Raw genomic sequence first — 71417 nt, forward strand, 5'->3', positions numbered from 1 at the left:
TCATTTTATTGGACAAATTAACAAGGAGTTTTGCTCCCAGTTGGGCATACGCCAGCAGTTACACTGTGCTTACAGACCGCAGGCGGCCGGGTTGGTTGAGAGACACAATCAGACCCTCAAAACTAAATTGGCTAAATTAAGAGCAGACACGGGACTGACATGGCTTAAGTTGCTCCCCGTTGCCCTCTTCCAGCTGCGGGTTACACCTGCGGGACCAGCCCGGCTCTCTCCCGCAGAGATTCTTTATGGCAGGCCTCTTAGAACTCCTTGGAGCCTGCAGGTTCCCAGACGGGTTCAGTTTCATCAGATGACTGAAGAAATGACCACCTATGTTCTAGCCCTTACGCAAGTGCTCAAGGAACTCCATGGCCAAGTCAGCGCGGCTCACCAGCCATTGCCCCAGTACCTAGCTTACTTTCAGTCCAGCCCGGTAGTTATGTCATGGTCAAAAATTGGACTAGGAAGGGGTCGGAGCCGCGATGGGACGGGCCCTTCCAAGTTCTCCTTACCACCCCCACAGCAGTTAAAGTGGAGGGGCGAAGTGCTTGGTTCCACCTACATCACTGTAAATTGAGTCCATCTCCACTACTGTAAAAGGTCGGATACTAACCTGCCTCCCTTCTCCAGTGCTATTTTACAGGTGTGGAGCATGATGGAGTGGAACGCATCGTCTGTCTGATATTTGGCCTCACTTCGCTTGGCGTGTTATTGGCGATGGACATGGAAAAGGGGAATATTATGTATCTGTGTAGCCCCAACCAATCTACAAGGATACATCACCTATGCAAAGGTGATGTTCTTCGCTGCCCCCATATACGAGGACATGGTATCGACTCATGGAAGGTCATCAAAGTTAAGGAGAATGCAGGAGTCATGAAGCAGCTGCACCGGTCCCGGCGATGGGAAGGGAACATTATATGGACATTGCCTTGTTTTTGGAATACATGTAAATTTGATTTTGGATGTGTTAAAAGTGGTACAATAAAGGTAAAATCAGGCTGTCAGAAGAGTGTAGGAAGAGACCATGAGAAAGAGAAAGGGACTAGAGAGAGGACGGGACGTATGAGAAGGGAAGTACAGCTAGAACGTAGGTTACCGGGAGATACACTTAAGATAATTAAAAGGCCAAACTGAGGAAAACCCGGGTAGTATGAATCTCTTCTACCAGATTTACCACCGTCTGTATGGCCAGGGACGGGTTGTCTGCTACCCAAACCCCGCAGCGGTGTCTAGGTTATTTTCTGTTTCACCGCTTTGGGGCACTCCCCAAACGGTGGTTCATTGTCAGCATTCCGAGCCATTGCCCGAGCAAGTCACTCTTCCTTACGATCCGGATTCAGCACCACCGGCTATTTGCCTTCCCCTTCCTCGGGATAATTCCCATTCACAGTACGATAGGCTGCGACGGTGGAGGGCGTACATACCTAGCCACTTCACTCCCAATAGGGATTCCCGGTCGTACGAGAATTGCTTCAGCAGTGAAGGATATGGCTGTTTGCTGGTAGAGGTGGACACAAATATAACATGTCTGTTTCCCACCTGTACGGACAGGAGGTGCCATATCACCCAGGCGTCTGGCCAATGCGTTTGTTACAACACCACTTGCGTTCCATTGAACGCCGGCCTCCAGCTCCTCTGTGGCTGGGCGAATGTCTCTCATATCACTGTTGGGACTAGGGCTTTCCGCATTGCTGGGCGGCCCGAATGGGCATTTCAAAGTTGGATAAACTGGGCTACTGGGAGGTCCTTACGCAACCGATATGCTGATTGTGATGCTAGTCTCCACACGGAACAAGGATACTACTTTTTATTTAATGGTTCGGCGACCAACGTTTTGTCACCCCCATTTCCCCGCCGAATTGCTATAGGGACTCTAGTCCCTACCACAGTCCCCTGCCCTTCGGCGTGGAACCTGCATAATCAGTTAGCACGCCGGGCAGTCTCTGCTGAATTTTGCGAGAACTGGAAAAAACCTCAGGTTCTTGCACCCAACCGGGGCCACTCAGCCGGGTGGGGCATTCTGAGCGTATTGACATTGGGAGGTGTGGGGGGTTCCTTGGCTGTTAGTGATCGGAATTATTTTATTTGCGGCCTTACCATCTTGGGAAATGAAACCTTGGGAGCCCTCGGGGCAATAACTAAGGAGTTGTCTCAGCTACGGTTGTTTGCAATGCAGAACCGGCATGCTCTTGACTATCTTCTGGCCCGTGAGGGTGGGGTATGCGCCATAGTACAGGGCAAGTGTATCATGGGTGTTCAGGACTTGACCGCTAACATTACTAAATTTATGGATCGCATACGGGATCACTTGGACGGGATGCAGGATCCTGGCTCTTGGGGTAACTGGGGATTTGGAGGATGGACGGACTGGTTGATAAATATGGCCATGTATCTAGTGGTAGCTATCGGCTGCATCTTTGTGGGCCTGGCCATCCTTAAATGTGTGATGGGTAGAATGCGGGGTGAACTACATCAGATCACCGCCCCAATCACCGGAAAAAATTTTTTAACTGTTAAAATCCATGAGGGTGAGGCAGATGAAGGGGGCTAAGACAGGAATTGGAAATGCAGCGACAGATCTTTTTAGATGAGGAACCGTAGCTATGGATTGGATAGTTCGGTTATCATGGAATGATAAAAGGAGGGAATGACGAATGTGATATAAAATAGTTACTTTAGAGATACTAGTTAATGTAATGTAGAAATAAGCCACTTTGATTCTGGCAGTTAGGGACAAAGGGGTTTGAGACCGCATGGAAAAAGCAGGAAGAGGTGTGTCTATGAGAGTGATGCTGCATTGATAGGGGCCAGAGAAAGGGATTGGAAGTGAGCCAATCAGAATAGATCGAACAGGTCAGGAGGGACATAGGCTGACCTATGTCCGTCGAGTATGTGAAACTTGATACCATTTGAATTGATTTGCAGAGATCCCTTTGTTTCTTTGTTCATTCGCTTTCTGGGATATAGGAAACTGGATGTCTCCTATATTTCTATGAAATGAATCAAGCTTGCAAGCTAAATAAATAACTTCTTTTTACGTGCGAATCCATCTCAACTTTTATTGAGGCCAGACTGACAGAGAAAGAAATTTGGGGATCTACAGCACTGTACTGAGGGAATACAGCACTGTACAGAGGGAATACAGCACTGTACAGAGGGAATACAGCACTGTACAGAGGGAATACAGCACTGTACTGAGGGAATACTGCACTGTCTTTCAGAGGAAACCTTCCACTATAACCCCATCTGCTCTTGCAGCTAGATGTAAAAGTTCCCTTGATGATATTTCAAAGGAAGTTCTCTCGAATGAACTGCTCAATATAAAGCCCTCGGTGATGAGCACTGAACAGATAATCTGGTCATAATCATAGTTCTGTTTTGAACTCACTTTCTTGCTTCACAGATGCTGCCTGACCTGCTGAGTATTTCCAGCATTCTTATTTGTGATTGTAGGAGCCTGTTGTACACAATCTGGCTGCTGCATTTCCCACATTACAACAGTGACTATACTTCAAAAGAACCTCAGTGTCTGTAAAGCACTTTGGGACATCCTGGAAGTTTTGAGCGGTGCTACATAAATCCAAGTGTTCCATTAACAAAGGAGAAAAGACCCAACAATGGAACAGTCGGTAACAGGACATCAATCAGTCTTCTCTTATCTTAGAGAAATCAAGGACTCCCACACTGTGTTTAATGCAATTCATGTCCATTCTGATAATCCCATTAACTGGGCTGGAGTTTAACATCAATGGAAATAAATCTGAACTGTCAGAATGAACATGGTTCATTCCTGGGTGTAGGAATCCAATCCCTGTAATCACATGTGAACTCTCTGGTGACTCAGACGAGCGGATGGCTGAGTGAATCCTCTGCCACACACGGGGCAAGTGAACGGCTTCTCCCCCGAATGGATTCGCTGGTGGTTCATCAACTCCCTTCTGCTTTTAAAGCTCTTCTCACAGTCAGAACATTGAAATGGTCTCTCATCGGTGTGAACAAGTGTATGTGTCCTAAGCTGCGATTTTGCAGCGAATCCCTTCCCACACTCAGCACAGGTAAAGGGTTTCTCTCCATTGTGAATTCGCTGGTGATTCTGAAAATTAGGTAAATTAGTGAAACTCTTCCCACACTCAGTGCAGGTGAATGCCTTCTCTTCAGTGTGAACACGCTGGTGTCTAAGAAGATGTGATGATCTAATAAATCCTTTCCCACACACAGAGCAGACATATGGCCTCTCACCAGTGTGGACACGCTTGTGTAGAATGAGGTGGGAAGAACAAGTGAATCTCTGCCCGCACTCAGAGCAGTGGAATGGTCTCTCCCCAGTGTGAACCCGTAGATGTTCAGTGAGGTGGGATGAACACCGGAAGCTCTTCCCACACTGAGAGCAATCGTATGGTTTCTTTCCAGTGTGAACTCGCTGGTGTGTCATTAGGCTGGATGACTGAGTGAATTCCTTTCCACAGTTGGAGCAAGTGAACAACTTATCTCCAGTGTGACTGTGTTTATGAGTTTCCACTGCAGATGGGGAGCTGAAACCCTTCCCACAGTCCCCACATTTCCACGGTTTCACCATGGTGTCACTGGATTGGATAATCAGTTAAAGCCTCGTTGACACAAAGAATAATTGTACAGTGTCTCCCCGCTGTGAATGATGTGATGGTTTTTCAGGTTGTGTAATAGTTTCTCTCACTCGGGTGTGTGTCGGTGTGGGCCTCGGTGCTTTTCCAGTCACACTGATGTTTCAGATCCTTTCCTACATCAACGGCTGGTGATCTTCAACTCATCGTGAATGTGTGACATCCTCTCCTTCCAATCCCCTGTAAAAGGAGTTGACTGTGTCAGTATCACTGTCTGCCCAAGATAGAAATTCAGAACAAATAATTCTAATTTCAATGGAATATTCTTCTCTCTCTTATTTCCCCAAATATGTTGCCCAATCAAAGTAAAAGAAGGCAAAATCACAACAAAAACAAGGAAAACTTTTTAACATACCAGAATGTTGTTTTCAGTGTCTCAGAAGCACTCTGCACCCTGAGGTACCAACCATTGTGGAAGGTGTCAAGTGTACTGGAGGACACCTCATGTTTCCGTTCCAGGGCCACCTGAACATGGACAAGACCACGGAAGAGAGGCGAGCAGCCAGAGGAAGCCGTACATTCTCCCCCCATAGGGCTCCAATCTGGATCTACAAATTGGTGTTTTAAACAGATCAGGAGCAGATCTTCTTCCGCTCCGACTAGCCCAGACCCCTCTGTGCAGCAAAGCTGACCTTCCAAAAGAACATCCTGCCCAAGCCCACTCCCCCACCCTATCCCCATAACCCCACCTAACCTGCAGATCTTTGGGTTGTGGGAGGACAGCAGAGCACCGGAAGAAACCCAGGCAGAAACGGGGAGAATGTGCAAACTTCACAACGACAGCCACCCAAGTTCGGATTCAAATCCGGGTCTCAGTCGCTGTGAGGCAGTTCCATTTAACAACTTTAAAATATACTGAATAATGTATCCGGGCACTAGGACCCAGTTGGAAAAGAGACCCTGAAGGTTCTGCCCATTCTCTCCTACGTCACCCAGAGACCATCGCATGCGCTCTTCCTTTCTCTGAACCATCATGGCGGCCGTTCACCTGGCCCTGATCCCAGGCTCAGGAACCGGAGCCACAAACTCGCTCCGGCAGCGTCTTATTTTGGGTTTACAGCGTTCACTGAGGAGTTGAGAAACTCTCTCCGTCCAGAGCTGGCTCCATCACTCCCCCTGGATTCCATATCCTGACCAGTTTACTGCAGCCCATCTGCACCACCACTTCCCGGTCCTCTCCGACTCGGAACAGAGGAGCCATCCAGAATGCCCCGCGGCTGGCTGGGCCTGGAGCATGCGCACTCAGCACCTGCGCAATGAGTCAGTTGGATCGAGCGGTTTCTGGGCCGCGGGGGATTGTGGGAACAATGGCCACCATTCATCAGCTCTAGTAGGGAAATTTTAATTTTAAAAAATAATCTTTACTGTCACAAGTAGGCGTATATTAACAATGCAATGAAGTTACTATGAAAAGCCCCTAGTCGCCACATTCCGGCGCCTGTTCGGGTCACAGAGGGAGACTTCAGAATAGAACAAAGAACAAAGAAAAGTACAGCACAGGAACAGGCCCTTCGGCCCTCCAAGCCCGTGCCCACCATGCTACCCATCTAAACTAAAATCTTCTACACTTCCTGGGTCCGTATCCCTCTATTCCCATCCAATTCACCTAACAAGCACGTCTTTTGGGACTTATGGGAGGAAACATTAGTACCCGAAGAAACCCACGCATACATGGGGAGAACGTGCAGACTCCGCATAGACAGTGATCCAAGCCGGAAATTGAACCCAGGACCTTGTGAAGCAACAGTGCTAACAACTGTGCGACCGTTCATTAGGCTGCAAGTGATGTTTTTAGCCTTGATGAGTCCATGGGCCAAGTATTTGTTCAAAGGTTGCAGCCCCTGTATAGTTACCTGAAGGGACTGCTCCTCAATATTTGGTTAATTTTGGTCCCAAAAGATGTGCTGTTAGGTAATTTGAACATTCTGAATTCTCCCTCTGTGTCCCCGAACAGGTGCCGGAGTGTGGTGATTGGGGGCTTTTCACAGTAACTTCATTACAATGTTAATGTAAGCCTACTTGTGACAACAAAGATCATTATTATTAAATAGCCTGGCAAGGTGGGTGGGGGGGGGGGGGGGGGGGGGGGGGGGGGTCTTGTGGAGCAGTGTGGTTGCCTCTGAGCTAGAATCTCCGGATTCGAGTTCTACCCCAGGACATGATGGCCAAGGAAAGTATGTTCATAACCCGGTCAAACAGGTTAAGTGTGCAAATGCTTCTCAGCACACCAATGTCTGACGGCAAGAGTGGGAGAGAGTCCTGGTCAGCCACGTGTTGCGTGTGAGCCTCTCAAGTTATAAACCCTTGGTATCAGACTAGTGACCAGTTCCAGGAATTGCTCGCTATGGAAACACGAGTGAGAAAATAATTAAATTGATGTTTTTGTCAGGCGCTAGGACCCGGGTGGGAACATGTGCTGAAGCCCCGCCCACCATATTTTACATCTCCAAAACCCGGCGCAAATGCTCTCTCCCCGTTAAATCAACAGTTAACCTTGGGCTTTTGGGGGGATAAAGCCCGGAGCTGCAAATGAGGGACCCGCAGGTTCATATTCGGGGTTTGAGGCATTCACCAGGTGTTTAGAAACCCTCCACGTCCACCCACCAGCTCCATTGCTCCCTCCGCATTCCACATCTTCACCAATTTGGCGATATGACAGACAAGAGACTTGCCATCGCTATCACTGCACATGCTCCAGACACCGGGCGGTACTGCGTTTGCGCACTACTCTCCTGTGGTGTGAATGGAGGACATTCCCCACCGCGGGGGATACTGGGTATAAACACTGTCATTGAATGTTAAAACCAGTGAACAGTGAATTGTTTTGATATCATGTGGCGAATGGGTACGCTGGGACGGGAATCAATAAAATTAAGAATCAAATTATACACCTACGTAAGTGAACCTTTCCTTTAGATAATTTGGATATTCTGAATTCTTCCTCCATGTACCCGAACAGGTGCCACAGTTACTTCATTGCAGTGTAGTGTAAGGCTACTTGTGACAATAATAAAGATTATTATTATTATTGTGCATAAGCCAGTGGTTCTTTCTATCCAGGGGCCTTTTAATGCTCCTGAGTCAGGAATCTGACCTGAACTCGATTGTGTAATAATAATAATTATTATTACTGTCACAAGTAGGCTCTGAGAGGTCTATGAAATGCAGGAGAGATTAAATGGTGAAAGGGATGCAAGGCAAAATGAAATGGCAATTGGGAATATAGAAAGATTTCTAACACTGATGGTGGCCATTCTGCAGGGTCGACGATTCAGTGAATCGAGAATGATTAGAGTGTGGTGCTAATAATGCCAGGGTTACAGGGTTGATCCCCGTGCTGGCTGTCCAAGTTCCCCTGTGTGCAGGTTGCTGCATTCTGTTATGATTCTTGGATTTGGATTTATTGTCACGGGTACCGAGGTACAGTGAAAAGTATTGTTCTGTGTACAGTCCAGACAGATCGTTCCATACATGAAAACATAGTACATACTATGGATTACCTCCAGAGTTGACAATTCTAATGTACTCCTGAAGGCTCTGCCACATTCTCCCATCTATAAAATTGAGGTCATTCAAAATTCTGCAGACCAATGTCTCAACTTGCAGACAGCCATCTATTTACACAACCCCCCCCCTCCTCTAATTGTGGCCCCTCTTGCCCCCCATTTCAATTGTGCACCATTGGTGGCCCTGCCCCTTCAGTTGCCTCGACACAAAGCTCTGGAATATGTTCTACCCACTCCCACATCCTGTCAACATGCTGAGATTTGAACCCGTGCCCCCAGATCATTCGCCTGAGCCTCTGTATAACTAGTCCAGATGACATGACCACTACACCATATTCTCCCCTCAACTTGGGGTGAGAAAAGGGCAGCATGGTGGCGCAGTTATTAGCACTGCTGCCTCACAGTGCTGGGGACGGGTTCGATCCCGGGTCACTGTACATTGGAGTTTGCACATTCGCCCCGTGTCTGTGTGGGTCTCACCCCAACAACAAAAAAGGTGTGCGGGATAGGTGGATTGGCCATGCTAAATAGCCCCTTAAGTGGAAAAATTAATAAAAATGAAATAGATTTGGGGTGGGAAAGCATATGAGCAGCAAGAGTTTTGGATGATTTCAGCTTTCCAGGTGCTGGGAAGCAGGATCAATGAGAGAGGCTGGTCACGAATGCATTGGAATAGTCAAACCTCAAGTTGATGTGGGTTTGAATGAGGATTCCAGCAGCAGACAAGCTGGGGCAGGCTGGAGACAGGTAACGTTACAGAGGTGGAATTCCGTGGTGTTTCCGATGGTGTAGATATGTAATCAGAAACTCGTCGGATTGGTTCAGCCTCAGACAGTTCCCAGGGAGAGGGATGGGCCCGGGAGTTAGGGAACGTAATTTCAAATGGTGACTGGAGATAACGGCTTTGATCTTCCCAAATTTTAATTGGAGGAAATTTCTGCTCATCCAGTGGATGTGGGATAAACAGTTTGATAATTTAGTATCAGTGGAGGAATGGAGAGGGGTGGTGGTGAGGTAGGGCTTGGTGTTGTCAGTGTCCATGTGAAAACTAACATGGTACTTTTGGACGGTGGGACAGTGGATAGCATTGCTGCCTCACAGCACCAGGGACCAGGTTTGAATCTGGCCTTGGATGACTGTCAGTATGGAGTTTGCGCATTCTCCCCAAATCTGTGTGGGTTTCCTCCGGGTGCTGCCACAGTCCAAAGATGTGCAGGTTAGGTGGTGTTATGGGGATAGGGTGAGGTTATGGGCCTAGCTAGCGCGCTCTTTCAGGCGTATAGTGCAATCCTGAGCGGCCGAATGGCCTCCTTCTGCACTTTAGGGATTCTATGGATTCTAGTGCCATCATGTCGATGGGAAATAGGAGGGGCCAAGGATAGATCCTTGGGGGACACCATGTTGGAGAGGAAAGGGAGTTTGGAGATGGGGTGGTACTTTGCAGGAAGTTAGGGTCAAAGGTTGTTTTCTCAGGAAAGGTGAAGATAGTGTATTTAAAAGTGAGAGGGCCAAAGCCAGAAGAGAGAGAGAACTGTTAACGATATCAGTTAATGTGGGGAAGTTGGATGGTCAGCGGTTTAGTGAGAATTGGGTCAAGGGAGCAGAAGGCAGGTCTCGTAATCAAGATGAGATTGAACAGGACATGACAGGAGATCGGAGAGAAACCGGAGATAGATCCGAGTTCACACTCAGACAAGGGGGATTTTTAGAGACAGTTTGGCCCAGTGGAGCTAGTGGAAGGGAGGGAAGCAGCAGAGCAGCTGATCAGATTGTCCACTCACTGTAATTACTTGTGAATTCGCTGGTGTCTCATCAGGTTTGATGACTGTGTGAATCTCTTCATACACTTGGGGCAGGTGTATGGCCTCTCCCTAGTGTGAACTCGCTGATGTGCCAGCAGGCTGGATGACTGAGTGAATGTCTTCCTACACTGGGAGCAGGTGAACGGTCTTTCCCCAGTGTGAGTTCGCTGGTGTACAGTGAGGTCAGATGATGTCTTGAACCCAGTTCCGCAGTAAGAGCACCTGAAAGGTTTCTCGTCAGTGTGAATACGTTGATGACGCATCAGTTCCCCGGAACTTTTAAAGCACTTCTCACAGTCTTGGCATTTAAAAGGTTTCTCATCAGTGTGAACACGTTGATGGTGGAGCAGTTCCCGGGAACTTTTGTAGCACTTCCTGCAGTCTGGGCATTTAAATGGTCTCTTCTCATTGTGAACACTCTGGTGATTCAGCAGAGTGGATAACTGAGTGAATCCCTTCCCACACTCAGAGCAGGTGTAAGGTCTCTCCCCAGTGTGAGTGCGCTGGTGTGTCCGCAGGTTTGATGACCTACTGAACCCACTGCCGCACGCGGAGCAGGTGAAAGGCCTCTCCCCAGTGTGAGTGCGTTGGTGTTCACGGAGTTGAGATGACTGCTTGAACCCAGTCCCACAGTGAGAGCATCTGAACGGTCGCTCGTTGGTGTGAGCACGTTGATGGAGTATCAGGTCCCGGGAACTTTTATAGCACTTCCCACAGTCTGGACATTTAAATGGTCTCTCGTCCGTGTGAACCCGCTGGTGCGTCATCAAGTCAGATGACCGACTGAATCCCTTCCCACACTCTGAGCAGATGAATGGTCTCTTCCCAGTGTGAACTAGCTGGTGTCTCAGCAGGTTGGACGACTGAGTGAATCCCTTCCCACAGAGGGAGCAGTTGAATGGTTTCTCCCCGGTGTGCACTCGCTGGTGTTGCAGCAGGCTGGTTGATCGAGAGAATCTCTTCCCACAATCAGAGCAAGTGAATGGCCTCTCCACAGAGTGTCTTGGATGATGAATTTCCAGTTGAGATGTGGATCTGAATCCCTCCTCACATTCCCATGGTTTCTCCTCACTGTTAACGGAGCTTTTGCCTTCCATGTTCAAAATTCACCGATATTCACGTTACAACAAATTGAGCGATTCTCAGATCCTGATGTGATGTTTGGCTTGAGTTTCCTGAATGCAAATCTTCCCCTTGTAACACTCTGTCAAATTGATTTAAAACAGAAATATGGAAGTGAGAGACAACCCACAAAAACACAAAGGCAGGTTGTGAAATTGAGCTGCATGAATCTGGTCATTTGTGGGGCCGGCACTGGGAAAAAGTGACCATGAAAACTGCTGGATTGTTATGAAACCCAACTGGTTCACTAATGTATTTCAGGGAAGGCAACCTGCCACCCAGTTTGAGCCCACACAAGACTTGGGCCTCTGCAAGAATACAAGAAACAGGAGCAGCAGTAGACCATTCGGCCCGTCAAACCTGCTCTGCCATTGAACACGATTGTGGCTGATCTTGGTCTTCCTTCCCCTTTCCCGCCAGCTCCCCATCTCCTTGACTTCCTGAGAGACCAAAAATCTCACCATCTTAACCTTAAATATATTCAATGGTGGATCATCCACAATCCTCTGGGCGAGGGAATTCCATGTGACAAGAAAGACAGAAAGGGAGAGAAAAAGAGAGTGAGTCGTGGTGGAGAGACAGAGACAGAAATGATGCGAGAAAGAGAGAGAGAGAGAGAAGGGAGTGGGAGTGACAGGAGCAATGGAGAGACATTTTCTCAACCGACAACTGAATCACAATTTGACAAAATCTCCTAAACCCTTAACCTGCACCACCTGGATGGACCAGGACAGCAGATGTATGAGAAAACCATCACCTGCAAGTTTCACTCCAAGACACACACCATCCGAACTTGTCTGACATCCAGTACTGGAGGAGCAGAAATTTCCACTATTTAAATATTGAGAAGACTAAACCCATTCTCTTCATCCCCTCGACAAACTCCACTCCCTTGCCACCAACTCCATCCCTGTCAAATGTGTACGGCTGAAGCAGTCTGTTCACAACGCTGGTGAAATATGTGACACCTGATGAGGTTCCAAACACATATCCACATCACCACCAAGATCACCTATTTCCACCTCAGTAACACAGCCTGACTCCGCCTTAGTGTATTCTTATCTGCTGCAGAAATTATCATTCATTCCTTTGGTATCTCTCGGCCAAATTATTCTAACACACTCCCAGCCGGCCTCCAACAACCCCTCCATCCCATCCAAAACTCTGCTACCCATGTGCTTACTCACAACAAGTCTTGTTTATCCATCCCCTGTGCTCACTGATCTACAAACGATTCCTTTTAAGAAGCACCGAAAGTTGAAATTTCCCATTCTTCTTTTCCTCTAATTGTGATCATCCTGATCTCTGTAATCTCCTCCACACCCCTTTGAGATCTCTGCACTCATTTAATTCCAGCCACTATAGCATTCCATATTTTAACCTCTCTCCCATTACTGGCCTTTTATCATTTGACTGCTGCGAGTACCCAATTAAAAAGGCTTGTGCGCATGCGGATTTCTGGGAACACGCAAACAAGATGGCGGCCGGTTAGTTCTGTCTGTGACAAAGCTGCGGCCACTCCTCAGGTCACCGGGTACCGGAAGTTTTTTTTTCTGGTTTCCTGTTTCTATAACATGTTTTCGAACCGTGTGTAACGACCTGGCTGATCCCTCCGTCCCGCCATTCCCACCTTTACTGATTGCGAATCCGAGAAAGAACCTTCTTCACATCGCCATTAATGACACTGCGCATGCTTCACTCAGCCCAGTCCCGCCTCCTCATTCGCTCCGATTGGTTGGAGGACCAGCCGCTCCTGCTCGGTCCCCTGGTTCCGCCCCCTCTCTTCTCATTGGCCTGGAGCTGCCGTCAATCACCCCGCGCATTGTGAGGTGTCAGGTGAGGGGTCAGTGTCGGGGGCGGGGTTTACCAACCCCAGTGCCGAATGTGAAACAAATGAACATTCTCCACTCTCACTATCCGCCACTTCCGGCTTCTCTCCACAAACAACCTCACAGAGACCAGGAGGGAGACACTGACCCAGTGACAATGTCACTGCATTAGAGGAAAAGTCTAATGTAACCCCTCCGGGTCAAAAAGGCAGAAAGTAGGAAACCAGTAAGTTTAAAGCCTGTTGGGAATGGAATCCATTATTGAGGAAGTAGTAACTGGACATTTGGAAAGTCAAACCGCAATCCATCAGTGGTTTTGTGAAGGGTAAATCGTGTTTGACAAATTTGTTGTGAGCTCTTGGAAGATGTAACAAGCCAAGTGGATAATGGAGGTCCTGTAGATGTATTTGGACTTCCAGAATACATTTGATATGGTGTCATATAAAAGATAATAAACAAGGTAAGATCCCACGGTGTTGAGAGGTAATATATTAGTTTGGATTGAGGATTGGCTAAACAACAGACAGCAGAGAGGGCATGATATATTAGATTTATTGACACGTACTCGGGTATAGTGAAAAGAATTGTTCTGCGTACAGTTCCATACATGAAAGACATAGGACATAACGATAAATACACAATGTAAATGCATAGACATTGGATGAAGCATCTGGAGGGTAGTACTACATCTTCAGTACAGAAGATACGTGGAGAGGTCAGTTCAGTCCATGACCGGGTGGTTCAGGAGTCTGGTGACAACATGGAAGAAGCTGTTTTTGAATCTGTTTGTGCGTGTTCTCAGACTTTTATATTTTCTGCACGATGGAAGAGAGAATAGCAGGTGTGAGAGGACTTGGATTATGCTGATCTGTCTTTTTCTGGTTGGCAGGTTGTAACTAGTGGTGTGCCACAGGGTTCGGTCCTCGGGCCCCAACTATTTACAATCCAAGTTAATGACTATGGGACAGATAGAATGTACGAGAGCCAAATTTGCAGCTAACACTGAAATGGGTGGGAAAGCAAGTTGCAATGAGGAAATAAGAAATAAACAAATGGTTAGGTGAGTGGGCCAAAATGTGGCAGATGGAATTTAACGTGCATAAGTGGGAGGTTATTCATTTTGGTCAGAGGAATAAAAAGGCAACTTCTTATCTAAATGGAGAGAAACTTCATAATGCTTTTGTACAGCGGGATCTGGGTGCCCACGTGCACGGATCGCAGACAGTCTGCAGGTGCAGCAGGTAATAAGGAAGGCAAATGGAATTTTGGCTTTGATTGCGAATGAAATGAAAATCGCTTATTGTCACAAGTAGGCTTCAAATGAAGTTACTGTAAAAAGCCCCTAGTCGCCACATTCCAGCGCCTGTTCGGGGAGGCTGTTACGGGAATTGAACCGTGCTGCTGGCCTGCCTTGGTCTGCTTTCAAAGCCAGCGATTTAGCCCTGTGCTAAACAGCCCCAGTCATGGAATAGAGTATAAAGTAGGGCAGTGCTGTTGTAACTGTGTCGCGCGTTGGTGAGACCACATCTGGAATACTACAGTTTTGGTCCCTTACTTGGACAATGACATAAATGTATTTGAGGCGGTTCAGAGGCGGTCAAGTGGAGAGAGATTTGAGCAGTTTAGGCCAGTACTCACTGGTGTTTAGAAGAATGAGAGGAGATGTAACTGAGGTACATAAGATGCTAAAGAGGATTGATGGGGCAGACATAGAGCGGATGTTTTCCCTTGTTGGACATTCTAGAAGGAGAGGCCATAGTTTGAGCCTAGTTCTGCATGTTTTATTTCAAGGGGGCTGAAGTATAAAAGTGAAGAGGTGTTGCTGTAACTACAAGCTACCAGTGAGGCCACATTTACAACATTGTGTACAGTCTTGCTCCCGTTATTTAACAAAAGATATGTTATCATTGGAGGCAGTACAGAGGAGGCTTACTGGGATGCTTCTGGGTATGGAGGGACTGCCAAATGAGGAAAAAATTTATTTTACCCCAGGAAATGTGGAGGCCGAGTCCTTGATCAGTTGCAAGGCTGAGATCGATATGTTTTTAATCAGTCGGGGAATTAAGGGTAACACAGATAAGGTAGGAAAGTGGACTTAGTGAGTGTTAGATCATAGAACATACAGAGCAGAAGGAGGCCATTCGGCCCATCGTGTCAGCACTGGCCCACTTAAGCCCTCACTTCCACCCTATCCCCCTAGCCCAATAACCCCTCCTAACCTTTTTGGACACTAAGGGCAATTTAGCATGGCCAATCCACCTAAACTGCAAGGCTTTGGACTGTGGGAGGAAACCGGAGCACCCAGAGAAAACCCACGCAGACATGGGGAGAACGTGCAGACTCTGCACAGACAGTGACCCAGCAGGGAAAGGAGCCTGAGATGCTGGCGCTGTGAAGCCACAGTGCTAACCATTGTGCTACTGTGCTGCCCAGCTGTGATCTCACTAAATGGGGGAGCAGCTCAAAGGGCAGGATGAGTGACTCCTGTTCCTATTTCTTCTGGCCTGTTCGTTGGTAAAGATTTCCGGAATCTGTGTGACTGGAGAAGCACTGAGATATATAAAATCCGGGTTAGACACCACCTGGACTGCTGTGATTTTAAACAAGAATGCAAATGCTGGAAATCTGCAGGATTTCGGACAGCATCTGTGGAGAGAAACAGAGTTAATGTTTCAGGTCAGCATGATCATTCATCAGATCAAGAATAGTGTTTCCGTTTGGGACCAAGGTGGAAATCTGTGAGTGGAGCCAGAGGATATTGGTCGGGTGTTGAATGAACACTTTACATCTGTCTTCACTGAAGGAATCTTTTAATATTATTGGACTGCGCCAAGTTGTTAGATTCCTACTATTATTTGACTCTGTAAAGTTGAAGGAAATTATAGTATTCCTACTATTCGGTTACCAGTAGCACTTTGCGATTACTGGAACTCAGCAGAAATTTGCAGTTAAAACGTCTCAGGTGCCAAAAGGAATTCTTTTATTTTTCTTCTATTGATTACAATTTGAAAGTAATTTAAAAGGCAATTCGTAGACAATTTGAAGCTTTCAGAGAATTACAGACATTATCTTTTTGTTTAGGCAGACAGTTCGAAAGTAACTTTTAAAAGGATCAAAGTCTGAATATGAAGAGAGAGAGAGCTAATCTTCAGCTAAACTCAAACTCAAAGTCAAAAACACTACATCACTACAAAGACAGACTGACTGGACAGACAGACTAACAGACAGATGGACTAACAGACAGACTAACAGACTGACAGACTAAAAATGGCGGGGGGAAACTTTTCAGTTATACCCTTTCATATCTGTCTTAAGTCATCTAATCACACCCCAATATAATCCTAATTGGTTTGGGTTATACTCAAACACATTTGATTTGACGGCAAGCCGTCCATCTTCAATGTGCAACATTAGCTTTTAATTGTTTCATGACTGCATGTTATGGAATGTGATATTCTGCTAATCTTTACCAGCAATAAACTGGTTTTAAGATAGCTTGACTAATGTAACAATGGAGACTTCATGTCGAGAAAGCTGGAATCAAATATATATTCGATTCAATGTTTTATCCATTAAAATGTTTCGGCCTTATAAGCTATGGAATGTGGTTCACGCTGTAATCACAAATGGCCTGAAAAGAGAACAATAGAGCTTTAGTTACTGGACTCCTGCCACCTCGTTGCCATGGAATTCAGCCCTTGTCCTTGACAGCAGCACAAGCATAGTGTCAAACTGTCTTGCAACTGTGCTGTTTAAATCTATGATGGAATTATGCTGTTTCATGTATCCATTGAAGCTATATGTTTGAGATGACCTGAGGTTATGGGTGCTGAAATTCTCATTTTTAAATGGGTATTTAAAACTGGGGCTAAATATTTATGCTTAAACCTATCTTTTACCTATACTAGTTGTATTAGAAATACCTGGCTTCTACATTCACCCAAGAGAATGAGGAGGTAGATATGGAACTTGGGCAGAGAGACTGAAGATCCTGAGCAAATTGACATAGGGAGTGACATGGTATTGGAGGTGCTGGCAGGTTTAAAACTGGACCAGATGAGATGTGCCCTAGACTGCTGTGGGAGGTGAGGGAGGATATTGCAGGGGCTCTGACCCAAAATTTTAATTCCTCTCTGGCCACAGGGAAATTGCCAGAGGACTGGAGATCAGCTAATGTGGTCCTACTGTTTAAGAAAGGTTGTAGAGATAAGCCAGGGAACTGCAGACCAGTGAGTCTCACATCAGTGGCAGGGAAAATATTGGAGAGAATTCTGAAGGAGAGAATCTACTTGCCTCTCCAGGCAAGATTTGATCAGAAATAGCCAGCATGGCTTTGTTAGAGGGAGGTCATGCCTAACAAATTTGATTGAATTTTTTGAGCAGGTGACGAGTATAGATGAGGGCAGTGCAGTTGATGTAGTTTACATGGACTTCAGCAAGCCTTTGACTTGTAAGACCATAAAGACATAGGAGCAGAATTAGGCCATTCGGCCCATCGAGCCTGTTTCACTATTCAATCATGGCTGATATGTTTCTCATCCTCATTCTCCTGTCTTCTCCCCATACACCGGATCCTGTTATTAATCAAGAACCTATCTATCTCTGTCTTAAAAACAGTGATTTGGAGAGCACCGTGGAGTAGTGGTTAGCGTTGCTGCCTCACGGCGCCATGGTCCCAGGTTCAATCCCGGCTCTAGGTCACTGTCCATGTGGGGTTCTCCCCATGTTTGTGTGAGTTTCGCCCCCACAACCCAAAGATGTGCAGGGTAGGTGGATTGGCCATGCTACATTGCACCTTAATTGGAAAAATTGAATTGGGTACTCTGAATTTATTTTTAAAATTAAAAAATAATAATAACAGAGTGATTTGGCCTCCTCAACTGACCGTGAGGTTTCTGTAAATTTACAGAATACTGGAAGTGGAGGTTGAACAGACGGGAAACGCAAACCAAATGTCACATCGCGATCTGACAGAGTCACTCGGTTCATTGGAAACTAAATTTCAGCAGCATCTGGGTGTGGAAGGTAAAAGGTTTGTCTGTTCTGTCTGTGAGGGAAGATTTCAGGTCTCAGTGTGACTGGAAAAGCCCCGAGATTCACAAACCCTGGTTAGATCAAACCTGGAGAACTGTGTTCAGTTCAGGGCAACAAACCTGAGGAAGGATAGAATGGCCTCGGAGGGAGTGTAGCACAGATTTTTTACCTGAATGATATCTGAACACCCCCCGGGGTTAAATTACAAAACTAGATCACACAAAAGAGTCAGAGACATGATGACACAGAGAATGGCATTCAGCCCATTGAATCCATGCTAGCTCTCTGGAGCAATCCAGTTAGTCCCATTCTCCTGCTCCCTGTATCCTCGCATGTTTATTTCCCTCAGATGTCTATTCAATTTCCTTTTGAAATCAAATCATTCATTGTGTCTATTTTCAAACTCCCTCATAGGCAGCGAGTATCAGGTCATTGCCGCTCGCTGTGTAAAAACATATCTCATATCACCTCATATCACCTCCATTTCACTTTAGTAATGGAGAGGGATAGGTGCGTGCAACAGGGCAAGGTTTACAATTGGGGGAAGGGTAAATACGATGTTGTCAGACAAGAATTGAAGTGCATACGTTGGGAACATAGGCTGTCAGGGAAGGACACAAGTGAAATGTGGAACTTGTTCAAGGAACAGGTACTACGTGTCCTTGATATGTATGTCCCTGTCAGGCAGGGAAGAGATGGTCGAGTGAGGGAACCATGGTTGACAAGAGAGGTTGAATGTCTTGTTAAGAGGAAAAAGGAGACTTATGTAAGGCTGAGGAAACAAGATTCAGACAGGGCGTTGGAGGGATACAAGATAGCCAGGAGGGAACTGAAGAAGGGGATTAGGAGAGCTAAGAGAGGGCATGAACAATCTTTGGCGGGTAGGATCAAGGAAAACACCAAGGCCTTTTACACATATGTGAGAAATATGAGAATGACTAGAGCGAGCGTAGGTCCGATCAAGGACAGTAGGGGGAGATTGTGTTTTGAGTCTGAAGAGATAGGAGAGGTCTTGAACGAGTACTTTTCTTCTGTATTTACAAATGAGAGGGGCCATATTGTTGGAGAGGACAGTGTGAAACAGACTGGTAAGCTCGAGGGAATACTTATTAGGAGGGAAGATGTGTTGGGCATTTTGAAAAATTTGAGGTTAGACAAGTCCCCGGGCCTGACGGGATATATCCAAGGATTCTATGGGAAGCAAGAGATGAAATTGCAGAGCCGTTGGCAATGATCTTTTCGTCCTCACTGTCAACGGGTGGTACCAGGGAATTGGAGTGTGGCGAATGTCGTGCCCCTGTTTAAAAAAGGGACTAGGGATAACCTAAGGCCAGTTCGTCTTACTTCGGTGGTAGGCAAAGTAATGGAAAGGGTACTGAAGGATAGGATTTCTGAGCATCTGGAAAGACACTGCTTGATTAGGGATAGTCAGCACGGATTTGTGAGGGGTAGGTCTTGCCTTACAAATCTTATTGAAATCTTTGAGGAGGTGACCAAGCATGTGGATGAAGGTAAAGCAGTGGATGTAGTGTACATGGATTTTAGTAAGGCATTTGATAAGGTTCCCCATGGTAGGCTTCTGCAGAAAGTAAGGAGGCATGGGATAGTGGAAAATTTGGCCAGTTGGATAACAAACTGGCTAACCGATAGAAGTCAGAGAGTGGTGGTGGATGGCAGATATTCAGCCTGGATCCCAGTTACCAGTGGCGTACCGCAGGGATCAGTTCTGGGTCTGCTGCTGTTTGTGATTTTCATTAATAACTTGGATGAGGGAGTTGAAGGGTGGGTCAGTAAATTTGCAGACGATACGAAGATTGGTGGAGTTGTGGATAGTGAGGAGGGCTGTTGTCGGCTGCAAAGAGACATAGATAGGATGCAGAGCTGGGCTGAGAAATGGCAGATGGAGTTTAACCCTGAAAAGTGTGATGTTGTCCATTTTGGAAGGACAAATATGAATGCGGAATACAGGGTTAACGGTAGAGTTCTTGGCAATGTGGAGGAGCAGAGCGATCTTGGGGTCTATGTTCATACATCTTTGAAAGTTGCCACTCAAGTGGATAGAGCTGTGAAGAAGGCCTATGGTGTGCTAGCGTTCATTAACAGAGGGATTGAATTTAAGAGCCGTGAGGTGATGATGCAGCTGTACAAATCTTTGGTAAGGCCACATTTGGAGGACAGTGTACAGTTCTGGTCGCCTCATTTTAGGAAGGATGTGGAAGCTTTGGAAAAGGTGCGAAGAGATTTACCAGGATGTTGCCTGGAATGGAGAGTAGGTCTTACGAGGAAAGGTTGAGGGTGCTAGGCCTTTTGTCATTAGAACGGAGAAGGATGAGGGGCGACTTGATGGAGGTTTATAAGATGATCAGGGGAATAGATAGACAGTCAGAGACTTTTTCCCCGGGTGGAACAAACCATTACAAGGGGACATAAATTTAAGGTGAATGGTGGAAGATATAGGGGGGAGGTCAGAGGTAGGTTCTTTACGCAGAGAGTAGTGGGGGCATGGAATGCACTGCCTGTGGAAGTAGTTGAGTCGGAAACATTAGGGACCTTCAAGCAGCTATTGGATAGGTACATGGATTACGGTAAAATGATATAGGCAGCATGGTAGCATTGTGGATAGCACAATTGCTTCACAGCTCCAGGGTCCCAGGTTCGATTCCGGCTTGGGTCACTGTCTGTGCGGAGTCTGCACATCCTCCCTGTGTCTGCGTGGGTTTCCTCCGGGTGCTCCGGTTTCCTCCCACAGTCCAAAGATGTGCAGGTTAGGTGGATTGGCCATGATAAATTGCCCTTAGTGTCCAAAATTGCCCTTAGTGTTGGGCGGAGGTGTTGACCTTGGGTAGGGTGCTCTTTCCAAGAGCCGGTGCAGACTCAGTGGGCCAAATGGCCTCCTTCTGCACTGTAAATTCAATGATAATCTATGATTAATCTAGGACAAAGGTTCGGCACAACATCGTGGGCCGAAGGGCCTGTTCTGTGCTGTATTTTTCTATGTTCTATCTCCTGTAACTTTTACATACAAACTCTGAACAGGCCACTCGGCCCCTCGAGTCTGCTCCGCATTCAATACGATTGCGGCTGATCTCATTCTAACCTCAACTTCACATTCCTGCCTACCCCTGATGACCTTTCACCCCCTTGCTCATCAAGAATCTATCCAGCTCTGCCTTAAAAATATTCAAGGTCTCTGCTTCCACTGCCTTTTCCGGCAGGCGTTCCAAAGTTTTCCAACTCTCGAGAAAGAAATCCTCATCTCCATCTTAAATGGGTGACTCCTTATTTTGCAACAGTGATGCCCTCGTTCTAGATTCTCCCACAAGAGGAAACATCTTCTCCACATCCACCCTGTCAAGACCCCTCAGGATCTTCTATAATTCAATCCAGGCTTTACCCAAAACTTTAAATCTGTGTCCCGACTGCTTGTACGATCAGTGAATGGAAACAGAGTTTCTTTGTCCACCCGATGGAAACCTGGCATAATCTTGTGTCCCTGAATCAAATCTCCCCTCAACCTCCTTTGCTGGAACCATTCTGGGAAACCTTTTCCAAGAACCTTCACATCCTTCCTGAAGAGTGGTGACCAGAGCTTTATAAAGATTCATAGAATAGAATTAGAACCATAGAATTCTGCAGTACAGAAGGAGGCCATTCAGCCTATCAAGTCTGCACCTATTCTCTGAAAGGTCGATGCTACCACTCCCACGTCGACGCTACCACCAAGAAAGCACAACAGTGCCTATACTTCCTCAGGAAACTAAGGAAATATGGCATGTCCACATTAACCCTTACCAACTTTTACAGATGCACCATAGAAAGCATCCTATCAGGCTGCATCACAGCCTGGTATGGCAACTGCTCGGCCCAGGACCACAAGAAACTTCAGAGAGTCGTGAACACCACCCAGTCCGTCACACAAACCTGCCTCCCATCCATTGACTCCATCTACACCTCCCGCTGCCTGGGGAAAGTGGGCAGCATAATCAAAGATCCCTCCCACCCGGCTTTCTCACTCTTCCAACTTCTTCCATCGGGCAGGAGATACAGAAGTCTGAGAACATGCACGAACAGACTCAAAAACAACTTCTTCCCCACTGTCACCAGACTCCTAAATGACCCTCTCATTAACTACACCCTGTATGCTTCATCCGATGCCAGTGCTTGTGTAGTTACATCGTATATCTTGTGTTGCCCTATTATGTATTTTCTTTTCTTCCCTTTTCTTCCCATGTACTTAATGATCTGTTGAGCTGCTCGCAGAAAAATACTTTTCACTGTACCTCGGTACTCGTGACAAACAAATCCAATCCAATCGAAAGGACACCCTGCCTAGGCCCACACCCCTACCCTCTCCCTGTAACCCCATAGCCCCACCTAACCTGTACATCCCTGGACACTAAGGGGCAATTTATCAAGGCCAATCCACCGAAGTTGTCCTTCTTTAGACTGTTGGAGGAAACCTGAGCACCGGGTGGAAACCCACACGGGGAGAAAGTGCAAACTCCACACAGACAGTCACCAAGGTCGGAATTGAACCCAGGTCCCTGGCGCTGTGAGGCTGCAGTGCTAATCACTGTGCCACCGGAAGCATAGTTTTGGTATCAATATTACTGTTCATGAAGCTCAAGATCGAATTTGCTTTGCCAACTACTCTCTTAATATGACTTGTAGATACACAAAATCCCTCTTCACCTCTTTCTCTCTCCTCCCAAAGAGGCCAGTTGTGTTTTATGACAATCCAGTTTTCATGGTCACTTTTTCCCAGTGCCGGCCCCACAAATGACCAGATTCATTCAGCTCAATTTCACAACCTGCCTTTGTGTTTTTGTGGGTTCTCTCTCACTCCCTATTTTCTGTTTTCAATCAGTTTCACAGGGTGTTCGAAGGGGAGGCTTCAAAGTTTGGAAACGCAAACCAAGCATCACATCAGGTTCTGACAGAGTCCTCAATTTATCATATCCTGAATATCATCGTACTTTGAACATGGAAGGAAAAAGCATCGCTCACAGTGGAGAAAAAGCGTACATGTGTTGTGTGTGTGGACGAGGATTCACTCGATCATCAGGCCTCGCAAGACACAAATGCAGTCACACTGAGGAGAAACCGTGGAAATATGGGGACTGTGGGAAAGGATTCATTTCCCCATCCAAGCTGGAAACTCATTGATGCAGTCACACTGGAGAGAGACCATTCACCTGCTCCGAGTGTGGGAAGGGATTTACTATTTCAGGCCACTTGCTGTGTCACCAGCGAGTTCACACTGATGAGAGACCATTTCAATGTCCAGACTGCGGGAAGTGCTATAAAAGTTCTGGGGAACTGATGCGCCATCAACGTATTCACACTGATGAGAGACCGTTTAGGTGCTCTCACTGCGGGACTCGGTTCAGACAATCATCTCACCTCACTGTACATCAGCGAATTCACGCTGGGGAGAGACCATTCGCCTGCTCCAAGTGTGGGAAGAGATTCACTCAGTCATCTGACTTGCAGAGACACCACCCAGTTCACACTGATGAGAGACCATTCAGATGCTCTCACTGCGGGACTGGGTTCAGACAATCCTCTCACCTCACTGTACATCAGCGAATTCACACTGGGGAGAGGCCGTTCACCTGCTCCGATTGTGGGAAGGGATTCACTCAATCATCCAACCTGCTGAGTCACCAGCGAATTCACACTGGGGAGAGACCATTCACCTGCTCCGAGTGTGGGAAGGGATTCACCACTTCATCCCACCTGCAGAGACACCAACGAGGCCACAAGTAACCACAGTGATTGGATTTTGCTGTTGCTCACATTCAGGACTGAATCATGTTCATTTGGGTCTCTTTCTGCTGATAACAAACTCCGGCCCATTTACAGAGGCTAATATTCTGGCTAAAAGTCAAATAAATTAGATTTCTGTTAAATACGCAGTGTTGAAACTTTTTAATATCTCTGACACAAGTTAATTCCTTTTGAAGTACTCTCGCTCTCCCCCGTCTCTTCCATCCTCACCTCCAACAAGAAGTGTGAGGAGCTTGTGGAGCTTCTTTGTGACTGAGATTGAGTAAATCCGATCAGCTGCCTCTGCTGCTTTCCTCCCTTCCACGATCCCACCGGACCAAACTGTCTCTAAATTTCATCCTTTCCTGAGCCCTGAGCCCACATCTTTCTCTAGTTTCTCTCTCATCTCCCCTCATGCCCTCTCAGAGCTCATCTTGTCCATGAGACCCAGCTCCTGCTCCATCGACACTATTCCCACTGAGCTACTGATCAGCCAACTACCCTGTGTCCATGGATATTGTCAACATTTGTCTCTCTTCAGGTACTGTCCCTCTGTCCTTCAAATCTGCCATCATCACCCCCTCAATAAAACAAACCCTTGCCCCTGCCATCCTTACAAATTATTGCCCCAACTTCAACCTCCCTCTCTTCTTCAAACCTTTCAACATTTTGTCATCTCCCAAATCCTTGTCCATCTTTCCCAGAATTCCCATGTTTGATTCCTTCAATCAGGTCTCTGCCCTGTCACAGTGAAATACAAGAGACAAACAGAATCTTACCCGGAGAGAAAGACAGACAATCCGGGAGCTTGGATCCAACACGGATATGTTCATAAGACCAGAAGACAAGGGTAGCAGCACAGTCTTTATCGAGAGACAACAATACCTGCTGGAGACAGACAGACAACTAAACAACACGAATCACAACACCAAGCTACCTAGACCCATATACCCGAGACAGGAAGGAGAATTGGAGATGGACCGGAAGAACTCAAAGACTCCAGAAACATTAACCAAAAACAACAGGTACAACCAAGGAAGTTCTACCTGTTCCCTAAAATACCCAAACACATAGACTGTACCAGGGAAATACCCCCAGACAGACCCACCGGATCAGACGGAGAGCGAAAGTCCAACAGAATCATAGAATTTACAGTGCAGAAGGATGCCATTCGGCCCATCAAGCCTGCACCACCCTCGGAAAGAGCACCCTACTTAAGTCCATGCCTCCACCCTATCCCAGTAACTCCACCTAACCTTTTTTTGGACACTAAGGGGCAATTTAGCATAGCCAATCTACCTAACCTGTACATCTTTGGATGGTGGGTGAAAACTGGAACACAACGGAGGGAACCCACGCAGACACAGGGAGAATGTGCAAACTCCACATTGAATTGAACCCGGGACCCAAGCACAAAATGCTGCCAGGAATCAGCAAGTCAGTTTAAGTCTGTGTGAAACTCAAACTTCATTCACACAAAGCCCGCAGTGTGATTGGCTGGAGGACCAGAGTCCATCCGGTCCTCCAATCCTTCCCATTGGTCAACACATCTCAGGCAGGAAATGAGGTTTCGGAACACGCGTCCACGTGGCCAATGGGAAGAACTCAAAGGATGCAGAGTCTCAGCCAATGAGGGAGATCCAGATCAGTCCCGCCCCACATTCACTCTGATTGGCTGGAGGATCAGCCGCTCGTGCTCGGTCCTCCAGTCCCGCCCCCTGTTCTATTGGCCTGGAGTCGCCCTCAATCACCCCCGGGCATTGTGATCCGGAGCACGCGCAGTGCGGCTGCTGGACATGGATTTCGCCACTTGTTTGTCCCGGAGAAGCAGAGTCGGCGTCAGGCGGTGGGTGGGAGGATTTGGAAACACTTTGTGGATCCGCAAACCCTTCACAATCATTGTCAGCTCCCTGGTTTGCAGCTGCGGGGCTTCTCCCTCCCTCCCGGGAACAGGCCCAGGTTAACGGGCACCATCCTGCTTCAGCCACTGGAGGATGGTTCACATCAGAGGATGGGGGAGGAAGGGTAATAAATAAAAGCTTCCACTTTGCACTCAAATCAATGAGGACTCTGATCTCTGGCAAGGAAGGAAACCCTGGGGGGTGGACGGGGCCGATTCACAAACACCCGCTGGAGGCCCCAAACCCCCAATAAAGAACCTGCAGCCCCTGGATTTCCAGCTCCGGGGGATTGGTGGCTTCAAGTGCAGCCATCTTGGTAAAGGAACATAGAGTGGGTGGGGCTTCAGGGTCCCAATGACCAGGAGGCAAAATGATGATTGATTAATTGATTTTATTCTCACTTTGCACAGAGGGGGTTGAGAACTGATCCCAGCCAGAGGGGAGGGAGGGGGTGAGCTGTAAGGAAAAGAATTGTGAAGGTGGTGTGCAGGATTTGCCGGGCTGACCAACTCTCATGGTGAAAATTAAGGTCCAGCCTGCACTGAAAGGCTGGCGTTCTGCCAGAGCTGGGACCAGTCCGCCTGGGGTAAGTGTCTGCCAGAGCTGTTGGAACACAGAAACAGTAAGGAACATGATCCTGTGCATTGAGAAAGGTCCAATTTGTATGACAGACAACATCCAGGCAGCATGCAGCCTGGGACAGAGGACACAAATACATTCAGTAAAATATGGGACTGTTAGTCACCCTGGGATTTGCATCCAGCAAGGGAGGTGAGAGAGTGCATGGGATTAGGATTTACTGCTTTACAGGTACAAATGAAGAAAATATCTTTCATGGAAAATAGAATTATATGTTCAATATTTCTCAAGTTTTGTGAACTCCTTTTCCAGGGTAATAGATTTGGTGGATTTACAAACAGGAAGCTCGAACTGCATGGTCTGACAAAGTCACTGAGTCACCACGGCCTCAATATCATCAGAAATTGAATTCCGGAGGAGACATGTTTGTGTGTTCTGTCTGTGCGACACCATTTATAACATCTTTGACTGGAAAAGCATCAAGACTCACACTGGAGTGAGTGTTCCAGTACACTGACTGTACAAAGAGCTTTAAACAGTTAAACCGCCTGTTAAAATCATTGCACGATTTGCAAAGGGAAGGAAGCGCACTCGTGCTGTGTGTGCGGACAAAGCTTCAACTGATTGTCCAAACTGGAGAGATACGAGGAAACGGGCGCCATGGAGAAACCGTGGAAATGTGAGGACTGGGGTAAAGGATTCAGTTCTTCATCCCGGCTGGAAATCCATTGACGCGTTCACACCGGGGAAAGGCCGTTCATCTGTTCTGTGTGTGGAGTGGGATTCACTCAGTCGCAACACCTGCTGAGACACCAGCGAGTTCACAAGTGAGTGCAGGGACTGGAATCTGCTGTTTTGCTGCTGCCAATCACATCCAGGATTGATAGTCTGACAATATCTGGTTTGATTCTGCTGATGTTAACAATCTCTTCAACTGGCTGCAGTTTAATATTCTGGAGATGTCACTGATTTTTAAAATGCCCCTTTTTAAAAGCAGCGCCTGTGATTTTTCTCCTTAATTCAAGAACTCTCAACAGGAGCACCTTTACAGTAAAATTATGAACTTGTACTTCAATCCTAAATTGATCTTTGATGCAAATCCGTGTCTGAACGGTTCCACTAATCAACATCTCCAATCAGCAGGTTAATCTTTCCTGACAATTCTTACTGACTTCTTCAGTGTTATGTCCATTAGGAAATTAAATTGTGAAGGAAGCAAAACAAAACAGTTAAATATTTTACAGGCACTGTGGAAATGTACATAATCACTGAACATCAACATTGTTATTGATGAAGTTTGGATCACGGAGTTGAATCATTTCTGACACAGCAGCAGCAACATTTGGTAACGGTGGAACAAAGAACAAAGAAAAGTACAGCACAGGAACAGGCCCTTCAGCCCTCCAAGCCTGTGCCGACCATGCTGCCCGACTAAACTACAATCTTCTACACTTCCTGGGTCCGTATCCCTCTATTCCCATCCTATTCATGTATTTGTCAAGATGCCCTTAAATGTCACTATCGTCGCTGCTTCCACCACCTCCTCCGGTAGCGAGTTCCAGGCATCCCCTACCCTCTGTGTAAAAAAACTTGCCTCGTACATCTACTCGAAACCTTGCTCCTCGCACCTTAAACCTATGCCCCCTAGTAATTGACCCCTCTACCCTGGGGAAAAGCCTCTGACTATCCACTCTGTCTGTGCCCCTCATAATTTTGTAAACCTCTATCAGGTCGCCCCTCAACCCCCGTTGTTCCAGTGAGAACAAACCAAGTTTATTCAACCGCTCCTCATAGCTAACGCCCTCCATACCAGGCAACATTCTGGTAAATCTCTTCTGCACCCTCTCTAAAGTCTCCACATCCTTCTGGTAGTGTGGTGACCAGAATTGAACACTATACTCCCAAGTGTGGCCTAACTAAGGTTCTATACAGCTGCAACATGACTTGCCAATTTTTATACTCAATGCCCCGGCCAATGAAGGCAAGCATGCCGTATGCCTTCTTGACTACCTTCTCCACCCGTGTTGCCCCTTTCAGTGTCCTGTGGACCTGTACACCTAGATTTCTCTGACTTTCAATACAGACTGGTTTGAGAGCTACTTAACAGAGATGACCTGTCACTGAAGCAAAAAGTAAAGCTGACCTGATGTACAACTTAAACCTAACAGCCAGAACAGTGTTTTTCAAACTTTTTTTCCAGGGACCCATTTTTACCAACCGGCCAACCTTAGGGACCCACGCCAGCCGACCTTCGCGACCCACCATTTTCTCTTACCTTGTTTGCTGCTGACAAAATGGAGGACTCTCAATCGGGCCCAAAGCACGTGAGGTCGGCATTCGGGGGGCGTGACCTGCTCTCTACCTCCCTTCAGGCAGGAAGATTACATAGAATTTTTTTTTTTTAATCTTCTGTGACTCCGATTGCACAAATGCATGGGCAAAAGCCGCAGCAGCCGGCTTTTAACAATGTTGGCTGTGAGCGGCCTTCAAAAAGACCATGACCATATTTTTAAAAATGCAGGCGCACTGCATATGTGTGCCTGCTTATCGGTGCGCGTGAGCAAACTTCTCCGCTTGCGTACCGATGAGCGGGGACGCATGGGCAGTGACGCATGGGCAGCGTGGTCTCTTTTTTTATATGGTCGTGGCCTTTTTGAAGGCCGCTCGCAGCTGGCATTGTTGAAAGCCGGCTGCTGCGGCTGTTGCCCACAAATCTGCACAATCGGGAGTGCCGCGACGGACGGCTCCGTGACTCCCCCACCCGCGGGTCACGAAAATGCCTGAGCTAGAACACCATCTCGTGAAAGTAGCCAAGTTAGTTCTGTAAAAGACAGGGAGAATGTGTGAAATAATCGCTGGATCAGTCTACATCACAAAATGTGAATTGCCTCTGAAATCTACTGTGTTTGATGGGATCAAGACATCACTTGTTTCTGCTTTCACCAAGGTTGCCCACCTGAAATCAGCAGATGGTGAAGTTCTCACTGCCAGAAGTAAACAGATGTCCCGTTGGGTTGAACATGACTGTGAGCTGTACTCCTGTGAGACGGACACCTCCCAGTCTCTGTTTGACTCTCTTGCAGCTTCCTGTCCTGGTTGAGTTGGACAAGGAACCCTCATCACTTGAGCTGGAAAAGGCCCTTGGTTACGGAGCAAGCAGAAAGGCACCCGGCAAAGTTGGAATTCCAGCTGAACTGCTCACACACAAAGTCCCATAGAATATCACACCTTCCTTACCACAGCCGTCTCTTGGGAGGTAGAATCCATTTCATAGAAAATGTGTGACGCAAAAATCATCACATTTTCAAAAACAGAAGTGACAGTGGAGACTGCAACATCTGCAGGGCCATCTCACTCCTTAACAATGCTGAGAAGACCTTCACTAAAGTCATGTTTAAAAGATTCATCGACGTGCAGACTGAGTGTATCCAGAAGCACAGTGCAGTTTCTGTGCTGACAGATCTACAGTGAACATGATCTTCTCCACACACCAGCTACAAGAGAAGAGAACAATTGGGATTTGATCTAAAGTGTCAGTGCTGAGAAAGTGAAATCTCAGCAGGGTGGATGACTGAGCGAATCCCTTGCCACACACACAGCAGGTGAATGATCTCTCCCCAGTGTGAACCCGCTGATGATCCAACAGTTTGCATAACTGAGCGAACGTCACCCCACACTCAGGACAGGTGAATGGTTTCTCTCCAGTGTGCATTCTCTGGTGTATCAGAAGGCTGGATAACTGAGCAAATTCCTTCCCACACTCGGAGCAAGTGAACGGCCTCTCCCCAGTGTGAACTCGCTGGTGTGTCAGAAGATTAAATTTGTTTTTAAAGCTCTTCTCACAATCGGAACATTTGAAAGGTCTCATGTCAGAGTGAAAAAGTTGGTGTGCAGTTAGATGTGTTAGTCGAGTGAATCCCTTTCCACACTCGGAACAGGTGAATGGTCTCTCCCCGGTGTGACTGCGGTGATGAGTTTCCAGCTCAGAAGGGTAACTGAATCCCTTCCCACAAACCCCACATTTCCAGTTTCTCAATGGTGCCGGCATCCTTGTGTCTCTCCATTTTGGATGATCAGTTGAAGCTTCTTCCACACACAGAACACGTGTACAGTTTCTCCTCGCTGTAAATGGTGGGCTGTTTTTCAGGCTGTGTAACTGGTTAAAGCTCTTTCCACAGTCAGTTCACTGGAACACTCTCGCTCGGGTGTGTGTGTTTCTTTGTGCTTTTCCAGTCACACTGATGGTTAAAATCTTTTCCAACAGACAGAACAAACATTTATCCTTCCACATTCAAAAGTTGATGACATTCAGATCCTGATCAATTGAGTGACTATCAGATCTTGATGTAATGATTGATTTGAGTTTCCAGTCTGTCAATCCATTCCTTGTAACCCTGTAAAATCAGTTTACACAGGTCAGAAATTCAGAACAGATAATTCTCGTCCCTGGGGAGTAATTGTTTCTCTCATTTCCCAAAGCTGCAAATCCCAGTCCCACAGTTTCCCCTTTCCCACACACTCACCACAATGGTTTCAAGGTCATTAATACGGAATGGAGTTTTGAATTTCAGATTATTCACTGAATTTAAATTCGACCATCTACGTTACATCAGTGTGAGTGCAGGATAGACATTCCCCCCATTCTCTCCTCCTGCTCCAGGATCAGTAAAGTGAGTTAAAGATAATTTCTCCTGAACAAATCCATTGCTGCATTTCCTTCCTGAAGCCACATTTGTCCACTGGGGCCCGGCACCGGGAGAAAGCGGCAGCTGCCGTTGTGTTGGGTGATGAGGCGGTGCTCCCAGTTTGTTAATGGGGGTGTTGAGGCCTCCAATGGGTGTTTGTGAAGCTTCCTGCCCACTGACTGCTCTTAACGCTGCCTCCGCTTATCCGCCTGAAGATGAGACAAAGAAGAGTCTGTCCCTGGACATGAGCCTCGCTGCGCATGCTCCACATTACAATGTCAGGGGTGTGGTTGATAAAGCTTTGGGCCAATAGAAAGAGGGGGCGGGTCTGGAGGACCGAGCGGGAGAGGCTGATCCTCCAACCAATCGGATTGAATGAGGGGGCGGAGCCGGGCTGTGAGTGACGCAGGTGCAGTTCCGGTTCTGGTGATGTGGTAATGTTGACGGTTTTTTCTTCGGTCCGCGACCGGTAAACGGAAAATTGCGGAAAGCAGTCACCGATTGATCTGCCAGGTGTGTGGAGTATTTTTGTATACATGTTGTGCAAGCACAAACTTCGGAAAAAGTCTTCCTAGTCTCCCATTTGAACAGAGCTGGTCCTCACCTGCCCGGTTTAAAGACCGCCATCTTTAATAGGGGCAATCTGCAGGAGGACGCATGTGCAGTCACCATCTTTGTACGGGGCAATGTTTTCAATGAATGGGGAGTGTATTCTTATAGCGAAAGTGAGATCATTGTAATCACATTAAAGAATCTCGACAGTGCAGAAGGAGGCTATTCGGCCCATCGAGTCTGCACCGACTATCTGAAAGACCACTCTACCAAGGCCCACGTTACCTTTGGGTACTAAGGGTCAATTTAGCATGAAGCAAATCCTGCTCCGTGACTCCCACTCCTTCTTCGGATGTCCTGCCCCATGTGTCCAAAAAACTGCAGGTCTGTGCAGTCACATGAAGACCCATGGCAAAAACACAGACCCTGAGTAGACATCATCCTCAAATCGAGAGACTGCTGATGACTACGGGAAATGTGCAACAGGGAGTATGAGCAGTCATCCTGGGCCAGACAGCCAGAGGAAATATTGTGAATTTCTCTGCTTGACTGACCGCGGTAGTGGGAGACGACTATGAGTCAAAGAACAAAGAACAAAGAAATGTGCAGCACAGGAACAGGCCCTTCGGCCCTCCAAGCCCGTGCCAACCATGCTGCCCGACTAAAGTACAATCTTCTACACTTCCTGGGTCCGTATCCCTCTATTCCCATCCTATTCATGTATTTGTCAAGATGCCCCTTAAATGTCACTATCATCCCTGCTTCCACCACCTCCTCCAGTAGCGAGTTCCAGGCACCCACTACCCTGATTATGGGGTAGTCATTAGGAGAGTTCAGTCCTGAGGTATCAGAAGAATGGATGACAATCTCAGCAGCAAATGAGCTGAGACTCAGATAGAGTTGAGCGATGTTACTGAGATGAAAATAGTGATAATGTAGATATGTGGCTGGTAGCTCCGTTTGGGTTGAAATATATTGCCATGACTGAACAGTCTGGTTCAGACTCAGTTACCAGGGAGCGAAATGGAGTCATTGGTGAGGGTATGGACTTTGTAGATGGGTCTGATGACAATGGCTTTGGACTTCCCAATATTTATTTGGAGGAAATGTCTGCTCATCCAGTACTGGATATCACAGAATCAGGATGGTGTGTGAGTTGGAGAAAAACTAGAGGTGATGGTTTCCACATACACCTGATACCCTGATCCTCTGGGTGGTTAGATTGAGGGTTTGTCAAAATTCTCTCGAGATAAATAAAATCCCTCTCTTTTGCCCATTGGTTCTTACACACTGCCCCTTCTCTCTCTTGTCCTCTTCTCCCACATATTGGCCAGAATCCTGTGTGGGCCAAGACTGTGTGGCAGATTTTCTTCCCTGAAAGACATTAGTGAACCAGTTGGGTTTTTTATGATAATCCAGTTTTCATGGTCACTTTTTCCCACTGTCGGCCCCACAAATGACCAGATTCATTCAGCTCAATTTTACAACCTGCCTTTGTGTTTTTATGGGTTCTCACTCACTCTTTCTGTTTTATATCAATTCCACAGGATATTAGAAGAGGAGATTTGCAGTTGGGAAACTGAACCCAAACATCACATCAGGATCAGACAGAGTTGCCCATTTTATAGGGACCGGAATATTATCGGATTTTGAACATGGAAGGTAAAGGAATCATTCCCAGTGGAGAAGAACTGTACACGTGTTCCCTGTGTGGACGAGGATTCAGACAATCATCTGACCTGTTGATACACAAGCGCAGTCACACTGGGAAGAAACTGTGGAAATGTGGAGTGTGTAGGAAGGGATTCCGATCTCCATCTCATCTTGAAAAGCATTGCCGCATTCACACGGGGAAGAAACCATTCACCTGCTCCGACTGTGGGAAAGGATTCACTCAGTCATCCAACATGCTGAGACACCAGCGAGTTCACACTGCGGAGAGGCCATTCACCTGCTCTGAGTCTGGGAACAGAATCCCTCACTCATCCAACCTGCTGAGACACCAGCGAGTTTACTCTGGGAAGAAGCCATTCACCTGCTCCGAGTGTGGGAAGGGATTCTCAAGGTCATCTAACCTGCTGGCACACCAGCGGGTTCACACCGACGACAGACCCTTTAAATGTCCAGATTGCGGGAAGTGCTATAAAAGTTCTGGGGAACTGATGTCCCATCAACGTGTCCACACTGACGAGAGACCGTTCAGGTGCTCTCACTGTGAGAGTGGGTTCAAGACATCTTTCGCCCTCACCAAACACCAGCGCACTCACACTGATGAGAGACCGTTCAAGTGTTCTCACTGTGGGACAGCGTTCAGGCAATCGAGTGACCTCGCTGTACACCAGCGCACTCACACTGGGGAGAGGCCATTCACCTGCTCCCACTGTGGGAAGGGATTCTCTCACTCATCTAGCGTGCTGAGACACCAGCGAGTTCACACTAATGAGAGACCTTTCAACTGCTCCCAGTGTGGGAAGAGATTCAATCAGTCATCCATCCTGCTGAGACACCAGCAAGCTCACACCACTGAGAGACCATTTAAATGTCCAGACTGTGGGAAATGCTACAAAAGTTCTGGGGAACTGATGCGCCATCAACGTGTTCACACTGACGAGAGACCGTTCAGTTGCTCTCACTGTGGGAATAGGTTCAAGACATCGTCTACCCTTACTGCACACCAGCGCACTCACAGTGAGGAGAAACCTTTTAAATGCCAGGACTATGAGAAATGCTATAAAAGTTCCAGTGAACTGATACGCCATCAACATGCGCACACTGAGGAAAGACCTTTTAAATGCTCAGACTGTGGGAGGTGCTTTAGAAGTTCCACCAATCTGATGTCCCATCAACGTGTTCACACTGACGAGAGACCGTTCAGGTGCTCTCACTGTGGGACTAGGTTCAGAGAATCAGCTCATCTCACCATACACCAGCGCACTCACACGGGAGAGAGACCGTTCACCTGCTCCAATTGTGGGAAGGGATTCAGTCATTCATCCAACCTGCGGGCACACCAGCGAACTCACAAATGACGACAGTAATTGGATTTTGCTATCAGTTACATCCAGACATGAACCATGTTCATTGTGCTCTGTTTCTGCTGATGTTAGCATGGTAATATCTGCTGATGGCAGCACGGTAATATCTGCTGATGGCAGCATGGTAGCACAAGTGATTAGCACTGTGACTTCACAGCACCTGGGTCTCAGGTTCGATTCGCTGCTGGGAATGTCTGCGTGGGTTTCCTCCAGATGCTCCGGTTTCCTCCCACAGTCCAAAGAAATGCAGGTTAGGTAGATTGGCCATGATAAATTGCCCTTAGTGACCAAAAAAGGTTAGGAGGGATTATTGGGTTACAGGGATAGGGTGGAAGTGAGGGTTTAAGTGGGTTGGTGCAGACTCAATGGGCCGAATGGCCTCCTTCTGCACTGTATGTTCTGTGTTAACAAACTTCAGCCGAATTAATATTCTACATAAATGTGAAATAGGATTTGTGTTAAATGCACACTACGGTCATTCCTTAAAGGTCTCTCCCTCTCCCCAGTCTCCTCCACCCTCACCTCCAACAAGTGTGAGGAGCTCATGGAGCATCTTTGTCAGTAAGAATGAGACAATCTGATCAGCTGCCTCTGCTGCTTTCCTCCCTTCCACTAGCCCACAGGTTAAAACTCTCTCTAGTTCCTCCTTGTCTGACTCTGTGAGCCCACTGCCCATATCGTTAAAAGCTCAATAGAGTCAGGGATTGTTCCGAGATTGGAATATAGCTCACGTCGTTCCCGTTTTCCAAATCAGAGCCAGGGAACGACAGGTTCATCAGTGTGACCTCGATTACAGGGAAGGTGCTTGACGGGATGCTTGGAGATATTGTTTCTCATCACTGGGGAAGAGAAGGAACCATTAGAGATGTTCTAGTGACCAATTCACTGAGCAAGTCTTGAGACCTGTTCTTCAGCCCAGACTCACTATGCACATCCGCATGTTAGTTAATCCGCGCCTAATAAATAAATCTGTCCACTCACACTGGTATCCCATTATCATGCACACGTTCCCTATGATTACAACCCATTCATAGACTTTCAGGTGATCTTGTCAAAAGTTCAAGGTGGTGTCTGTCTCGAGATCTTTGTTTATCTTAACGGGTTAGAGGGATATGAGGAACATGTCGACAGGTGGATTTGAAACCAGGAAGAGATCAGCCATGATCTGACTGAATGGTGGAGCAGGCTCGAAGTGCTGAATTGCCTGCCTCTGCTCCTAATTCCTATATTCTATCTCCCTCTGAATGGTCCCAGTCTCTTGGGCAGTGGCCAGGCTCACTGTAACAAATGCAGGATTTTAGATATATTAGATTATAAGTATTTGGCAATTTAAGGGTTAACAGCTAGGGTTACAGTGTGTCTGACTGCTGTAGTCATGTTTTTAAAAAGAATCTTGTTTTGCAAGACCAGAAAGTTTTAGGAGCCGGAGGTGAAATTAACCAGTGGAATGTGTTTTCAGTCTGGGGTAATGCAATGTTGTTTGACTCGGGAGAAGCCCTGGGGAGTTAATGTGTTTTCAGCCTGGGGTAATGCAATGCTGTTTTACGAGGGGGAATCCCTGGGGACTTAATGTGTTTTCAGCTTGGGGAGTTAATTTGTTTTTAGCTTGGGATATGATGTCATTGCTGGGTGGAGCTACGGTATTCAAGACATTTTGCGAAAGCATTTTGAGTTGAGGTCTGATCTGGCTACCATTTGGACCACAAGAAAGGTATTTTGCTCTCACTGTAAGATAGTTAAAGGAGAATAATAGTATTTAATGCACGCAGAATTGTATGAGGACAAGGGAAAACAAACCATTTGAAACAGCTTTTTGAAGAATTCCTGCCAGAAGACATCCAGCCAGGCTGACACAGTGGTTAGCACAGCTGTCTCACAGCGCCAGGGAACCCGGGTTCAATTCTGACCTTGGGTGACTGTCTGCGTGAAGTTTTCACTTTCTCCCCGTGTCTGTGTGGGCTTCCACCGGGTGCTACAGTTTCCTCCCACAGTCCAATGATATGCAGGTTCAGTGGATTGGCCACGCAAAAATTGCCCCATGGTGTCCAGAGATGTTCAGGCCAGGTGGGGTTACAGGAATAGTGCAGGCAAGTGTGGCTAGGTAGGGTGCTCTTTCAGAGGGTTGGTGCAGACTCATTGGGCTGAATGGCCTCTTTCTGTACTGTGGGGATTATATAATAGAGTCTGCAGGGTTTCTAACAGGAGTCAAATCTGTTCTGGAAAACTAATATTACTCTGTGCCATTGGCATGTGGGATGGATTGAGAGCTGTAGGGTTTTCCTTTCTTGTTATTTACTTGGGAATATAGATGGTAATTAAGGGTATTTATTGTGTTGAGTAATGTTGTTTACGGGGTCTTTGGAAGCTATTTTCGGGTGTGATGTTAAAGTGTTTAATGTTGTGTTAATAATAAAGTTTTGTTTTAAAACACAAAATTCCTATTTCTTTGTGCAATCACTCCTGGTGCAAAGTATTCTTTTTGCACAGCCTTACAAAATAAACTAAAATATTGGGGTTTTGGCCCAGTACACTAGCGACTGCTGGGGTCTGGTCTGGGATTGTAATATAACAAATGTAGTTTCCTTTTAAAAATGATCAATGACAAAGATACAAACTTCTTCAAAAGAATGCTGTCAATTTATTCATCTCATTCACACTTTCCTTTCACTAGAACGTACATTAATACCGGATTGAGATGTTACATTGAATTACGTTCATTTGCTGCTGTGATTTCCTGTCTCTTCCCCTATCCTCCCTCACTTCTTCTCAATCTGAGACATCTCATTAATTCCCACCCTCTCTCATTGATGAGCTCTGGATAAACATTCCTGTCCACAACAATATGCTCAGAAAACCTTGAGATCAGAGATCCAACATTCCCATTGATTCCAGGCATTAATATATTTTGTTTGTTTATTTTTCACTTTAACCCATTGTAAAAGCTCCTGATGTTTTATCATTTCAAAATGATTCCAAATTCAAACAGGATTTCTGCCGGACATCCTTCAAGGCTGAAGCTTATCCTTTGGGAATCAAACATAATCCTTTTCTCAGTTGTAATTTTACTGTTTAATTTTTCTCAACACAAAAGCTGTCAGTATTTTAGATTAAATAACAATTGTTTCCAAACTTCTTCCTCAAATCAATTTATTTTTGAATTTTTGCTGTTTATGTACAACACACTTCTTTAACAATGGCCGAACGGTGCTTTGAGTGTCTGTCGTACTCTCAGCAGGGAGAGGGTCCTGTTTCATGGGACACTGTGTCGGTCCGCTTATATCTTTGAGTTTGGACACGTCTCCATAACCATGTTTATGGATTGTGAATACACCCGGCACATACTCGAGAACTGCCGGTACCTCAGGATCATCAGAGGTGACTGGTTCACACTCTGCTGCAAAGCCTGGTAAAACCTGGAGCTCAGGAACATCAGAGGTGACTGGTTCACACTCTGCTGCAAAGCCTGGGAAAACCTGGAGCTCAGGATCATCAGCGGTGACTGGTTCACAGTCTGCTGCAAAGCCTGGGGAAACCTGGACCTCAGGATCATCAGTGGTGACTGGTTCACACTCTGCTGCAAAGCCTGGGAAAACCTGGACCTCAGGATCATCAGTGGTGACTGGTTCACACTCTGCTGCAAAGCCTGGGAAAACCTGGAGCTCAGGATCATCAGCGGTGACTGGTACACACTCTGCTGCAAAGCCTGGGAAAACCTGGAGCTCAGGATCATCAGCGGTGACTGGTTCACAGTCTGCTGCAAAGCCTGGGAAAACCTGGAGCTCAGGATCATCAGCGGTGACTGGTTCACACTGCTGCAAAGCCTGGGAAAACCTGGAGCTCAGAATCATCAGTGGTGACTGGTTCACACTCTGCTGCAAAGCCTGGTAAAACCTGGAGCTCAGAATCATCAGCGGTGACTGGTTCACACTCTGCTGCAAAGCCTGGGAAAACCTTGAGCTCAGGATCATCAGCGGTGACTGGTTCACGCTCTGCTGCAAAGCCTGGGAAAACCTGGACCTCAGGATCATCAGCGGTGACTGGTTCACACTCTGTTGCAAAGCCTGGTAAAACCTGGACCTCAGGATCATCAGCGGTGACTGGTTCACACTCTGCTGCAAAGCCTGGGAAGACCTGGACCTCAGGATCATCAGAGGTGACTGGTTCACAGTCTGCTGCAAAGCCTGGGGAAACCTGGAGCTCAGGATCATCAGAGGTGACTGGTTCACAGTCTGCTGCAAAGCCTGGTAAAACCTGGAGCTCACCATGGGGTCAGGGTGAGGATCGTAGATGATGGTGGTGGGGGAGTAAGAGTCGACTAATATTAATTGCTGATGGCCGCCTTTGCGGGAATGGTGAAGCAACTCATTCCAGGGCATCGTCATAATGTTATAAATGCTCAACATGCTACAGACTCATGGCTGGAGCCCTTTCAGAAAGAGAGTCTTGAAGCTCAGGGAGTGAGAATGGTTTACCAGTCCCAGAGGACAGACAGACAGATGCTGCAGAGTGAGAGCTGGTCTCTGTAGCTGGTGGCGGCCGTCTCCTCTGAATTTTTAACTGGCAGAAGCCAATGTGTTGGTGTTGGGCTGAAGCTCATCTTCCTGGCAAAGTGGTATTTTTCCTTGCGAAAGCCAGTTTTAACCTTTACAGAGTCAAACCACAGATAGTTGGTTTACTATGGGTCATGAGATCCAATGTATTCAGGTTAGAAATGACTTTTTCAGGGCCTGTGTGAGAGACATGTACTTAGAATACAGACCTATCCTGTATTTGTCGGCCAGCAAGCTACTCTGGAATCTGTCTTCATAAGACCATAAGACGTAGGAGCAGAATTAGGCCATTTGGCCTGTCGAGTCTGCCCCATTCTCCCGCCTTCTCCCCATAACCCCTGATCCCCTTATTAACCAAGAACCTAGCAATCTCTGTCTTAAAGAGACTCAGTGATTTGGCCTCCACAGCCTTTTGCAGCAAAGAGTTCCACAGATTCACCACCCTCTGGCTGAAGAAACTCCTCCTAATCTCGAAGGATCATCCCTTCAGTCTGAGTCTGTGCCCTCACGTTCTAGTTTTTCCTACCAGTGGAAACATCCTCTCCCCCTCCACTCTACCGAGGCCTCTCAGTATCCTGTAAGTTTCAATAGGATCCCGCTTCATCCTTTTAAACTCCAATGAGTACACACCCAGAGTCCTCAGCCGCTCCTCATATGACAAGCTCTTCTGGAGAGTGAGAGAGAGAGAGCTATTTCAATAATATTCAATAACGTTCTGAAGATTTCATAAGATTATTAGACGGTGATTTCTTACAGTCCAGTACTTGAATTGAGCGTGTCTCCATTCCTGTCCTCGGGGGTTTCTGTACCAGGCGGCAGGGGTAACATTTGGAGACTCTCGATTCTCCACCAATTCCCATTCTCCTTCTTCCTGCTGGATAATGGAGGTGTCGCTGTGTGTAATGTACAGACCAGTAAGAATTGTCAGCAATGATCAATCAGCACTTTCTAATTGGAGATGTTCATCAGTATAATCTTCCAAATCTTGGATTATAAATGTATCAAAGATCAATTTTACAAGTGAAGTAAAAGTTTGTCTAAACCCATTTCTGATGAAAGTTCCTGAATTATAGGGAAGGTCACAGACAGCGGAACTGCAGCCCCAGGAACACAACCAGCCCAGTTACTGAGAGTATTAAAACAGCAGAAACAAATATGAACTGTCACAATGAGCATGTTTCAGTGCTGGGTGTGATTAAGAGAAGAATCCAATCTCTACAATCACTTGTGAATTTGTTGGTGCGCCAAAAGGTTGGACGAATTAATGAAACTCTTCCCACACTCGGAGCAGGTGAATGGTCTCTCTCCAGTGTGAACTCGCTGGTGTGTCAGCAGGTTAGATGACTTTGTGAATCCCTTCCCACACTCAGGACAGGTGAATGGTCTCTCTCCGGTATGAACACGTTGGTGTGAAATGAGGTGTGATGAACTCCTGAACCTCTTTCCACAGTATGTGCAGCTGAATGGTCTCCTCAGTGTGAGTTCGTTGGTGTGACAGGAGGCAGGATGAATCAGTAAATCCTTTTCCACATGCGGAACAGGTGAATGGTCTCTCCCCAGTGTGAACCCGCTGGTGTATCAGCAGGTGGGATGGCCGACTGATTCCCTTCTTACACACAGAGCAGGCGAACGGCCTCTCCCCTGTGTGAACCCTTCGGTGTATAATGAAGGTGCCTGACTGCCTGAAGCTCTTTCCACAGAAAGTGCAGCTGAATGGCTTCTCCTGAGTGTGAATGAGCTGGTGTGACTGGAGACTGGATAACTCGGTGAATCCCTTGCAACACACAGAGCAGGTGAATGGTCTCTCCCCAGTGTGACTGCGTCGGTGAGTTTCTAGCGTGGATGGGCATTTGAATCCCGTCCCACAGTCCCGACATTTCCACGGTTTCTCCATGGTGCAGTTGTCCTTGTGTCTGTCCAGGTTGGATGATCAGTTGTCCCATCCACACACAGAACACGTGTGTGGTTTCTCCTCACTGAATGGTGTGATGTTTTGTCAGGCTGTGTAACTGGTTAAAGCTCTTTTCACAGTACGTTCACTGGAACACTCTCACTCACGTGTATGTGCGTCTTGATGCTTTTCCTGCCACATTGATGTTTTAAATATTTTTTTCAGATAGAACAATTGTTTCTCATTCCACATTGAAAAGCTGATAATATTCAGGTCCTGATGGAATCTCTTTCAGAGATTGTTTCGTTTTAGTTTCCTCGCTCAATCTATAAAAGGAATTTACAAAACTCATCACTGTCAGTCCAGCATAGGATAGAAATTTTGAAGAGACAATTCTCGTTTCTCTGGAACATTTTTTCCTCTCTTGTTCCCCCAAAGCTGTAAATCCCGGTCCCACACACTCTCTCTCCTCCCTGGGCTGAAATCCAAACCCATCTCACCATCTGCACCATTTCTTTCCTCCACTCCCAGTTTTCTCCCTCCCTCTCCTCTGCCTGGGTTCAGTTCTCCAGCTCCTGTCTGCAGACTGACAATAAAATCAATGGGTTTTATTGGGGGTTTGGTGTCTCCAGCGGGTGTTTGTGAATCCTCCCCACCCACCTGCCAGGGTTTCCTTCCTTGCCAGAGATCAGAGTTCTCATTGATAATTTGAGCCCAACCTTGAACCACGCCAAATTGCCCCTTTATTGAGGGAAAAAAAATTACATGATTTGCGGCTCCACAAAGTGTTTCCAACTACTCCCACCGATCTCCTTAACAGGTTGATGCATTTATTTGACTGACTAAAAGGATGGCACAGTGCTTAGCACTGCTGCCTCGTGGCGCTCAGGACCCGGGTTCGATCCCGGCCCCAGGTCACAGTCCGTGTGGAGTTTGCACATTCTTCCGTGTCTGCGTGGGTGTCACCTCCGCCACCCAAAGATGTGCAAGGTAGGTGGATTGGCCACGCTAAATTGCACCTTAATTACAAAAAAAACAATTGGTTGCTCTAAATTTATTTCAAACACGGCTTGTCTCTTTCCTAATGTTCACAATTAAAGGGGTGGGTTCCCCAGGAGATGGCTGACATTTCAGGGCAATTAAATTAATAATGGACAGAGAAATGTCTAGTGTTGTTACGTGGTACAGATTAGATATATTATTTACCGTTCTGTAATAAAGTAAATGTATTATTATTTCTCGTCTTGTAATAAAAGACTGTAGCTACGTTATGGATTTCCAGTCATCTCTTTCTCAAAGGGTTGTGAGTCTTTGGATTTCTCTTCCACAGGGACCAGTTGTACCTGGGGGTCATTGAATATATTGAAGCACAAGTTTGACAGATATTTTATTGATAATGGAGTTAAGGGTTATGGGGAACAGGTAGGAAAATAGAGTGAAAGCTGAGATGAGGAGGGATTTCTTCACTCGAGGATGTGGTGAAGCTTTGGAATTCTCTACCCCAGAGAAATGTGGAGCCTCAGTCATCAGGTATGTTCAAGACAAATATTGATATGTTTCTAGATATTGAAGATATTAAGAGATATGGGGATCATGTGGGAAAATGGTGCTGACGTAGAGTGGCCAAGGATCGCATTGAATAATGGAGCAGGCTCGGTGGGCCGAATGGCTTACCCTTGCTCCCATTCTAATCTCTGTGTCCTGGTCAGGAAGCAGTGAGCTGAGCTTGGATCTGTCAATCAACATGAATCAGCACCTCCAGGAGAATTGGGAGGGTGAATATTAGATACAGCAGAATGAGAATCGAGGGAGATTGTGTGGGATGGAGATTTACAGCTTTTGGAGAACGAGAGAGGAAATAATGTTCCACAGGAACAAGAATTGTCTGTTCTGAATTTCTATCCTGTGCTCACTGATGACTTTTGTAAATTGTTTTTAAAGGATATTGGAAGAGGAGGAATTATAGACAGAAATCTCAAACATCACGTCTCGATGTGACAAACTCACACGATTCCTTCTGACCTGAATTGGGCTCTGAATATCATTGGCGAGAAGGAGAAATGTTTGTCCAATCTGTCGGCTTCAAAAGATTTTTAAACGTGAGCGTGACTGGAAAAGCACCCAGACGCACACAACACACACCCGAGTGAGAGTGTTCCAGTGAACTGGTTGTGGAAAGAGCTTCAACCAGATACACAGCCTGAAGCAACATCACACCATTCACAGTGAGGAGAGACAGTGCACATGTTCTGTGTTTAGAAAGGCTTCCACTAATTGTCCAATCTGGAGAGACGTAATGAGAATCAAAACATGGAGAAATCGTGGAAATGTGGGGACTGTGGGAAGGAATACAGATTCCCATCTGAGCTGGAGATTCATCGACGCAATGTCACTGGGGAGAGGCCATTCATCTGCTCCGAGTGTGAGAAGGGATTCACTCAGTTGTCCACCCTGTGGAAACACGAGCGAATTCACACCGGGAAGAGACCATTCACCTGCTCTCAGTGTGGGAAGGTATTCATTGATTTATTCAACCTGCAGACACACCAGCGAGTTCACACTGGGGAGAAGCCATTCACCTGCTCTTAGTGTGGGAAGGGATTACATAGAAATATAGAAAATAGGAGCAGGATGAGACCATTTGGCCCTTCGCACCTGCTATGCCATTCATTATGATCATGGCTTATCATTCAACTTAATAGCCTATTGGTGTCTCCTTCCAGCCCTGATTAGTCTCAACATTTGCAACTGTATGAAAAAGGAATTGTACAAAATCAGATAAAGGAACTGTATGAAACAGTTCAATTGTATTCCTGTCTAAGGTGGTGTCAGGAATTGGAGATTCAAGTAAATTAAACTATTGCCCAATTGACCAATGGTCATGTTACAACAGGCCCAACTCTGACATGAGGTAATGGTCACTTTGGGGAGAAAGGTCGATGTTCCGAAAGTCTTCCTTGCTGGCCAAGTACTTAAGACTTGAGGCCGAGTTCCAAGGAAATTACTGTCAAAGATGAAGCCAGAGAGTGTTACGCTCCACCGACTTGAAGTTGCAAATGCCACTGTCTTCAAGTTGTTCAGTAAACTTTTTCTTTTAATAAACTTTTTAAATTGACTATCCAGAGAATTCTGCCTTTTCTTTAATTGGTTAAAATTCTTATCCGAAGGCAGCACGGTAGCACAGTGGTTAGCACTGCCTCACGGTGCCGAGATCCCAGGTTCGATCCCGGCTCTGGGTCACTGCCCATGTGGAGTTTGCACATTCTCCCCGTGTTTGCTTGGGTTTCACCCCCACAACCCAAAGATGTGCAGGGTAGGTGGATTGGCCACACTAAATTGCCCTTAATTGGAAAAAATGAATTGGGTACTCTAAATAAAAAAAAACAATTCTTGTCCGAACCAAAGCAAATTTATTAAATGGGAAGTTGGGGATCGCTGAAATAAATTTAGGATCAGAAAACATTAATCTTCAATTTAAAACTTTCACTTCTGTAGTGCCTTTCATAACCACAACATGTCCCAAAGAGCTTCTGAAGTGTGGTCACTGTTGTCGGAAATACAGCAGCCAATTTCAACAAAGCAAGATGCCACACACAGCAATGTGGCAATGAGCAGATGATCGGATTTTGGCAATGTTGATTGAGTGATAAATATTTGCCAGGACACCAGGGTTTATGGCTTGGTCTAGCTCAGTGGACTAGACAGCTGGTTTGTAATGCAGAACAAGGCCAGCAGCGTGGGTTCAATTCCCGTTCCGACTTACCTGAAAAGGCGCCGGACTCTGGCGACGAGGGGCTTTTCACAATAACATCATACTTGTGACAATAAAAGATTAGGGCCGGTTTAGCTCAGTGGGCTAGACAGCTGGTTTGTAATGTAGAACAAGGCCAGCAGCCCGGGTTCAATTCCTGTACCGGCCATTTCTGTATCCATCTTGTCAGCTCAATTCTGATCCTGTGCGACTTCATCTTCTGTAACAGTCTGCCATGAGGGACCTACCTTGTCAAAGCCCTTACTGAGGTCCATGTAGACAACATCCACTGCCCTACCCTCATCAATCATCTTTGTCACTTCCTCAGAAACTCGATCAAGTTCGTGAGACACGACCTCCGCTTCACAAAACCATGTTGCCTCTCACTAATATGTCCACTTATTTCCAAGTGGGAGTAAATTGTGTCTCAAAGAATTCCCTCCAATAATTTCCCGACCATTGACGTAAGGCTCACCGGCCTGTAATTACATGGATTATCTTTGCTACCCTTCTTAAACAAAGGAACAACATTGGCTATTCTCCAATCCTCTAGGACCTCCCCTGTAGCCAGTAAAGATTTATCTCAAGGCCCCAGCAATTTCCTCTCTTGCCTCTCACAGTATTCTGGGATATATCCCATCAGGCCCTGGGGACGTGTTTACCATCATATTTTTCAAGACCCCCAGTACCTCCTTTTTAATCTTAGCATGACGCAAACTATTTACATACCCTTCCCCAGACTTATCATCCACCAAGTTCTTCTCTTTGGTGAGCACTGATGCAAAGTACTCATTTAATAACTTGTACATTTCCTCTGGCTCCACGCATAGATTCCCTCCCCTGTCCTGGAGTGGGTCAACCTTCTCCCTGGCTAACCCCTTGCTCTTTATATATGTTAATATATGAGCAGCACAGTAGCATAGTGGTTAGCACTATGGCTTCACAGCGCCAGGGTCCCAGGTTCGATTCCGGGCTTGGGACACTGTGCAGAGTCTGCAAGTTCTCCCTGTGTCTACGTGGGTTTTCTCCGGATGCTCCGGTTTCCTCCCACAAGTCCCTAAAGGCATGCTGTTAGGTAATTTGGACATTCTGAATTCTCCCTCAGGCACCGGAATGTGGCGGCTAGGGACTTTTCACAGTAACTTCATTGCAGTGTTAATATAAACCTACTTGTGACAATAAAGATGATTAAAATTAAGAAGACTTGGGATTTTCCTTAATCCTGCTGGCCAATGACTTTTTGTGACCCCTTTTAGCCCTCCAGACTCCTTGCTTAAGTTTCTTTCTACTTTCCTCGTACTCCACACTTGCTTTGTGTGTTCCCAGCAGTAGAGTGAGGGATTATGCCGGCCTATAGCAAATGTTGTCCCCTTGTTCAAGAAGGGGTTTAGAGACAACCCCGGTAAAAAGAGACCAGTGAGCCTTACTTCTGTTGTGGGCAAAGTCTTGGAAAGGTTTATAAGAGATAGGATGTATAATCATCTGGAAAGGAATAATTTGATTAGAGATAGTCAACACGGTTTTGTGGGGGGTAGGTCGTGCCTCACAAACTTTATTGAGTTCTTTGAGAAGGTGACCAAACAGGTGGATGAGGGTAAAGCAGTTGATGTGGTGTATATGGATTTCAGTAAAGCGTTTGATAAGGTTCCCCACGGTAGGCTACTGCAGAAAATACGGAGGCATGGGATTCAGTGTGATTTAGCAGTTTGGATCAGAAATTGGCTAGCTGGAAGAAGACAAAGGGTGGTGGTTGATGGGAAATGTTCAGACTGGAGTCCAGTTACTAGTGGTGTACCACAAGGATCTGTTTTGGGGCCACTGCTGTTTGTCATTTTTATAAATGACCTGGAGGAGGGCGTAGAAGGATGGGTGAGTAAATTTGCAGATGACACTAAAGTCAGTGGAGTTGTGGACAGTGCGGAAGGATGTTAGAAATTACAGAGACATAGATAAGCTGCAGCACTGGGCTGAGAGGTGGCAAATGGAGTTTAATGCAGAAAAGTGTGAGGTGATTCATTTTGGAAGGAATAACAGGAAGACTGAGTACTGGGCTAATGGTAAGATTCTTGGTAGTGTGGATGAGCAGAGAGATCTCGGTGTCCATGTACATAGATCCCTGAAAGTTTCCACCCAGGTTGAGAGGGTTGTTAAGAAGGCGTACGGTGTGTTAGGTTTTATTGGTAGAGGGATTGAGTTTCGGAGCCATGAGGTCATGTTGCAGCTGTACAGAACTCTGGTGCGGCCGCATTTGGAGTATTGCGTACAATTCTGGTCGCCGCATTATAGGAAGGATGTGGAAGCATTGGAAAGGGTGCAGAGGAGATTTACCAAAATGTTGCCTGGTATGGAGGGAAGATCTTATAAGGGAAGGCTGAGGGACTTAAAGCTGTTTTCGTTAGAGAGAAGAAGGTTAAGAGGTGACTTAATTGAGGCATACAAGATGATCAGAGGATTAGATAGGGTGGACAGTGAGAGGTTTTTTCCTCAGATGGTGATGTCTAGCACAAGGGGACATAGCTTTAAATTATGGGGAGATAGATATAGGACAGATGTCAGAGGTAGGTTCTTTACTCAGAGAGCAGTAACGGTGTGGAATGCCCTGCCTGCACCAGTAGTGGACTCGCCAACACTAAGGGCATTCAAATGGTCATTGGATCGACATATGGACGATAAGGGAGTAGTGTAGATGGGCTTTAGAGTGGTTTCACAGGTCGGCGCAACATCGAGGGCCGAAGAGCCTGTACTGCGCTGTAATGTTCTATGTTCTATGAGGTTTGATTGTAATTGAGTATTAGGCTGCTGATGGCCACAGCACCTCTGAAAATGAAATGAAATGAAAATCGCTTATTGTCACAAGTAGGCTTCAAATGAAGTTACGGCGACTAGGGGCTTTTCACAGTAACTTCATTTGAAGCCTACTTGTGACAATAAGCGATTTTAATTTCATTTCATTTCTTGGATACCCTGTTTTTATCGAGATGTGTTCTGAATCTACCCCATTTAGCACAGTGATAGTGTCACACGTGACAATAGAGGGTATCCTCAGTGTGAAGATGGGATTTTTTCTCATAAGATCACAAGAATATTGTTTTTTCTATTCTTCCTGCCAAACTGGACAAGTGAAATACATCCCATGGCCTGAGACCAGGACAAAGTTACACTTTAATGGTTTAATTACAGGGCAACTGCTGTGAATCCCATAAAGGTTGGATGAGCAAAGGTCTGGAACCGTTAAACTTTCCTGCCATTGAAAATTAACAGTTATACATCAGTTTGAGTGAAGAAAACTGTGAGGTTGTGTGAAGAAAACTGAGATTTCAAACCTTCAGCCTTGTATCTTAAATTAGTTTAACCTTTAACTTGTAGTTTCTGGAAAGAAGCAGTCACTTTCTGTCACACTATGTAACCACCTTTGGTTTGTGAACTTAAAGAATTTAAGTTCTCCAATCAGTTTTCATAGTTCTTTCGTCAGTTTAACACATATTACATACAAATATGTTTTATTTGAATATGTCATGCTGTAGTTTATAATATATTTTGCTCTCTCAACATTTACACACTGACACCTTTATGCACTGATTTTATGCACACTTGTTATAAATTTTATGAGATAACTTTGTAATTTCTGTATTAGTTTAAGGCTGTGTGTCACTTTGTATCCTTTTCATTAACTGTGTTCCAAGCTTTTGCAGCCACTATGAAAACATAAACCAGCAGTTTATTTTTCAAAACATATTGATAGGTGCCTGTCCCAGTGAGAACTCAGGATTTCTATACGTCAACTAAACATTTGGGAAAATGAGCCTTGTGATGAATGGAGGGGTTTCAGATATATTGTATTATAGGTATTTGGTGCAGTCAGGGTTAAAGCCGGGGTTAGTGTGTGTATGACTGCTGCAGTGGTGTTTTTAAAGAATCCTGGTTTGAAAGATTTTGGCAGCCAGAGGTGTAATTATGGCATTGTAAAAAGTTTGGGCGAATGGAGTTTTATTTGTATTAAGGAGGTTCCCTGTGGAGTTAATTAAGTTTCATCTTGGTAAGATGATGTAATTAATGGGAGGAGCTATGGTACCAGGCATTTTGCAGAAAAACAGTTGAATTGAGTTTTCGTTTGGAAGGTGAGCTGAAACGAGCTGAGAAGTAGCTTCTGAAGAAATACAGCCAGAGTTTCTGCATGGGTCTGACCGTCAGTAAATTGTGAGCCTGAAGTTCAGTTGCTGCCGTATGAGCCTCCCCCAGATTGTCCTTTCTGAGCTCGAGACACGTGATGTTAAATACTCAGATGGGAAACACAAAAATATACAACAGGTTTAAACAAAGCTGATTTATTTGACATTTATCCAGAATATTAAACTTCATTCCAGTTACTGGAATTATTATCAACAGAAACAAACTGCAACTGTCAGAATGAACATGGTTCAGTCCTGGATGTGATTAACAGCAGCAATAACAGCAGAATCCAACCCCTGTAATCACCATGAATTCACTGGTGACTCAGTGGGGTGATGACCAAGTGAATCTCTCGCCACACACAGAGCGGGTGAACAGCCTCTTACTCGTGTGAATGTGTTTGTTTGTCAGCAGATCCGATTGATTTTAAATCTGCTCACAGTCAGAACTTTGAAAAGTGTGGACAAGTGGATGTGTGTTGAGGTGGGATGACTGAGCGAATCTCTTCCCACACATGGAATAGATGCACAGTCTCTGCCCAGTATGAGTGCGCTGGCGGACACTGAGTCCACATGATCACCTGAACCCACAGTGAGATCCTGAATGGTCAGTGTGAACATGCTGATAGGACATCAGCTCCAGAGAAATTTTAAAACACATTTAAAATAGCTTCCGACAGTATGAACCCGCTGGTGTGTTAACAGGTTGAATGACTCAGTGAATCCCTCCCCCCACATGGAGCAGGTCATAGAATCATATAATTTACAGTGCTAAGGAGGCCATTCGGCCAATTGAGTCTGCACCGGCCCTTGGAAAGAGCACCCTACCCAAGCCCACACCTCCATCCTATCCCCGTAACCCACTAACCCCACTTAACCCCACTTAACCTTTTTGGACACTAAGGCAATTTAGCATGTCCAATCCACCTCACCCACACATCTTTGGACTGAATGACCTCTCCCCGGTGTGAACTCACTGGTGCTGCTGCAGGATAGACAATCGGCTGAACCTCTCCCTGCACTGAGAGCAATTGAATAGAGTGGAACCAGAGTGACTGCACTGGTGAACCATCAGTGAATGTGGGTTTTACAGCTCCTGTCACAGTCTCAGCATTTAAACCCTCTCTCTGCAGTATGAACTCACTGGTGTGTGTGTGGGGGCTGGATGGAGGAAGATGGGAGTTCAGGACTCAGACAAGGGGGAAATTAAGAGTCAGTTTGTCCCGGTGGGCTAGTAGGAGGGAGGGAAGCAGCAGAGGCAGCAGATCGGATTGTCATTATTTTAGTTACAAAGAAGCTCCAAGAGCCCCTCACACTTGTTGTTAGTGATGAAGATGGAGGAGACTGGGGAGGGGGAGAGCATTCAAAAGGAACTCATTTGTGTTAGAAACAGTAAAAACATTCACCAAACTGCTCAACACAAAGTTGTTTTTTTAAACTTTTATCCATAACATGTCCTACAACTGTGCTGGGGTCTATTAACCTCAGCAGAAACAGATGCCAATAAAAATGATTTGGTCCTGGATGTGATTAACAGCAAAATCCAATCACTGCAGTCACTGGTGAACCCGCTGGTGTTTCAGCAGGTGAGATGACTGAGTGAATCCCATCCCACATTTGGAGCAAGTGAATGGCCTCTCCCCACTGTGAACTCGCTGGTGTTTCTGCAGGTTGGATGACTGAGTGAATCTTTTCCCACACTTGGAGCAAGTGAATGGCCTTTCCCCAGTGTGAACTCGCTGATGTCTCAGCAGGGTGGATGAATCAGTAAATCCCTTCCCACAACTGGAGCAGATGAATGGCCTCTCCCCAGTGTGAACACGCTGGTGTTTCAATAAGATGAATGACTGAGTGAATCCTTTCCCACACTCAGAGCAGGTGAACGGTCTCTCCCCGGTGTGACCTCGCTGGTGTTTTCGCAGGGTCTTTGACTGAGTAAATCCCTTCCCACACACAGAGCAGATGAATGGCCTCTCTCCGTTATGAATTCGCTGATGTTTCAGCAGGTCAGATGAATCAGTGAATCCCTTTCCACAATCCGAACAGGTGAATGGCCTCTCCCCTGTGTGAACTCGCTGGTGTTTCAGCAGGATAGACGAGGTAGGGAATCCCTTCCCACACTCGGAGCATGTGAATGGTTTCTCTCCAGTGTGAACCCGTTGGTGTGTCAGCAGGATGGATGAGGTAGTAAATCCTTTCCCACACTCCTGGCAGCTAAACGGTCTCTCCCCAGTGTGAACCCATTGGTGTTTCAATAGGTGGGATGAACAGATGAACCCCTTCCCACACTTGGTGCAGGTGAATGGTCTCTCCCCAGTGTGAACTCGCTGGTGTGTCAGCAAGATGGATGAGGTGGTGAATCCCTTCCCACAGTCGGAGCAGGTGAACGGTCTCTCTCCATTGTGATTGTGTTGATGAGTTTTCAGCTCAGACGGGTATCTGAACCTCTTCCCACAGTCCCCACATTTCCATGGTTTCTCCCCAGCATGTTTGCATTTATGTCTCAAGAGGCCAGATGATCGGCTGAATCCTCGTCCACACACAGAACACGTGGACGGTTTCTCTCCATTGCTTTCTCCTTCCATGTTCAAGATTAAATGATATTCAGATTACAATAATTTAGGCAATCGCGTCAGATCCTGATGTGATGTTTGGTTTGAGTTTCCTGCCTTCATCTCCTGCTTTTCCAACATCCTGTGAACACAATGTCGAAGGTTAAAAATTCAACAGAGACAAAAAAATTTTTGGTTTGAGTTAGCGGTGTTACACCCTATAAAAGGAGTTCCAAAATCCATTGCTGTCAGTCCAGGATGGCAATTCAGAACATTTACATATATATTTCATAGAATCCCTACAGTGCAGGAGGCCATTCAGCCCAGAGTCTGTATTGACCCTCCGAAAGAACACCCGACAGGACCCACTCCCTCACGCTATTCCCATAACACCACCGGACCTTTAGACATGAAGGGGCAACTGAGGGATGCCAATCCACCGAACCTTCACAGCTTTGGACTGTGGGACTAAACCAGAGCACCAGGAGGCAAGCCTGACACACAGACAAGGGGAGAAGGTGCGAAGTCCCCGCAGTCACCCAAAGTCGGAATCAAACCAGTGTTCCCAGTGCTGTGAGACTGCGGTGCTAACCACTGTGCCACCGCACAGGGTCAGTGATGACCCTGCACATGTCCTGCCCCCCAAGGAAGATGACTGTCATTAACCCAAGTCCATCAATTTTTCCTTTGTTATTTTATGGGATGTGGGTTTCATTGGATTTGTTTCTGACCCCTTATTGTCCTTGTCAGAGGGCTGTTGAGAGTCTGAATCTCCTGTAGGCCAGACTAGGGAAGGACAGCAGGTTCCCATCAGTTTACAATTGATGATAGCTGTAATGGTCATTCCTGCTGAAAGTGGATTTATGTTCCAGATTCCTCCCCCTTTATTAATTTAATTTAAACTTCCCCAACTCCAGGGTGGGATTTGAGCCCCTGTCCCCAGGCCATTGGCCTGGGTCTCTGATCCACTGGAATTACCCCCATCTCCCCAGTTACAGAGGTTCTGCAATTACCACCGGGGTCGGTGCAAATTGGGGACGGGGAGCTTCTTGTTCTGGGTTTGAGGCCTCCTCCACTGGGTGTTTCTGAAGCCTGTGCATCCACTCCGCCGCGTCCCTGCAGCTCCAGCATCAAACTGCGCATGATCAGGCTGAACACGCACGGCGCATGCTCTATTCACCAACATCCGCTGCGCATGTGCACACATCTGCTATTGTGATGATAGGGCATATTCTCTTTCGCCAGGAATGCTGGGTACCACCCCCGCCATTGAAAGGTGATATTGTTTGACGAAAATTGTATTTCATGTCTGATTATGATCGCAGCTATAGGGTTAACATGTAAAATGATTAAACTAATTGATGCATCAACCAATTTCTCAGGAAGCATAGTCCTGTCCTCAGTGTAATTAACTGCAGAATAAACCCCAATAGTTCGATATGTACTCACTGGCGCCTCAGCAGGTGGGGTGAACAAGTGAATTTTCCCCATACACCGAATATTTAAACTCTGTCTTGCCAATAAGAATTCAGCAATTGTGGATCAGAGCCTTTCGAACCTTTAAAGCTGGAGTGTTAATGAGTAGGGAAACTGAGTAAATCCCTCTCATACACATTATGTATCTGAGTGGTCTCTCTCCAGTGTGACTGTGTGGCCAAGTCAGTAAATGGCATAACCGAGTGAACTCTTTTCCACTTTCAACTGGTGAACAATCTTTTTACAGTGAGATTTACACATGAGTTTCCAGCCCAGAGAGGGATTTCAAATCCCAAAATACACTTTCCAGATGACGCGGGACATACTTGTACTTCTTGCAATTTAGTTATGTTCACTTGCTGCTCACTATGTGATCTCCACACAGTTTAGGACAGTGGAATTACGGCCAGGATAAGATCAGACATGATTGAATGGCGGAGCAGATTCGATTGGCCAAATGGCCTAATTCTGCTCCTATATCTTATGAACTTATCGACACAACCAGACCTCACTTCCCTTGGAACAACATGAAGTGTCTACTGCTTTCCAGATCCCTTCCTTTCAACTCACTTTTCAATTCCACTGCTTTGCATTATTCTGAAACTAAATTCAGATTTTGTGACTGCTTTGTCCATGAATGTGATTCTGAGCATTCATTTGAATTCTCTGCTCCACTCCTAGTCTGACCTCTGTACCCTGGATGTCCTGCACTGTTCCAATGAAGCTGAATGGTAGGTCAGAGAACTCATCTGTTGATCAGGCACATTCATTTCAACAATTTCAGATCGTAACCATCATTCAATCTTTCAGACATTAGATGTTGATAGTGGTTCGTCTGGTATAATTTTAAATTCGGACCTGTCTTTTGGTTCTTTTCTTGGTCTATTAGTTTTTTTACTTCTCTCATTATTACAATATTGCCCGGTACCATCATCCTCTTTGTCATTTAATCACTCCATTTATCAATCCCATCATAAGATCATTTGTTCTTTCCTCCCCAGCCCCTCTCTTTTTCCTGACTCTCTGCTGGCACTGTTTAAATCTAAGTTTTTTTTCCTTCTTTCTGTCTGTTAATCTAAGTTAGCAATCCAATGGAATGGTGAAATGTATCTGCTGCTTTTAATGTCTACCCCATTCTGTCTCTCTTTGTTTCTATATTTGGCTCAGTCTCCTTCACTCTTACATTCTGCCTATCTGTGTCTCTAGCGCTTTTCCCCTTTCTGCTCTTTCTTCTCTCTATTCGCTCACTGCCAGTGAGGAGCTAAGTTTCACTGGATTGATTCCTGAGATCAGGCAGTTTCCTTGGAGGAGAGGTTCTGTGGGATGAGTCTGTTCTCTCTGGAGTTGAGAATAATGCAAAGCAGTCGAATTGAAAAGTGAGTTGAAAGGAAGGGATCTGGAAAGCAGCAGACACTTCAAGGGAAGTGTTTTAAAAAAATTTTTTTTTAAATTCACCTCCATTTTCACATTTTCTCCCACATTTACATCCATCAACAATAAACAATAATCAGCAAGATATGTCAGTCCCCATAATAGCAACAATGATCCCATCGACCCACCAACCCCCAAACCTCAACCCGCATGTTTACATAAACAAATGACAAAAATAAATCAGGGATTACCCGTAGCCACCCTTAATCTTACACTGCTCCCCCCCCCCACCCCACCCCACGTCTCCAGCTCCTCCCGTCCACTGCCTCTTGTAAAACTCCTCCCCCTACCCTCGGTTCCTTCCCCCACAACTTTTAACCCCGGCTAGACCACTCGGACCCTGTTCTGCCAGGCTCCGATGGCCGCTGCCCTCCCCCCACCTCACTCCCGTTCACTGGCCGGCTTAAACCGGACAGCGTGGAGGCCCCTGCCCGGGTCCCTTTCCCACTTGCCCGGCCCCAGGAAAGGCCAAAGATCCCCTTTTAGCACACAAACCCCGCCTATCCACCTACACCCCAAAGAACTCTCATTTTGAGTGAAAGTCCCGTCCCTTCCCTTGTCCAAAATATATACCACCTTGGCTCCTTTAATCTCTACACCCACGCGCAGTGATACAAAAAAGAAGAAAATACAGTCATGAGGTTACATCGGCACATGGCCATTCCTCAATTTGTCAGTTCTGCCACAGTCCTTCTGCTTTCGCAAACTCCTCCGCTGCTTCCGCCGTTCCAAAATAAAAGTCCCTGAGCTTGTAAGTCACCCTCAGCTTCGCTGGATATACAATGCCGCACCGCACCTTGCTAATGTACAGTCCCTGTTCACCCGGTTGAAGACAGCCCGCCTCCATGCCAGCTCCACCGTAAAGTCCTGGTATACACGTATACCAGCTCCAGCCCACTGCACCACCTGCTTCTGCTTGGCCCAGCTCAGGACCTTCTCCTTCACCCTTTACCTACGGAAGCACAGAGTCAATGCCCTTGGCGGCTCACTCACCTTTGGTACAGGCCTCCACGACCGATGAGCCTGATCCAGTTCATATCGGGAGGGGTCCTCCCCCTCCCCCAGTAGTTTTGCCAGCATCGCGGCAAAATACTCAGTCGGCTTCGGTCCTTCAACTCCTTCGGGCAGCCCCACAATCATCAAGTTCTGTCACCTGGATCTATCCTCCAGCTGTTTTTTTTGCGGCCGTTTTTTTGCTCACCCTCGACATTTTGCTTTGGGTTTTTATTCCCTCCTGTGTCTTCTCAGTGCCTCCTCCGTGCCTTCTCCCTTCTTCTGCCGCCTCCGCGGACCCTGGGACCGGGCTTAAAGCCCCGAAATTGCCGTTCCCGAGCGGGGGCTCTCCATTGTGCGGCCGCCTCCCGCCCGCCGTCACCGGAAGTCCTCCAAGGGAAGTGTTGATAAGTTCATAAGATATAGGAGCAGAATTAGGCCATTTAGCCAATCGAATCTGCTCCGCCATTCAATCATGTCTAATCTTATCCTGGCCGTAATTCCACCATCCTTCCCATTCTCCATAACCCTTCAACCCATTACCAATTAAAAATCTGTCTAACTCCTCTTGAAATTTACTCACTGTCCCAGCATCCACCGCACTCTGGGGCAGTGAAGTCCACAGATTCAGCCCTTTGGGAGAAATAGTTTCTCCTGAACTTTGCTACCTTCACTCAGTCATCCAGCCTGTTAAGACACCAACAAAGTCACACTAAGGAGAAGGTTCACAAAGGGCCGAGATCAACATCGACGCTGTGGGAAGGGATTCACTCAGTCATGGTATGAGCTGATACATCAGCAAATTGTCAAGTGCCTGCAGGGATTGGATTTTGTTGTTTGTGCTGCTGTTAATCAAATCCAGGATTGATGGTCTGACAATATCTGCTGATGTTAACAAGCCCTATAACTGGCTACAGTTAAATACTTTCAGATGTCACTGATTTTCAGAGCTACAACGACCCATTTTAAAAGCACCATCTGTGATATTCTCCTTTAGTCACCAACTCTCTTTTTTAGGTTCATGAGTTTTATTTGTTGATGCTTTAAATCGGGTGGAGTATTGATCCCTCAACAAGTTTACAGATGTTACATTGCACACCATGAACGCCATCCTACTGCATTGGTTTAAAATAAAGATTATGATTTTACCAGTGACTTTGGTATCTTTTATAATTACACTTTGCAAAAGATTTTACAACTGCATAAATATAAAATCTTCCATGAAAATGGTTTAAAACATTTCTAGACACCACCATGTGATGGTTCCAGCAAACAACTTTAATAACTAATCACAATAGCTTGATAGCCAGACCCAGATCTCAACACGGATTGAAGATTAAACAGACCTAAAAGGAAGCGTAATAAAACCCATCACCCTACACTTAACATTGCCCCCCAAAAATGCAACTTTTCCTCCCTCCCCGACACAAACTTCAGAGTTCAGTATATTCATACACATGGGCATAACAGAAACAAAATCAAATACCATGGCAATTTTCAGAGTATTTACAACTGGGAAAGCAAAGTGTGCTTAAAAACGGCAACATAATTTGAAGGACCTGTGAATGCTCTACAGTAATGTACACTCAAACTCACACAAGGCACAAGGCAGCAATACCCAAGAACACAAACACTGCTACACATTAGTGGAATTATAATTTACAGTAATGGGCATACCCATAGCTCAAGTATTATCATTTACAGTGGAATAAATATGTACTACTATTACTTTTATGATACGTACCTAGGTAAATGCAGAAAGCTAGTGTAAAGCATATAGATTAAGTGTAAGTCCCATATATACGACAGTTTGTTCTAGACTAATTTGAAATAAAGGGGCAAATTGTATTATGCAGTTATCAGCTCGTGATCTCAAATTTTACTTCAAAACGTCCCGGAAATGAAAATCGCTTTTTGTCACAAGTAGACTTCAAATGAAGTTACAGTGAAAAGCCCCTAGTCGCCACATTCCGGCGCCTGTTCGGGGAGGCTGGCACGGGAATTGAACCATGCTGCTGGCCTGCTTTCAAAGCCAGCGATTTAGCCCTGTGCTAAACCAGCCCCAAAGCGGTCCTTGTCACTATAGTTAATATTTTCACCATACACTTTACACTCAATGCGCACTTCCGTATTCTGTTTGACGTTTATAAACTGAATAGCAACAAAGAACTGAAGGTATTTTTCCTGCAGACGCTTGCCATGTATGGGTAGTACTGCAAAGGAAAGCCGCTGAATCCTCCAAGTCCAAAGATGTGCAGGTTAGGTGGATTGTCTTAAACCACGTCCGGTAAAATCTGCACGCTCTCTTCTGTCCTGAATCATCCAGTGGGCCTGCATGAATGTAGGCTGGAGGAATCTCTTCACAGTTCTCAAAAGGAGTGTTGCCACCCTGACTGGAGTCATTGTAAAGATCCAAGAACGTGTTCAAACTTTTCGCAAAACTTTCGCAGGAGTTTGGGTCTGACATACTAAAGGAACTTTCTGTTTTGAACAAATACAGCGTTTGTGATAGTCCTGGGGGTGCAACTCTGTCTTGGTGTTTGGGTTCAAATGGACTAATCGTGAGCAGCAGCGCTTGAATGGTTCCAATGAAGATCCCAGCGAGGCAGCCATAGAAGATCAAGAAGAACCAGAATATCTTGAGCCAACGACTGCCGGTCCTGCCTAAAAAGTGCTTTTTTATTTCGGAATCCCAGAGAAATTTCTTCCAGTCTCCACCTGCCTCCTTGCCCTTGGCCCGGGCCCGGGCCATGCTGTCTCGAGGAGGCTGAGCGGGGGATTGTGGGAGAGTTTGAGGAAAGCTTGGCCTCGCTGTTGAGCTGATGCTGGCCGGCGGCGCGCGCACTCCCTCGCGCGGCGGCTGTTGCTTTTCAAACAAGAAAGGGGCGGGGCGGGGGGGGGGGCGCGGAGGAAGGGAGGGGCGCGGGCATCGGTGGGGGCGGGGCGGGCGGGAAGTGGAGTTGAGAAGCTCCAGGTGTCAGGAGTCCCGCGGAAGGTGAAGCTTCATTCAGGAACTCTGAACAGGAACAAGACAATTCTGAACTTTTACTTCAATCCGAAATTGATGTTTGATCCAAAATCTACAATTCAGAGTTTGAAAGGTTCCACTGATTAACATCTCCAATTAGAAAGTGCTGATTAATCATTGCTGACAATTGTTACTCACACATTCCTCACAGCAACATGTCCATTGTGAAATGACATTATCAAGGAACATTAAACTAAACTGTGAAATATTTCACAGGCACATCAATAAAAACTTCATCAATCAACATTGATATTGATGAAACTTGGAAGTCACTGAGTTCAATCATTTCTGACACAGCAGCAGCAGCCAGGGTTAGGGGGATAGAGCGGGGGAGTGGGCCGAGGTTGAGTGCTCTTTCACAGGGTCACTGCAGACTCGATGGGCCAAATGGCCTCCTTCTGCATTGGAAAGATCCTACAGCATTCAACGATAAAGATGGAGCGCACAACACAGACTGGTTTGAGAGCCACTCAGCAGAGATTAACCTGTCATTGAAGCAAAAATGGGTCTGACCATCACCAAAGTCGTTCCCCTGAAATCCCAGATGGTGACATCCTGACGGATGTGAACAGATGTCCCGCTAGGTTGAACATGACTGTCAGCTGTAGACATATCCCAGTCTCTTTCTGACGCTCCTGCAGCTTCCAGTTATGGTTAAGTTGGACAAGGCCATTGATTGCTCAACAAGTAGAAAGGTGCCCAGCAAGGATGGAATTCCAGCTGAACTGCTCAAACGCAAAGTCCCATCGACTGTCACACCTTCACAACCTCCTTCCCGGTTGGGAGGCTGGAATCATTCCATGTGCATGATGCTAAAATCATCACAAATGATAAAAACAGCAGTGACAGAGGAAATTGCAGCAACTACAGGATTAGCATCACCAGGAAGACCTTCACTAGGGTCATGTTTAAAAGATTCATCTACCTGCAGAATGAGTGTATCCAGAAGCACAGTGCGGTTTCTGTGCTGACAGATCTACAGTGAACATGATCTCTCCACACACCAGTTGATAATGATGCTCCTTCATTAAATGTTTTCAAGATAAAGGTATATAGTTTTTTGAGGAATAAAGGGTTATGGTGTTTGGATGGGAAAGTGGAGCTGAGTCCACAAAAGATCAGCCATGATCTCATTGAATGGCGGAGCAGGCTCGAAGGGCCAAATGGCCTACTCCTGCTCCTAGTTCTTATGTTCCTTTATAGTCTGTGTTGTTCTAAATGATGACATTATTAACCTTCTCCCTAACTTGTCCTGACCCTTCTGCTCGTTCACCAACTGAAATCAGGGACTCCTTGTTCTCATGGTGACATTCCCTGTCTGCCGAATTATTCCTTTAAATCAGCATTATTTCATCATGTTGCCACATTTCAGTAACAAATGTTGAAATGTTTGCTCCACACCCACAGGGTTAAAGCCACAAACAGAAAGGTCCAGTTTTCTCCTGGAGTTTGAGACAAATCAGCTTTCGAAATGATGCAGAGTTTCAGCCAATAAGGGAGTTCTGGGCTCAGCCCCGCCCCTCATTCATTCTCATTGGTTGGAGGACCAGCTGCTCCTGCTTGGTTCGCCAGTCTCGCCCCCCTCTTCCCATTGGTCCTGAGCTGCCGTCAATCACTCCCCGGGTATTGTAATCTGGAGCATGCGCAGCGCCGATACTGGAGCGATGTTCTTGGGGTGAAATTCTTCGCAGTTCAGAATTATATATGATGTGGAGATGCCGGCGTTGGACTGGGGTGGGCGCAATATGAAGTCTTACAACACCAGGTTAAAGTCCAACAGGTTTGTTTTGAATCACTAGCTTTCAGAGCGCTGCTCCTTCACCTGAGGAAGGAGCTGCGCTCCGAAAGCTAGTGATTCGAAACAAGCCTGTTAGACTTTAACCTGGTGTTGTAAGACTTCTGACAGAATTAGAAACTGCAGGCGAGCGGGGAGCGATAGTACTGGCGGGTGGTTTGTGAGGCTTCATAAAGACCCGGTGTAGGCCCAGAATGAAAAGCTACCGATCCGCATTTGCAAACAACCACTGTGTTCCCGTGCCGCCCCTTCAATGCGGTTCTCCGATGAAAGGCCCAGGTTAACGGCTGCCATCTTGCTGAGGGCGATATGCTGCAGTACCAGCCCGTACCAGCCTCCCCGAACAGGCGCCGGAATGTGGCGACTAGGGGCTTTTCACAGTAACTTCATATGAAGCCTACTTGCGACAATAAGCGATTTTCATTTTCATTTCATTTCAGTGCACCTGTGCGGTCATTGCTGAGGGAGTCTGAAGGTGATCCAAGCCCCGCCCACTCGGTGCTTCAAGCCCCGCCCCCTGACAGGAACATAGTTTCACCTCCAAGGTAGGAATTTGTTATTTATTCTTTCATGGGATGTGGCGAGGCCAACATTTATTGCCCATCCCTAATTGTCCTTGAGAAGGTGGTGAGCTGCCTTCTTGAATCGCTGGAGTCTGTGTGGTATAGATACACCTACTGTGCTGTTCCTGAGGGAATTCCAGGAGTTTGACCCAGTGACAATAAAGGGACAGTTGAAGGGGTGGCACGGGAGCACAGTGGTTAGCACTGTTGCCTCACAGCACTTGGGATTCGGGTGCGATTCCGGCCTTGGGTGACTCTCTCTCGACTTTTGCAGCCTCCTTAAATCTACTTCACATATTACTTCTCTACCCGAGTCATACATTCAATCCCGTCATCCTAACACATTCATGTTGATTGTAAATGGTTGGGAGCCCAGCATTGATCCTGGTGATATTCCACTTGTCACATCTTACCCACCCAGAAATTACCCATTTATACCTGCTGGCTGCTTCCTGTTAGCTAACCAATCCTCTATCCATGCTGATATGTTGCCCCCCACACAATGAGCTCTTATTTTGTGTAATAAGCTTTGATGTTGCACCTTGGGAAATACCTTCTGGAAATCCAAATAAAGCACATCTACAGGTTTTCCTTTATTGACATCCCTTGTTACCTCCTCAAAGAACCTTGATAAATTAGTCAGTCACGATTGATTCCCTGAACTTCATTTTCAAACTATGCATCAAAAGAAAAATCAAATCTTCTCTACCCCAGGACAAGTCCAGCAAATTAATGTATTTTCTGGTTGAAAGTTTATTGATGAAACAGAACATGGTTAAAAAAACTAACAGAGAATTGTTTGAGGATCAAAGACAACCAGAGAAAAAGGATGTTCACAATGTTCTGGTCCCAAATTGTTTTCCTTCAGCTCCTCTGTACCCTGTTTCTCTAACTCCCCGCTTTGGACACAGGAGCAATGAAACCTGGCAGTCGCATCACCATCAGCCCCTGTCACCCTCCACCCCTGATTAGTTGGAGGTCCATTTGCCAGTCAGGCCTCCAACACCTTCCTGTCTCTATTAGTGAACAGGCCCCTTTATTCTCAGCTACATTCAGTCCTCAGCTCCATCACCGGGCTGTCATTGACACGAGCAACAGAGACAGAAAAGTGCACGAGGGAAGTCAGAATTTGTGGATTAGGACCTCCATAAAGGTCAGCAACTTCTTGAAAAAAAATTGAATTCCCTGTCAACAAATTAAAGGATCACACGACGGGACTTCACGTTTTATGACTTTTAATGCAACAAACAAATTAGAAGCTACTTTATCCTGCGCACAGAACTTTGCTCTTTTTAAATAATAATAATCTTTATTATTGTCACAGGTAGGCTTACATTAACACTGCAATGAAGTTACTGTGAAAATCCCCTAGTTGCCACGTCCGGCGCCTGTTCGGGTACCCAGAGGGAGAATTCAGGATGCCAAATTCATCTAACAAGCACATCTTTCGGGACTTGTGGGAGGAAACCAGACCACCTGGAGGAAACCCACGCAGACACGGGGAGAACGTGCAGACTCTGTACAACAGTGGCCCAAGTGGGAATTGAACCTGGGACCCTGGCGCTGTGAAGCTCCAGTACTAACCACTGTGCTACCGTACCAAAGTTACACAATCTAAAGTCGCACTGCACGATTATAGTTACTCTGCCCTGCAAGTCGAAATTGAATTATCTCAGAACCAGTCCAATGTAATGAGTCATTTCTGAGGATTCACTTCCGTTCTTTTCTTTTCACAGTCTGGCAGTCTTTAATCCCAGAACGGTCTTTCACAGGGAAAGATTAGCCAGCTGCCAGAAAACCGAGAGTAGGCACAAATAGGCCATTTTCTGGTTGGCAAGATGTAATGAGCGGTGTGTCACAGGGATCAGTGCTGGAGCATCAACGTTTCACAATTCATATCAATGACTTTGATGACAGGACCAAAGGTATGGTCGCTTAGTTTGTTGATGATGCAGGCAAAAAGAAAAAGGAGGTGAGGTGATGTTGCTCGGATAATAAGGGACGGCATCAGAACATTAGTAAGGGTGGATCTCAGATCAGGAATACAAAATGTGGAATATGTTTGGGTGGAGCCAAGAAACAGCATGGGGCAGGAAACATTGGTAAGAACTGTTTCGGACACCAAACAGCAGGGGTTGTGTGGGATATGGTATTGATCGGAGATGAGAGAAGCTTGTAGCATGGGTAAAACATTATTGGGTGACTTCAATCTGCATGTAGACTCGGTTAACCTAATGGGCACTAATGCTGGACAAGTTTCTGGAGTGTGTTAGGGACAGTTATCTACAGCAGTAAGTTGTGGAACCAACTAGAGAACAGGCTCTTGTAGATCTAATATTATGCAACGAACGATAAAGGGCTAATTGATAATCACGCTGAAAACAACCTTTAGGGATGAGTGACCAGAATATTGAATATGAGGTATTCCAATCTGAAGCCAGGATATTAAGTTTGAAGGAAATTTTGACGGTCGAAGGGACAAATTAGTTGAGGTGGATTGGGGTAAATACATTAAAAGGTGTGACAGTCCACAGGCAATGGATAGACTTTCAATAATTATTTCACACTTTACATTCCTTCAATAATAATAATAATCACTCATTGTCACAAGTAGGCTTCAATGAAGTTACTGTGAAAAGCCCCTGGTCGCCACATTCCGGCACCTGTTCGGGGAGGCTGGAACAGGAATTAAACCTGCGCTGCTGGTCTTATTCTGCATTACAAGCCAGCTGTCTTAGCCAACTGTGCAAAACCAGCCCTTAAGGCACAAGAACCTCAAAAGGTCAAAAAACCATCACTACCAGAGGAAGTGGTTTTGGATAAGATTGAAAGAAAAGACCGATAAAGTTATCAGAAATAGGAAAAAACTTGAGGATTGGGAGGATTTCAGAATATAGCAGAGGACCAAGATACTGAGACAGCGAGGGAGAATAGAATATGATTGTGAACTAGCAAAACACATACAAATGGACTATAAAAGGTTCTATCGGTACGTAAAAAGGAAATGTTTGTCCATTCCAGATAGAGTCAGGAGAATTTAGAATGTGGAATAGAGATCTCTACAGCCACCTCGTTCAACACTCTGGGATGTAGATCATCAGCTTTTGGGGATTTATCCTTCAATTTCAACCCCATTAATTTCTCCAGTGCTACTTTTTCACTAATTCTCATCTTTTCCTGTCCCGCGTGCTCACGAGTCCCTAGGTTCACTCGTGTTTTGTGGAAATTTTTGCATCTTCCTCTGTGAAGACAGACACACATTGGTTAGTTTCTCTGCCATTTCCTTACTCCCCATTACAAACTCTCCTGTCTCTGCCTGGAATGGACCCACTTTGGACTTTGCTAATCTTTTCCTTTTCACATTCCTGTAGAAGCTTTTCCGGTCGGTTTTTAAGTTTCTCCCCAGTTTTCTCTCATATTCTATTTCTCTTTATCAATTTATTGGTCCCCCTTTGCTGAATTCTAAAGCAAGTTCCTAATCCTCAGATTTACTAATATTTTGACCATGTTATGAGCTTTTCCATTGATCTAATGGGATCTTTAACTTTTCTTGTTAGCCAAGTTTGCATCACTTTTCCTGATGGATTTTTATTCCTTAAAGAAATCTATATTTGTTGTTTATATGTGAAACAAAAGTCTCAAAAATCCCAGAGGACCATAGGCTGCTCTCCCCTTTGACAGAGAGAGAGCTGACTGGAGGTGATTTAACCTGAGGGTCAGCACACCTCAGACGAGGGGCCTGGTTGAGAAGGTGGCACCTTCTTGAATAACCTCAGCCAGTACGGGAGTTGCATCCATGGTGTTGGCTTTGCTCTGCATCATGAACCACTCGTCCAGACAACTGAGCTAACCAACCTCCTGATAAGTATGAAATAATTCCTTAAATATTCGGTATTCCCTGCACCAATCAGATTCCCAGTCCACCTCAGACTACTTGCCCTTCATACCCTGAGTTTTCTTCTGTGAGGAACACACAGATAAATTAAACAAAAGAACCATGTAACCACCAGGGTCCATCTCCATGGCAACGTGGCATGTTTTGTGGTTTTCCAAACAGAAATGGAAACTAAATATCTTCAATCTTCCAAACACCCTTGTGAAATTTGAAGCAAGGTATTAGCAACAAGGCTCAAAGAGCATCAGCCCATTGGAGGCAAAGTGGTGAGACCGGCCAGTCCAGCAGAAGAAAAACCTCCGACCATGCCCACTGACCACCTGTCAGAATGAACAAAATGCAGTCCTGGATGTGGAGCAGAAACAATAACAGCAGAATCCAACCCCTGTAATCAATTGTGAAATTGTTGGTGTCACAGCAGGTGCGATGAAACATGCAATACCGTCTCACACTGAGAGCAGGTGAACGGCCTCTCTACAGTGTGAACTCGCTGGTGTCTCCGCAGGGTGGATAATTGAGTAAATCCTTTCCCACACTGAGAGCAGGTGAATGGCCTCTCCCCAGTGTGAATTCTCTGGTGTGTCTGCAGGTTAGATAACTGAGTGAATCCCTTCCCACACTGAGAGCAGGTGAATGGCCTCTCCCCAGTGTGAGCCCGCTGGTCTGACTGCAGGCTGGATAATTCAACAAATCCCTTCCCACACTGAGAGCAGATGAATGGCCTCTCCCCAGTGTGAACTCGCTGGTGTGTCTGCAGATTGGATAACTGAGTGAAGCCCTTCCCACACTGAGAGCAGTTGAATGGCCTCGCCCCAGTGTGAACTCGCTGGTGTGACTGCAGACTGGATAACCAAGTGAATCCCTTCCCACACTGAGGGCAGGTGAATGGCCACTCCCCAGTGTGAACTCGCTGATGTGAATGCAGGTGAGATAACCGAGTGAATCTCTTCCCACACACAGGGCAGGTGAATGGCTTCTCCCCAGTGTGAACTCTCTGATGTTTCTGCAGGCTGGATAACCGTGTGAATCCCTTCCCACACTGGGAGCAGGTAAACGGCCTCTCCCCAGTGTGACTGCGTCGATGAGTTTCCAGCTCTGATGGGACTCTGAATCCCTTCCCACAGTCCTCACATATCCACGGTTTCTCCATGCTTTGGGTCCCCTCATGTCGCTCCAGGCTGGACATTCAGTTGAAGCCACTTCCACAGACACAACACAGGTATGGTCTTTTCCCGCTGAGTATATTGTGATGTTTTTCAGGCTGTGGAACTGGTTAAGGAACTGTCCACAGTCAGTTCACTGGAACACTCTCACTCGGGTGTGCGTTGTGTGGGTCTCGGTGCTTTTCCAGTCACACTGATGTTTGAAATCTTTAGCTGACAGTTTGGGTAAACTTTCTCCTTCTAGATTCAAAGGCCGATGATATTCAGGTTCCAAGGAAGGGAGTGACTGTCAGATCGAGACGTGATGATTGAGATTTGTCTATAATTCCACCTCGTCTAATATCCTGTAAAAACAATTTACAGAATTCATCACTGACAGTACAGGATAGAAACTCAGAACAGACAATTCCCATTTCTATGGAACATTATTTTCTTTCTTAATACCCAAAAGCTGTAAATCTCCATCCCATACAATCTCCCTCCATTCTCACTCTGCTGTATCTAATATTCACACTCCCTATTCTCCTGAAGGTGCTGATTCAGGCTGATTGGCAGATCCAAGCTCAGCTTCCTGTCCAGGAGATCAAAACAAATATGAGCTGCAGTCAGCCATTCGGTCCATCGAGGGAGGCTTCGGGGCCTGGGGCCAATGTGGAATTCTGTCCAGGCAGGGATTCGCCCAGACGGGATACCACCATTCAACTGTGCGTCCTCCAAACCGCAAGTGCCAGCGGATCCGAGCACCACCGTTTTGAGATCTCGGATGGCATTGGCCACAAGCCGGATGTCCACCGCCGCACGTTGTGCTAACTCATGGGGTGTCAACCAGCCCATTCTTCCGCCACCCAGCACGTCCAAGATCCTGGTTAGCCCAGCAGCCACAGCTCGTCCCTCCGCCAGCCGCTCGAAATGGTATTGGTGGAGGTGCGGATTCCTGAGCAGAGCAGGTCCTTTTAAAAGACGGGCAGCGCCAGCGGAGGGTAACGAAGACCCTGCAGATCTATGAACAGGAGCTGCATGTCATAATTCAGGCCGTGCACATGGCAGAAGAAATGCATCGCTAGGACACACCATCGTGGAGGGGACTCAAAGTAAAGGTAACGCTGCAGAGTCTGAAGGCGGAAGGTCACCACCTGGGTGCGAAGGCACAACAGCACCTGGCCGCCCTCCCTACGTGGGAGACTCAGAATCTCAGCAGCGACCCAGTGCAGTCCCTTGTCCCAGAAGAACTCTACAAGCATTCTCTGGAGCTTTGTGACAAAGTCAGAGGGAGGGGTCGAAGTGACCAGCCGGTACCACAACATGAAGGCTATCAGCTGGTTTATGACGAGAACTCGACCCCTGTAAGACAGCACTCAGAGCAGTCCTGTCCAATGTTTCCTGCGAGCATGACCTTGGCCGCCAGCTCCTGCCAGTTAGCCTGCCAGGATTCCTCAGCCGGGCAAAGATGTACTCGCAAGTAGAGGAGGCTGGGCCTGCTCCAGGTGAAAGGCCTGAGCTCCTCTGGGAGGGGGTCCGTCTGCCACAGAGTGACCAGGAGTCCGGAACATTTGGCACAGTTTATCCTGGCAGAGGACACGGCGGAGTACACAGCCTGGCACTCTTGCATCCTCCGCAGGTCAGCAGGATCAGTGAACATGAGGAGCACGTCATCAGGGTAAACCGAGAGGACCACCCCAATGCCCGGCCTGCGCAGAAGCAGCATCGACAACCTCCTCCGCATGAGGCGCAGGAAAGGCTCCACGTAAATAGAATAGAGTTGACCAGGCAAGGGGCAGTTTTGACGCACTCCTCCCCCAAAGTGAAGGGGCGCTGACAGGGACCCATTGACCTTAACGAGACACTCTGCAACAGTGTACAGGAGTCGGATCCCGGCGACAAAATGTGTCCCGAACCCAAATGCTTGCAGAGTCCTGAATAAATATTCGTGATCCTCCCTGTTGAACGCCTTCTCCTGATCAAGGGGCAGGAAGGTGCTCGACAAACCAGCCCTCTGGGAATGATGGACCAGGTCCTGGACCAGATAGATGTTGCTATGGATCGTGCGGCCCGGGACCGTGTAGAACTGGTCAGGGTGGATCATGTGGTCCAGCACAGTGCCAAGGCACAAACACATCGCCTTGGCGAAGATCTTGTAATCCGTGCTGAGGAGGGAGACCGGACACCAGTTCTTAAGATGGTGGAGATCCCCCTTTTTTGGCAGCAGGGTAATGGTGTCTGCAGGCCATGAGAGGAGCAACTTCCCGGTCGTGATACCTTTCCCCAGGATCGCCGCATAGTCACTCCCCAGGACATCCCAGAACGCCCTGAAGAACTCGACGGTCAGCCCATACACCCCAGGTTTTGCCCCTGGATAGACTGTCGAGGGTGCCGGTCAGTTCCCCAAGGCTCATAGGGGTAGAAAGTCTCCCGGCACCCTATGGGTCGACCTGCGGCAGGTCCTCCCACAAATCTCTGCAAGCACCTGCTGCACAGATGCCATCGGGACATGGGGCAGATATGCCCTTGAAATGTAGAGGCAGTCGATTCTGGATGCTCTGACCCCAGGCCTCATTAAATTGCAGGTGCTGGAGTCAGGATGGATAGTCCACCAGACATCCACCAAGTCAAAGAACCCGAGCAGGTTCCTTAACTTCACCACCGCACGAGAGCTGCACTGGGTACGAGGCAGTCCTTTGTTCCGAGGGTGCAATTAAAATTCCACCCCCAGGATGATGCACTTTTCCACAGCAATGGTGCCAAGATGAGTGGACACTTGTTTGAAGAAAGCCGTCTTCTGCTGTCCAGCCTGGGGAGCATAGACATTCACAAGGTGAAGTACCTCAGCCCCCTCGTGGACCGTCAGGTCGGGCACTGGCCCCTTGACCCCAAAGATCTCCGCTGAAAATGTGGGGTCAAAAATAGAGCCACTTTGCCTAAATGTGAGGTTAGGTGACTCATGTAGACACCCCTCACCACTCCAGGAGCCATGTGGCTTCATCTCCCAGAGCAGTGTGGGTTTCCTGCAGGAAGCACGCCGCATACTTCCTGTCCCGGAGGACCAAAAAGTTCTGGAACCTGCAGGGCGTGTCCCTGCTGCCTTTGATGTTGTGGTTGACTATGTCACCACCATGTCAGCAGTAAAGTGCTACCTTTACGTTTCTATTGTTCAGAGAGAGCAGAGGAGCGCGGGCCCCAACTCTCCCTCAGGAGTCCAGTGAGGAAAGATTTCAGCCAACGCTGCTCAGTCATGTTCGTGTCTCCCACCTCTTTAACGTAGGTGCGGGAAGACTTAATGAGCAGTGCCACAGTTGCACAGTGGTTAGCACTGTTGCTTCACCGTGCCAGGGTCCCAGGTTTGATTCCCAGCTTGGGTCATTGTCTGTGCAGAGTCAGCACGTTCTCCCTGTGTCTGCGTGGGTTTCCTCCGGGTGCTTCAGTTTCTTCCCACAAGTCCTGAAAGACGTGCTGTTAGGTGAATTGGACATTATGAATTGTCCCTCTGTGTACCCGAACAGGTGCCATAATTTGGCGACTTGGGGCTTTTCACAGTAACTTCATTGCAGTGTTAATGTCAGCCTGCTTGTGACAATAAAGCTTATTATTATGTCCAACCACCGGTCGAGATCTAGCTGCACTCGGTTTCGGCGACTAAGGTTGGCATATAGAAAATCCCAGTGTTCCCCTCAGGAGATGAGGGGCGACTTGGTGTCGGGCACGAGGGAAACCACCGCCTCGCTACAGATGGACTCAAAATCATCCCCCGTCCTCCCCACCGAGCAGCCGTTCTCATCCAGGCAGTCGGACCAACTTCTCAAGAGCAATTACAGTTGAGCAATGACTGTTGGTAAAGCAGTGAAGCCCACCTCCTGTGAATGAATAAAAGAATATTTAGTGCTGATTTATATAGATTTTTGATCGACAAGGGAGTGAAAATGAAAATTGCTTATTGTCACAAGTAGGCTTCAAATGAAGTTACTGTGAAAATCCCCTAGTCGCCACATTCCGGCACCTGTTTGGGGAGGCTGGTACGGGAAGTGTAATGGGGACAGACAAGAAAGTGGAGTTGGGGCCATAATCGGGTCAGCCATGATTTAATTGAATGGCAAACAGGCTCAAGTGTTCAAATGGTCTGTTCCTGCTCCCAATTCCTGTGTTCTTCTGGTTTTACAAAAATGATGGGGGAAATAGGACAAATTGGATTTCTCCATTAAAGAGCTGGCACAGACCTAATGGGCCAAATGGCCTCCTTGTGTTGGAGTATTCTGTGACTTTTTAAAATTCATATGTGGTATGTGGGCATCGCTGGCTGGGCCAGTATTTATTGCCAATTCCTAAAGGCCCTTGAACTGAATGGCTTCCTCGGCCATTTCAGAGGGCAAGAACAATCACATTGCTGTGGGTCTGGAGTCACATGGAGGCCAGACCAGGGCCTTCCCTAAAGGACATTAGTGAAAGATGGGTTTTACGATAATGGTTTCATATTTCAGCATTGGACTTATAATTACAGATTTTTTGTTAAATTCAGGTTCCACTGTCCACCGTGGTAGGAATTCGAACCTGGATTCCCAATGAGTTTTTACGGACACTAATTAGTCATTAGCATATCCCTTCCTTTTTAAACTCTATGCTCAATCATTATTTCCTTAATTTGCAGCTATTTCCTGACCATCACCATTTTCACAGATCCCACTTTTCCCCATTTATCATTTGCCTTCATTTTTACAGACGCTCCCTGAGTGAGCTCCACACTGCGCATGCGAGAGACGGACCCGGACGCCAGGGATGAAACCAGGGAGTCGAGATTGATGCGGGAAATAATATTCATGGTTTTGTTTGAATTTTTTTTTATTCTCCTCCTTTTTCACATTTTCTCCCACATTTACATCCATCAACAATAAACAATAATCAGCGAGATATGTCAGTCCCCATAATAACAACGATCCCATCTACCCACCACCCCCCAAACCTCAACCCGCATGTTTACATAAACAAATGGCAAAAAGGAATCAGGGATTACCCATAGTCACCCTTAATCTTACACAGCCCCCCCTCCCCCACCACCGCAGGTCTCCAACTCCTCCCGTCCACTGCCTCTTGTAAAACTCCTCCTCCCAACCTCGGTTCCTTCCCCCCAACTTCCCACCCCGGCTAGACCACTCGGACCCTGTTCTGCCTCTACACCCGCGCGCAGTGATACAAAAAAGAAGAAAATACAATCATGAGGTTACATCGGCACATGGCCATTCCCCAATTTGTCAGTTCTGCCACAGTCTTTCTGCTTTCGCAAACTCCTCCGCTGCTTCCGCCGTTCCAAAATAAAAGTCCCTGAGCCTGTAAGTCACCCTCAGCTTCGCTGGATATACAATGCCGCACCGCACTGTGCTAATGTACAGTGCCCTCTTCATCCGGTTGAAGGCAGCCCGCCTCCTTGCCAGCTCCACCGTAAAGTCCTGGTATACATGTATAACAGCTCCAGCACACTGCACCACCTGCTTCTGCTTGGCCCAGCTCAGGACCTTCTCCTTCACCCTGTACCTACGGAAGCACAGAGTCACTGCCCTTGGCGGCTCACTCACCTTTGGTACAGGCCTCCACGACCGATGAGCCCGATCCAGTTCATATCGGGAGGGATCCTCCCCCTCCCCCAATAGTTTTGCCAGCATCGCGGCAAAATACTCAGTCGGCTTCGGTCCTTCAACTCCTTCGGGCAGCCCCACAATCCTC

At 46.6% G+C, this 71417-nt stretch overlaps 3 protein-coding genes and 1 long non-coding RNA gene across 10 annotated transcripts in view; 1 reads left to right on the plus strand and 3 right to left on the minus strand.

The window, feature by feature from the left end:
* Positions 1-4578: 4578 nt before the first annotated feature.
* Positions 4579-12783, minus strand: LOC140418496 (uncharacterized). 4 transcript variants are annotated; one of them, XM_072501967.1, is made up of 3 exons: positions 12701-12783; positions 9937-11152; positions 4579-4820 (listed from the first exon to the last, which is right to left on the minus strand). In XM_072501967.1, the coding sequence occupies exons 2-3, from the start codon at positions 11043-11045 to the stop codon at positions 4784-4786; spliced, it is 1146 nt and encodes a 381-aa protein (XP_072358068.1). In that variant the 5' UTR covers positions 11046-11152; positions 12701-12783; the 3' UTR covers positions 4579-4783. The 4 variants fall into 4 exon arrangements, with proteins under 4 accessions (XP_072358068.1, XP_072358069.1, XP_072358067.1 ...); XM_072501968.1 differs by lacking the exon at positions 12701-12783 and adding an exon at positions 12258-12571; XM_072501966.1 differs by lacking the exon at positions 12701-12783 and adding an exon at positions 11828-12571.
* On the plus strand, positions 12649-44011 carry LOC140418495 (uncharacterized). 4 transcript variants are annotated; one of them, XR_011945084.1, is made up of 5 exons: positions 12940-13359; positions 17809-17924; positions 22801-24727; positions 32967-33081; positions 42837-44011. XR_011945084.1 is itself a non-coding variant. In XM_072501964.1 (3 exons), exon 3 carries the CDS (start codon positions 33075-33077, stop codon positions 34446-34448), a length of 1374 nt encoding a protein of 457 aa, XP_072358065.1. In that variant the 5' UTR covers positions 12649-13359; positions 17809-17924; positions 32967-33074; the 3' UTR covers positions 34449-37595. The 4 variants fall into 4 exon arrangements, 3 of the variants coding, with proteins under 3 accessions (XP_072358065.1, XP_072358064.1, XP_072358066.1); XM_072501964.1 differs by lacking the exons at positions 22801-24727; positions 42837-44011 and having other exon boundaries at positions 12649-13359; positions 32967-37595; XM_072501963.1 differs by lacking the exons at positions 12940-13359; positions 17809-17924; positions 42837-44011 and having other exon boundaries at positions 24587-24727; positions 32967-37595.
* On the minus strand, positions 13436-30699 carry LOC140418499 (uncharacterized). Its single transcript, XR_011945086.1, has 3 exons — positions 29139-30699; positions 24482-24587; positions 13436-13714 (listed from the first exon to the last, which is right to left on the minus strand). It is a non-coding gene; the product is annotated as an uncharacterized lncRNA (long non-coding RNA).
* A 4944-nt stretch (positions 44012-48955) lies between the features above and the next one.
* The window catches only part of LOC140422621 (uncharacterized), a 39155-nt gene continuing 16693 nt past the window's right edge, over positions 48956-71417 (minus strand). The window contains exons 3-4 of the mRNA XM_072507626.1: positions 64964-65726; positions 48956-51424 (exon numbers count right to left, since the gene is read on the minus strand). Of these exons, the coding sequence (XP_072363727.1) occupies positions 50372-51424; positions 64964-65726 (1816 nt within the window). The 3' untranslated portion in view covers positions 48956-50371. The remainder of the gene's footprint in view (positions 51425-64963; positions 65727-71417) is intronic.

The sequence above is a fragment of the Scyliorhinus torazame genome, chromosome 5 (genome assembly GCF_047496885.1).
Source record: "Scyliorhinus torazame isolate Kashiwa2021f chromosome 5, sScyTor2.1, whole genome shotgun sequence".
In the NCBI taxonomy this organism is placed as follows: Eukaryota; Metazoa; Chordata; class Chondrichthyes; order Carcharhiniformes; family Scyliorhinidae; genus Scyliorhinus; species Scyliorhinus torazame.

Bases quoted from the DNA above. Each gene is read 5' to 3' on its own strand.
- LOC140418496 (XM_072501967.1), bottom strand. From the start codon at position 11,045: ATGGAAGGCAAAAGCTCCGTTAACAGTGAGGAGAAACCATGGGAATGT. The intron at 4,821-9,936 runs GTAATTACAGTG...CTCCTTTTACAG, and splicing joins AGACACCAGCGAATTCACAA to GGGATTGGAAGGAGAGGATG.
- LOC140418495 (XM_072501964.1), top strand. From the start codon at position 33,075: ATGGAAGGTAAAGGAATCATTCCCAGTGGAGAAGAACTGTACACGTGT.